The following is a 72,089-nucleotide window of genomic DNA, read 5'->3' on the forward strand; positions in this document are numbered from 1 at the left end:
TAACACATTCAATCACCAAAATTGAATGTGTTTGTACACACTAACCTGCCATGTGAGTAAATATTATTACTTTTATTTTTATTGAAAATGTTATTTTCCAAAAAAAATAATATTTTCTTAATTTTTTTTAAAAAAAGTTTTTAAAAAATGTTCTTATTTTGTTTATCTTGTATTTAAATTAAGTTAATACATTTTTTACCTTGTATAGAAACTTTTTATACCTACATTCACTGTTTTTGCTGTTTTATTTTTTTATTAATTTTTTTTGTCTTTCATTTTGATTTGCATATAGTTAATTTTGAATACATATAAAAATAATCAAAGAAAATCAAATAAAATATAAAAAAAAACAATAAATTAATGGACAATTTCAAACTTTTTTTAAAAAATAATACGCATAACTTTTTAAAAATAATTAAAAGTGAAAAGATAAATTTATTAAAAAAAAGTTTAAAGTGAAAAGAAAGTAAAATAAGTTTAGGTGTGTCTCTCTAAAATTTCGATAATTGTCTAAGAATATTTATGCATTATCCCTACTATTTTTCATAAATATTATCATTTAATATATATATATATATATATATATATATATATATATATATATTTCAAGATTCAGCTCAGATCCAAAGAAATAGAATCCGAACAAAAAAGTGGAATGAAATCCCAGTTATACACTCCATTCGTTCTACGAACCCTTGTTGATTCTGAACTTCGTTCGCGAAGGAACTGAACTTTTGACGGGCCAACCCTTCTTTATGTGTCGCTTTACCTTGAAAGGAAAATGAGCTTTGCTCCTCTGGGCGCTAGGCACTCCCCTGCCTATTTGTTTGGAGGGTGCTTTTCTCTGCTCTGAGTCCTCTCTCATCCAAGCAGCTGGAAAAAAAAGCAAGAGTGAAACTACGAGCTAAAAACAGGCGTGCTCCTATTGAGAATACGAGACCACCTCCCACTTTTTTTTGGCGCACTTGTTTGATGAGCGCTTTTAAGCCTATGAGATCGAATCTCCTGTTGTTCCTCAGTAGCTCAGTGGTAGAGCGGTCAGCTGTTAACCGATTGGTCGTAAGTTCGAATCCTACTTGGGGAGATTTGATTGATACAAGTGTCGTGCTGCTAGGCGAAGCAGCCTGAATGTTGCACCCTAGATGGCGAAAGTCCAGTAGCCGAAAGCATCACAATATATATATATATATATATATATATATATATATGTATACACACACATACATACATACATATATATATACGACTCCAAACTTAATTAAATTGTCACTATTAAACTAAATCTTTCCTACGCGACTCTAAACTTAATTAAATTATCACTATTAAACTAAATCTTCCCTCATTGAAATGGAGGAGTCTTAATTTGTTGACAAAGGAACATATCCTTAACAGAAGAGAAGAAATCTAATCTCTTCAAAGTAAAATAGCGTTATCTTTCTCTAACGATTCACTAGATCATTTTGAGAAATAGGACTATTTTGACTTTTTCGTAAAGTTAAAATGGAAATTTTAAATGTATTCGGTAGCTACCATTATTTTGTTGAGGGATAATTTTAGAGAATCATTTTTAATTAGGGGTTAGTGGGATAATTTAAGAAATTATTTAATTTAAGAAATTATTTATTGAGAGGAGTAATTAATTATTAGATCTATATTATACGATTAACATTGAATCTGAGATAGTTAGAGAGTTTGAGGCTTAACACTAGACTTGATTTTTAGGAAATATAAGAAGTGCCATATTAGTTTGCAATTAAGATCTTGAATTATAACAATTTGATGATTTTTTGGTTTAGGTTAGAAGTTTAGTTAATATGAGTGTCTATGAACTCGCTTACTTACGAATATTGCATAGTTGGTAGATTGAGAACGTTTCGAAGATTTGCGAAAAGGGAAGGAAAAATCTTGGGAATTCATGGTACGAGTTCGACATTCAATGTATGTTAAAACTTTCAGATTTCTTGGAAAAATATTTTCTAATTAAAAGATTAAAAATGAAATAGACCATGGGTAAGGGTGAAATATGGGGGTCTCATAACAATGGTGTGACAGGCATTGGTACAAACACTGATGTTAAAAAAGTAAAAGTTATTACTATAGTAAGCGGATTGTAATCAAAGAATGACAATCATATGGGCATTAGCTGATGTATTATTGAATTGAATTCCTTGTGCTATTGTGTTTCTTATTTAAACCGGTATATTTGAAATAGTTAGATGATTATGTATTATGCTGATATTTGATTGATTGAGATGCTTCATCATCCACTTTATTAAAACAATATTGTACACATGCATTGACATGAAATTGAGTACAAGTTGGGCACGTGGAGATCGTCCGTGCTGGGGATGGTGAGAAGTTAAGATTATAATTTGGGCACGTGGAGACCATCCGTATGGAAATTGCTTGATTTTATGATAGCGCTTGAGATCGTCCGCACAGACACGTGAAGATCATCCATGTTTGTATATGGACCTCGCGATCCCCCCATGGGTCATGAAATCTCGGTGTATTTTCGAGAAGTATCATGTATATACGATTGAGAGAATACTAGGTATTCTAAGGCATATCATTTCTTAGTGTCATATTGAATTGCATCTCACGACATTCTTCATTCTTGATGATTATGTGTTTTTATTGGTGGTTGGAAAGTACTTGATATTTGATTACCTATATTAATGAAACTTGACTGGCAAGTGTAATATAGACTTGTATAGTTAAAAAATTAATATTTTTCTTATATAAACTCCAGTCACTACTTCTTCAATGTCGGTTAACGAGATATACTAGGTATATGTGGTTTCGTACTCATACTATACTTGTTGCAATTTTTGTGGTGCAGATTTGGAATTATGAGTACCGAAGCATTTTGAGTCTGAGCGTGGAGTACCTTGGAGTTGTGGTGAGCTTCTTGGCTATTCCGTGGCCCACACCTTCCTCTATCCCTTGTTTATTTTTTACCTTGCTAGTTAGTTAAATTTGTAAAATATGTTGGGTTGTCTTACCTATTGGTTGAGAACATAGAGACCATCACGACTTGTGAATTTGGGTCGTGACAAATTTGATAACAAAGCAATAGGTTCATCGGTCTCACGAGTAGAAGAGCAATGTCTAGTAGAGTCTTGCAGAACTATATGATGACGTCCATACCTATCTTCGAGAAGATATAGGACATTTAAGAAAAATTATGTTCTTCCATTCATTATTGTGAACACTTGACCTTGTTGAAATTCTAATATTGATATGTAATTCTCCCTCAGATAGGGAGGACTCAAACATCGGCAAGTGGTGATCAAGTGCCTATTCCTGCTGCTACTTCTTACAGCATTACCTGAGTTAGAGACAAGGGACGAGCTCGAGCTCGAGGTCGGGGCAGGGGCTATATTGTAAGCCTAGTATAAGGAGAAGTAGCAATAGCTACCCAGGGTCATGATAGGACAGTACCTCTTAATGCAGATTTTATTTATGGGGATGTACATGATCATAACAAGGGGATAGAGCAGCTCAAGCTTCACCTAGTATTATTGCCACCCTAGTGCTTCAAGATACGTTGTCTGTTATGTTAGAACTTCTAGAGGGGATGGCTCAGGCAGGAACTTTAACAGTAATTTCTGATGCCTCACATACCCGTGTTGGAGGTCAGATTCCATAATTGATAGTTTCTCTAGATTCTCAGACTCCCACGACTCAGCCAGTTGCCGTTGTAGTTTAGATAGTATGGAATTTTCAGGTATTGCATCACACTTGGAAAACAGTCCTTCTGTCACATTTCGAGCATACACCCTAGAAGATTTGGCACTCTCGAAGTGCGACATGGCATACTTGACCTCTCGGAGGTCTTGTACAAGACATTTGACATCATTCATTGCATACATGTATGAAAAGTTGTGCGGAATTAAAACTTTTCACACGAAATATCTTAAAACATCTTTCATATTAAAAACCATAGTAAATACTACGTCTCAACATATGCCAATCTTAGACTCAAGAATACTTGGGACACGGCCCGTACAATACGAATAATAGAAATACTTAGTCTATTACAATGCTTTGAATTAAAGAAGTCTAAAGATAGTTATGTCCTTGAGTCAAGTGGGGACATACTTCAAATTGCTTGAAAGAATCCTAGTTTTCAAGCTTTGCTTCAAGAAGCTTCTCACCTTCCACCTACACCATTAGATATGACAAAATATATGGAATTAGTACAATGCATGTACTAAGTATGACTTAGTGCATAGATAATGAGAAATGGACATTAATGAGAAATAGATCTTTTTGATTAACACATCATATTAAAAATATAAGAATCACATTTAAGTACCAAACATCACATTTAGAACACAATACAATTCATATGCAATTTATATCTAATTATAAAACCTTGCAGTAAGCTTATAGTGAACTTCACTGTAACTTCACTGTAATATCAAATGGAACTCACATATCATAATATAGAATTAATAACACCTATAAAACACATAAACATGGGACTCTCCTACCTAAGGTGATTCTAAGGTTCACTTGCGTGAGTTATTAAGCGACCGCCCATAAAAACCTTCACAGACACTTAAGAGATCCTTTAGAGTATCTAGGATAAGATTACTCTCACTACACACAATAGTATATATATAATATGTCATTCTTTTCCCAAAAGTTATTAAAAGACTTACTTAAGTAATTCAAGATGAAAACGCCCATACCCCCTCTCCAAGATTACTTAAATAATCCTTAAGACTACCTAAGTTCAGATCATGTCTACTTTATCAATTTACTTTCCCTATCTAGAGTCATTCTTAAGAATTCCCTAGGTTAGACATGAAGTTACTATTGAAATGCCCCCTTCATGCCTTAACTAAGAAACCTTTAAACTACTCTAGGTAAGTACTTAGTCATTAAACATACTTTCCAACTTAAGTCATTATCTTCATTAGTTCACTTAAGAGTCATTAAACATATAAGGACATTCAAGTAATGGCCTTGGACAAGACCTAGGGACTCACACACTAACATTTTAAAGGCCTAATCGTAGAATGTCTAGATAGCGTCCCATACCACCACCTAAACTTCATAGAACTTCTCCAACACTAGTAGGCATCCCATATGATGAGAATAGACAATAAACGACATAGACCATACTAGATATGCATGGAATCCAAAGTCATGAACCTACTCTGATGGAGGTTTATTCTACGGGCCAATGGTAGAACTAGGACACATCCCATGTAGGAACATGGTTAAGGAATATGAAGGGTTTCTTTGTATGCTAAACTCATCCATAACTGGAAATACTTCCCAAACCATACTCACTCGGTGCTAGCCTTTGTTCTCATAGAGTATTTCAAAAAAGGAGTGCATGAAGATGTTCCATATCTAGTTCACAACCCATCACATTACGCCTTACCAAAGAGGGTCTACCAAGACTACCTACAATGGCTAAGAGAATAGCTCAATGCCTTCCCTAAGGATGATTTCATGCCTTTCCAGCCAATCAACCCAAAATCCACCATTCACACAAGAAGAATACCATTACGACTTTCAACTGCAAGGATATCATAACCTTCAAACTAGGTTGAAGGTTCCACATAAGGACCTTCTAAACAATGTTCAAGGTCACATGCGAATCACACGTATAAGACTAAGGAGCTTTAGCATACTAAGTCAAGAAGTCATATTCACATTGTACATGTATCAAGTAAGGTACACAAGTCTTCCAAAACGAGACACACTCATACTTCAACATATCACATATAACATATCATTCAAGAAGCACATAGGAGTAACCAGTGTCATCTATAGGTCATCCTACTCAGTACTGTAGTATCATCAATCTAAGTATCACAAGTATCATAAAATCTATCAAGAAACATCATACTTCAACATCAAGTAATCCACATAATGACTACACTATAGTCTACTAGACACACATCATCAACTAGAACAACTCATTCTTTGACTCCATAAGCACATAAGTCATCTTTACATTCATACTATTTAAATAATCAAGTTATAACATGATAAAGCCATACTACATAAAGTAATGCCGATGATACCATATTAGTGACAAGTATCTCACATAAGCAGCGCCACCATAAGTGGACCATACCAAACATCATTACTATCTAAGAACTAGACTACACATTATAGACAAATTTAGGTCAACATACCATGATTCTGACCTCACAACTTCAATCCATAGACAATTCATCTGGCACAATACTCAAAGACCCTTACCAATGGCCATGATCATCAATTCAATCTAATAATTATAATGCATAAGGAATCAAAGATAACACAACATGAATTTATGAATTTAGGGCATCCAAATAAAAATTCTAGCATGATTCATTCATAATTCAGTAGCCCTAATCAAACTACACAATAATTCAATGACATTAAGACATAATCAATTCACCCACAAAGTAGTCAAATCTAGGATTACATGAATTACATGGGTTCATAGTGTTTTTAGGTTAAAATCATCTAATTAATAACAATTCAATCAATATACAATTATTCAAAACATTTTATGTAAGAACCCATGGATAGATTACAAAATTGGAAATTTCATCTTTGAAAGACTTTAAAAATCACTTTGAAGATTGGATCCTTGAAGAAAAGATATTCAAGGATGAAGAATAATACCTTAATTGATGATATACTAAGGATTTTATGAACAATTAATGAATAATCACCAAGAAATCTTCAAGCCAAGCTCTATCTTGAGTTTTGGTTCCATTGGAGTTCTAGAGAATTTATTGGAGAATTTGGGTTTTCATTTGGAATAATGAATTCATCTAGGTGTTTTAGGCTTATAAAATTATTTATAATACCCAAAATAACCCTCAGGAAACCAAACTTTTAATTATTTGGACGTGGAGTGAATTTACCAATTCACCCTTATACTTAACAGTGAGCCTGCGCAGGTTGCAGACCCAAACGACGCCTGCTCACCTACGCCCCGTCACCCACCCAACGAACCACTCTGCTGGTCCGTGGTTTGGGTCAGAGGTTGTAATTTGGAAGCTCAGGCTCCCATGCCTAAGTCCTTACCAACACCTTCCACCTATGGAGCGTCGATTGCCATCAGTAGGTGGGACTGCTTTTGGCAGTTTTGGCAACCAAGATTGGTCCTTCCTCAAGGACCCTTGGTTTGTCCTTGGGGGATTTTTCTAGAAAGTTTCCAACCCAAATATGTTTGTGTAAAAGTTTAGGAACTCTCACATCAATTTCATCCAAAATGAACTCGTAAGAGTCGGCGAAACATGCTAAGGCACACAAGGTCATTTCAAGGCAAACCTTTTGAACGTCATGGACTTTCTTGGATGTTTGACCTCCAAACTTCACGAAACTTTATACATTGCCTCTTATCATCATTTTAAATCATTTTAGTACATTCAAAACATTAATACACAAGCGTTAGTCTCTAGTTACCCTTAAGTAATTTTAGAGGTATTACACCTTCCATGACCATTGATGAACAAAAGATGTTGGGGAGGTTCAGACTAATAGTTCCTCCAACTTATACTGGTGAGTTAACTGAGGATGCATATGAATTTATAGTTAGCTTTCATGAGAGGTTGTATAATCTTGGATTTGTGGAGTCTCATGGAGTTGATTACACAATGTTTTCGAGATGAATGGCTCTGCCAAGCAATGGTGGAGGGATTATATTAGTGGTAGGCCAGCTGGATCCCCTCTACTATCCTGGACTCAGTTTACTCAGGTATTTCTAGCCAAGTTTGTTCCACACAGTGAGAGGGCGCGCAAGAGGGTCGAGTTTGTAAGTGTGCAGCAAGATGGTATGTCAATCATAAAGTATGAAGGTAAATTTCATGCCTTGGATAGGCATGCTTCAATGATACTTCCCAGATAGAGTGAGAAGGTTTGTTAACGGGATGATTATTCTGATCCGTATGAGAGTTTCTTAAGTTGCTACTTCTGGTGTCTCATTCCAGAAGGTGGTATATGCTGCAAGGAGATGGAAATGATTCGATGTGAGGGATATGAGCAGCGTGAGGGCAGGTGGACCTGTCACTTAGGTGATTATAGTGGTTCTCCTCCTAGGAGTCGAGGTTACGTAAGGAGAGGTTATCACTCTCTGTCTAGTAGACCCTTTTATGATGATATACCAACTTATGAGGTTGGTAACGCCGGGCATAGTTCTTCGAGCTTAGTGTATACTTCACAAGGTTCATATTCTAGAATTTTAGGTTGTGGAGGACATTCTGGTCATTCATGTTCTTGTCATCAGCCTACGTCTCGTACGAGTTATTTTGAGTGTAGTGATATTGAACACTTTGTGAGAGATTGTCCTAGTACTAGACGTGGTGGCTTACATCAGGGATCTCAAGTTTCAACTTTTAGGGCTGCACAACCTCCGGCTAGGGGAGGTGTAAAGAGTATCAAAGGTGGTTCTCATTCAGGTAGAGGTGGTTCTCATTCTCGTCGAGGTGATGGTCGTGGAGGTTCACAATCTGAAGTTGGTTATTTTTACTATTATGCTTTTCCGGGAAGGCCAGAGGTTGAGGCTTTAGATGATGTTATCATAGGTATTACTTTGATTTGTCATCAAACAACTACTATATTATTTGATCCAGACTCTACTTATTCTTATGTTTCCACAAATTTTGCTTTTAGTCTAGATATATTATGCCAGTCTCTTGATTTGCTGGTACATGGTTCTACTCCTATCAGGGATTGTGTAGTGGTAGACAGGGTGTTTCGATTATGTATAGTTACTTTGATAGTATATGACTCTCATGCAAATTTAAAGTCTAAGATATGGTAGATTTCGATGTGATTTTGGGTACGAATTAGTTATCTCTTCATCACACAATTTTAATTTCTCATGCCAAGATGATTACATTAGTTATTCCTGGAATTCCTATAGTAGAATGGAACGGTTCTCTTCGTTACCCTTCTAAAGGGGTGATATCATTTCTTAAGGCTCGTAATTTGGTGGAGAGAGGATGTTTGGCTTACTTTGAGCATATTCGAGATACTAATGTTGAGACTCCTGTGCTTAAGTCTATTCCAGTGGTGAGTGAATTTTTGAAGGTAGTCCCAACAGATTTACTGTAACATATCGTAACTCAAAATAGCTAAGAAACTATAAATAATCACTTTTGGAATGAAAGGGAAAATCTGGAAAATTTCCTACGTAAGAAAGTAAGTTTTGGTCATTTTTAAATGGCCATACCTCCTAGCTTATGATGAGTTAGAGGTAGTTCTTGATATGGTTGGGAAACCCTTGGAGGATCTTTCCAACGCCACCTACTGTGCGCATTTTCGATATCGTATGAGAAAGATATGCATATCGAAAGTTGCGCTGTTGGATTGAGGAAGGTCCCAATTCGGATTTAAAGAAGGGCAAACTAGTCTTATCACCAATTAATTTTCTATTTCGTTTTAAGGATTTATTTAGGGTAAAAACCAGTTTTAGTCAGATTAAAGAATTTAACTTTACGCTTAGTGCTTGGAGAAGAGAGAAGAGAAGAAGGATAGAGAGAAAGATCAAGGGTCCGCCAAGAACGCTGAGGAGTTGCGAGTAGAATTCATTGGGGTGATTCTTATCAAGCTATATGAGATATTATGTGTTGGGTTAATACATCGACACACCAAACTTATTTTAATTCTGTGATTTTAAAATTGTTTACATGATTAGAAGTGTGTTCTTAATGAATCTTGTCGAATCCCTATTTGGTTGAGTTGTTTGAATGCCAATTGATGTTGATTCGTAATTTTTGAGTTGTTTTTTTGAGTTAGATCTATTGGGTATTGGAGACATTTGTGATCCTAAGGGTGTGGGAAAAGAACTATGGAGGTTTAGAGGATTTAAGATCATAAAAGGAAGAGAGAAGTTCGTCAGCACACCTGGGCATCACAAGGCGTGGCGCACCCCACTGCGCCAGGGGCCTGGGGAAGCACAAGGATGAGGCCTCAGACGAACTGGTCTGGCGCAACGTGCCCCAAACGTGCCCAAATTGGCATTTTTCGCCCAATTTTGTAGTTTAGCCCAGTTAAGTCTTTCTAAAATATATAAACACTCTCCAATGATTCTAATTACTCTAAATGATATCTAAACACCTAGAAGTCATCAAAGAACACAAATCATAACCTTCAATCTATAATCCAATTTAAGAAAAGTTAAGATCAAAGTCGAAGAAGTTAAGATTCAAGTCTAAAGTTAAGAAGTATGTCAAAGCAAAATTCTCAAAGGTTTTCAAGAGTCTTTATTAAATGTTTTAAATTCGTCTTTAGTCCCAAATTTCAAGTTAAAGTAAACAATAAAAAGGTTGAATTCTTTTCCTTCAAGAAATATAAGGGAACTAAGTATTCCCTAAGAGTTGATTTAAAACTCAAGTTTCAAGTAAAGCAAAGAGTAAAGAGTAAAGAGTTGAGTTCATTTCTCAAAATTTATAAGGGAACTAAGTATTCCCAAAAAGTTTATAAATGTTTTCACATTTAAGTTAAGAGGAAACTAGGATTTCTTAAAAGAGTTTTGAACAAGAAAAGGAAACATTGACTCCACAAGAGCTTTTTAAAACTAAGTGTTGAACAATTATCTCAACACGAAGAAGGAAATTGATTTAAAAAATGAGATAAAGTATATTTTGGGACTAGTATTGAGCACCTATGTGGGATGGGAGTCCATATTAACTCAAGTCTCCATGTAAATCATGTAGCCATCTTGGTTATTAATGGGTCATACGTTTCAGATGATCATGTAAGTTAAGCTATTGGATCCACTAAGTTGAGGAGTTTTATGTGATAAGAAATTATAGGACAATTCTGACAGCGTGGCAAGACATCGTATCACCACTTAGGCTGATAGTGGTGGTTGTTTGGTTATAAAATCTTCATATATATATATATATATATATATATATATATATATTTGACATGATATGATGATATGATTGGCAAAAGCTCTTCAAATTATCAGAATACGATGTATAAAAATATGCTGACAATTTCATCCCATATTAATGACTCATATTTAGTGACTTGGATTACTAGTATTTAAATTAAAAAATTATCAATATACACCGTCTTCTTTTTCTTTCTAATTTCAATATTCCCTCCCATTTCTAAAAACTTATAAAATTCCCTATTTTACTCCTAAATATACATTGCTGAATACATAAATCTCAGCTCCAAAAATCAAAGTTCATCACTTATCGATTTAACTCAGTTTTCTGTCAATTCTCTTGACAATTAAATACTCATCGTATTTATTATTACGAAGATATTGATCGGGTTGAAAACAAATAAAAAAACTCATGATCCATAACAATTGCAAAAACAAAAGTTGAGAAGTTTAAAACAGATGTTCCTTCATATTAAAAATGCAGGTTCATAAAAGCCCCCCAAAAAGGGGTCAAAAGTTTGCTCTTGCAATTTCTCGACCTTTATTACCTATGTATTAGGTTTTCGATCTTCTTCTATTAGTTATTAAAAGTTTTTTTTGGTTAATCAATTGATGATACGTAAATGACTAAATCCATGTTTCGTAATTTAATGTATCAATATTTATCTTTAATCAATTGGTACACTAACCCTAATTATTTTAAGTTATAATATATTTTATATCAAATATTATAATATTATTAGTTGTGTACTATTAGTTAGATCTCATGTCATTTGGGATAAAATAATATTTAATAATGTATCATTCAAGATTTATTTATCTGTGTGTATCTGAACATTAGTTTCATATTAGTGTTGTACCAACTAATTTCTATTACTCAGTATGTATCAGATATATAATTAATGGTTTAGTAAGTACATGATTCAAAATTTTACTAAAATGTATCATGTTTTTACATAAGACACATTATAATTTACTAATTATCTGTATGTCATTGTTTGTATTAGTATTAAATATTGGTCAGTTTTTGGTATCATGTATAAGTGTTGGACAATGTCATATCAAATTAAACTGTTGGCAACTAGTGTATCATTTATAAATGTTGATAATTAATGTATTATGTATAGATGATGGCAATCAGTGTATCATGTTTAATAGTTTTTTATTTTTGTATTAGTAGTAGGATGTAGTTATTTTAGGATAATATTAAGTGTTTGTTTTTTTTGTCCATTATAGTCTTTGAAGTATGTGATCAAATAAATTTCAACTTACTCTTTGAAGTTTGGCCTAACATACAATATCGATTTTATAAAAGATTTGAATTAGTACATGGGTGTGGACGGTATCAAGTTATTTGAAAATTCTATTTTTGGGCCATACCTCGACAATAATACCTGCAGTTATCAAAGGTCAAATATCAAAATGCTTGTTGATTCTTGAGCTTGAGTAAAGATAATATTAAATTTGGATATTCGGCATGCAAATGACAACATATTACGTTTCACTATAAAAAAACTTGCAATAATAACCAGATTGAAATGCATAAGCAATTTCAATGAGTTTAAATATCGAATCCTACTTGGAGGAGGCTTGTTCAAAGATATTTCCCTAATTTAGTAAACTATAATAGTGTGAGAAAGGGATAATTTGTTCAAATTTTTCTTCAAGGTGGTTGGGATAACAACCAGGATGCTTTCCAAATGAGAATTATTTACTTCATCCATACATTTGTTTTGTCACAACTACCAAATGCATCTATCCATGTTAATGACTTTCTTATGGTCTAAAGTTGTATATATCAACATTTTCCTTGGGAATATCATGCATTTATCAGGTTAATGATATCATAGACGCAAGAGAGAACCAAAGTAAAACAAATATATTGTTTCAGTGGCATGTCCTATGCTCTAATCTTCTTGTTATGCTGACTATAAGAATTTTATTTAGAATGCATGTACCAATATACAACCGAGTCTTGAGGAATCGGTTGTACTTGATTTGGTTGAAAATATGGATGTTTCTTATTCTAAACATTCTAGGCCTACTGATAAACCTACACAAGATATATCAGAAGACAATCCTTGGGTTTTAGGATTTTTCTTCAAAACCACCTAATCAGATTTAAAGGAGAATTAGACTTGTATCTAGTACCTCTTCTACACTACCCCCTAAGATAAAAATGAAAGAGCTGATTCATCCAAATCAAAAAGTAGTGCAATGGAACAATCAGAATAGTCTCCAATGATACAAAAAGAGTCATTCTCTATTCCAAATTCTGCTGGTAATGTTCCTATTCTTCATGGTCCTTCATCTGATTCTAAAGAAAAGAAAGATATTTGAGAAATATAAAAAGTTAAGCAATATCTGAAGTACTATGTAAGTGATTCTCATAACTATTAATGAATTATTATTTATTCTATGGTGAATCAATATTAACTTATTTAAGTCTATTTGAAGGTTGAAAAAAGTTTGATGATGTGGAATCTTAATAAAAACTAATCACGCAGATCTGACGAAAGCAGTCCAGAAATTAAAACAGAAGTTACATGTTATTACCAAATATTTACTATTTGTGAAAATACTTTTTCATTATGTGGTACTTTTTTTTGTCATGAAGAAAATTTATACAGACCGATTCAAATCACGGAGGAAGAGTTAATCAAAGAAGTCAATGTTAATCAACCCCAAACTACAAATCAATTTGTTGAACAACCAAGGTCTCCAATTGATATGGAGTTTTCCAACAACGACCTCGTCGATAACGCTGATGTAGAGGTTGAAGAAAAAACACAAGCACATGATGATTTCGATGCACTCATTTAGGTTTTTGTTTATATAAATTTAGTTTCCTCAAATGCTTAATTTGTACCATAATGTGATGAAAAAATCCTTGATTTTCAGGTAAATGAATTGAGGAATAAAGCAAGGACACTAACATGCAAAAAGGAAAAAAACAAACGGAAAGAAGGAAGAAGGAAAGCTTGGTGATCGCCAAAGTCACTTTGAGAATCACTGAGTGTCTATCTGACCGTCTAAATTTCTAGTGTGCCAATCCCCGAAGGAAAGAACCAAGTTGGTGACGAAAAGGAGTAGTAGGTGAATCACCGAGTGATTCCGGAAAATCAAGATAGATATCCCAAAGTTACAGACCTGGAGGATGTTGAAAAAGTTACAGACTTGGAGGATGTTGAATTCCAAGGTGAAAGGACGATGAAAGAAACAAAAGGGAGGTGAGCTCGACTTACTTCGCTGAATGGGCTTTACTAGCACATTTTGGGCGACTATAAATAAGATTTTGAACATTTAGTTAGTATCAAGCAATCTTTTAAATTTTTAGACATGTGAGACAATTTTATCTATTGTTTTCTTTAGCTTTGAAAGTGGGTCTGTGAGATTTATCATTAAAGACGTAATTACTCTTACCAGATAGATAATCAATTCGGTAAATGTCTTACCTTTTTATAATGTCTAGCTAATTCGCTAAATTATTGGGGCGTAATCATGTGATTATGAATTGATTTAACTTATGGAAATTTTTAGGTTAAATACTATTTAAAAGTGAGTTTAATCATTGATTGTGGTTTAATTTATAAACTGTAGTTGCAAATGCAGTACTATGTTTGTGTTCTTGGCTTGCTCGAGAGAGGTTTTAGAACTAAGGTTTTTGATTGATGGTTTGTGGCTATTGGATTGATTTGGGTTTATTTCGAAAGAGTAAATCCTAAAACCAATCTCATAAATTTAGCTCGGAAGAGTCAATGGGTTGAGGTGAGGGCTGCTCTTAATTTGCATGCTTGTTGATGTTCGAGAGAAATCAATTGATTAAAAGTAATCGTTCGAGAAAAAATTACCTCTCTTACAGTCTAAATTATTCACAAATATCTAGCTATTTACTAATAGTTGCAATTACCCATATCTCTGTATTAGCCTATAGTCGATCACATCCCAAAATGAGATTCGTTATTGTTATGTTTTATTAATGAGACTGTTGTAGTTGATAACTAAAACCCAAACGCCTTATCTAACATTCGTGACACCCCTTTTACTTGATTATGTTTTTAATCGATATTTTCTATTCCTATGGCTGATTAGAAAACACTCAGAATTCCTAATTGAATTTGAAACATGTACCGCTTCATGTGGGATTTGACCCTAAATCAATTAGTTTGATTTTATACTGATTTGCGATTGTTGAACACCTAGAATTGGATGAGGTGTGCTTGAAAAGTAAAATAAAAATGTTGTTGTTGTCGGAGAGCAGTGTTATTTGAAATTCTTTGGGTGAAGTTGAATTTTTTTCTTGTTAGTCATAGTTCAATCTACTTATTTTTAAATTTGGTTTTGTGTTGTTTGTGTTAAACAAGAGGAAGTGAGCGTCAAATAGAGTAATGGTGACCAAGTGTGCCACCCTCCTTCAATGATAATGATCCGTAAGGATAACATCTTAGATTTCAAATGCTTGCAGGGTGATCCAATCCATAAGACGAGGTTTAATAAGCTATTGTTGTAGTGCCCAACTCATGAAATCCCAAATAAGATGTTGAATGTTTCTATAGGGGTCTTTGATAATATGAACAGAGGATTGGCTGATCAATTTTCTCCCGGTGGTATAGTGTGGTCGCATGAATAAGATCAACAAGGATCCAGATGGGGACCAGAACTTGGCCAAAATAAAGTCCCACCTAGATATATCAAGGAATTTGATATCCTGCACAAAAATGAAATAAACTTTTAGCAGCTCAAAGATGAAGTCAATGTGCAAAATCACTCAAAGCCAGGTGGTAACCATAGATGGAATAAAAGGGGGAAAGAGGATAGGCACGTCCCCCCATGAGGCTAAAAGCCTAAGTATAACGAGGGTGATCAAATAGGAGATAAACTCTTACATATTCAGAGCAAAGTCAAAGGATATGACATAGTGTTAAAAGAGATAAAAGACAATGTCTCGACCCTTAATCGAATGGTGACCTCTCATTCATCTCGAATACGCAATTGGAGACCCAAATGAATTAGATTTCATAGCATCTCAACCCAAGACACAAAGAGAGGTGGCCTTGTAATACTCGGGCAAACCCCAAGAATGAAGCTTGAATGGGTACTTAGTGTCGTGCCACGACGTTAAATAAGGCACTTCTTGGGAGGAAACCCAAGTTCTTTATGATTTGTGTTTTTATTTTGAAAAACGAGTTTTGATTGTGCAGGTATGTAAGATATAGCAACTAGAAATTACTAGAAAAGAGGTTAAAATCTAGGAATATTTATTTTTGGAAAGAATTAGAAAAATCAGGAAAAATGGACTAAGTTGAAAAAGTGAGTTTTGGCCATTTTCATACGGTCATAACCTCTAGTTCAGGATCAGCAGTTCTTGTTATGGTTTGAAATTCTTTGAAAAGATCTTTCTAACGGTGCCGATTTGAGCAATTTCGATATCGTATGAGTGAGTTATGCCTTTTGGAAGTTGGATTAAGGATTATCCAAATCTGATTTGGGAAGGGAAAAGTAGTCTTTTCCTTACTCAATTATTTTATTTCATTTTTGGGTAATAAAGTGGGGTCTAAACTGATCTCCTTCAATGCACGTTTTTAGAAAAAAAGTTAAGGTTTTGAGAAAAGAGAAAAGAAGAGGAGAAAAGAGGATAAAGGAGAAGAAAAAGCAAGAATGTTCAAGATCATTGAAGTTCAACTTGTGAAATTCGTCGGGGGTGATCCCTACAAAAGTAATCGAGATCTTTTCGTGTTGGGTTAGTTCACCTACACACCAAATTGTTTAAATTCAGTGTTTTTGAGTAGATTGGATGATGAAAAGTGAATTTCTTGAAGAATATTGTTGAGTTCTTGTTGGTTAAATTGTTGCATGCATAGAGTTGATTTGATTTGCGTTTCCGAGTTTTTTTCCGAGCCGGTTCTATTGGGTATTGAGGGTATTAGCGATTCTAAGTGTTTGGGGAAAGAACCATGGAGGCTTAGAGATGAAAAATTGAGAAGAAAATTTGAAACGCTTGTCCGTAGGGCCCTAGGGTGCCGCGCCTCCCATAGCCTCACAGGACAATCTCTGTTCGTAGGGACTTGGGGCGGCACCCTAGCCTGCTCTTTGTCTGATGAGGGCTGGCGCCCCGCGCCTCTTAGAGCTCAAGGGACGCTAGTTTCCCCATTCTTCTCCCATCTTTTTGTACTAGTTCCTAAGTAATGTACCTACATTTCCTAGTTAATTTCAACACTCTGAGTACATCTAAACATAATGAAATCATTCATAAACATGAGATCATGAACCTTGAATCCATAATAAAATTCAAGGAAAGTTATGATTAAAGTCAAAGAAGTTAAGAGTTAAGTGTAGAAGTTTAAGAAGTAAGTCAAAGCAAAGTTTCTTATAGTTTAAAGAGTCTTTAATAAACGTTTTAACTTTGTTTTAAGACTTAAGTTTCAAGTTAAGTAAAGAGAAAGAGTTGAAGTTCTTTCTTCAAAGAAATATAAGCGAACTAAGTATTCCCTAAGAGTTGTTTTATGATTCAAGTTTCAAGTTGAGTAAAGAGTAAAGATAAGAAGAAGAAGTTCAGTTCGAGTTTCATAAGTATTTTACAAACATTTTAAATTTATTTCGAAGACATAAGTTGGAGTTCAGTTCAGAATAAAGTTAAGTCTTTTCTTGAAAAGAATATATGGGAACTAAGTATTCCCAAGAATTTAAAATGTTCTTACACTTAAGATGAAAGGAAATTGAGATTTCCAAAAGAGCTTTGAACAGTGTGATTTCAATCTCTTTTAAGAAAAAAAGATGAGTTTTGAGAAAAAGTATATAAAACATGATTACTATGACATTCGAGTATGTCATCAATGTTTAAGAAGCATGGTATCTAGATATACCATCAATGTATATGCAATATGACTTCCCAAGTCATCAATGATCACATTAAAATATGATTTTGATATGTTTTGAGAAAGAGTTCAAAGTTACCTTTTTAAAGAGGGTAGTTTGAGTAATCATCTCAAACCCAAGAAAGAATTTTGTTTTTTACAAACTTATGAGCTATGTTTTTGAGCACTAATCTCAAATCACAGAAGAAATGTGTTTTTAAAACATAAGAACTAAGTATATCATGGGTAAAAAACCGTCATACTTTTTAGATGAATCATTTTTACAGTAGACTAGTGGATCCACTTAGTAGTTCAGGTTCTATACTAATATCAAGGTATAGGACGGTCCTCTTGTAGTGTGAGGTAAAATGTTGTATCATCACTATAGCTATTAAGTGATGGTTGTCGGTTAGAGAAACTTCCACAAATATAGTTGTATGATTGCTCAAGAGGTTCTGCTTCGTATGAATAGGGGCATGGGACTTCATTCAAGCACTGAACGAGTATACATTGAGAGGAAGCATGATGTTTTTTATTAAGATTATGAGTTTAGATATTTTTATTTTTACATACATCTCAGAGTTAATTGTATCTTTGCATACACATAGTTGAAAACCATGGTTTCAACAACTATTCTTTATATTGCACATGTCTTTAAACTACTATTTAATGAAATGAGTTAGTTATATTGAGTGATGTTATTCATGAGTTGAGCAGAGCCAAGGTAAGTGTTCCTTCTTACTCTTTTTCAAGATTAAGTTGTTGTTTAATATTCCAACTCGTATACTCAGACATGCAATGTACTGATACCAGTTGGCCTGCATCGTATCATGATGCAGATGCAGGTAACTAGGATCGACATTCCAGAGCACTGTTAATCCAGTGAGCAGTTCAAAGTTAGTTGGTAATCCTCCTTGCTTTACCGAGGATCCATTTTCATTGCTTTCTAATTTAGTTCATTAAGATATTGTGGAGGTCTATCCCAACATCAATCTCACTTAGTAGAGGCTTCATAGATAGTCAGTCAGATTATAGTTCTTTCATTATAATTTTTGTTATTAACTTAGTTTCAGATTTAAGTTGCCATTTTGGCTAAGGTAAATATTTATTTTTAAAACAAATTTTGATTTCAATTCGAGACAGTAGAGAATATTAATTACTGTATTAATTCTTTAAGTCTTCCATTGAGTAAGTAAGCCAGGCCAAGGGTTCGCTTGGGGCAAACAATGGTCTCTGAGTGCCGGCACGTTAGGGAGTAGACTTGGGGCATGACAAACTTGTTATCAAATCTCAAAGTTCAAGAGTCCTAGGGAGTCTTAGAAGCCGTGTCTGTAGTGTTCTAGTTATCGGTGTGAAGTGTGCCACATATATAATTAGGAGGCCGCAACATTTAGGAAATTCCTCACTTCTTTCATACCTATTTCATGGGTTAGAGTTTATCTCTAAAAAGTTTCTTTCTAATTCGTGCCTATGCATGTTTTCTGAGAATCATGCCACCATGAAGAAAAGTCAGAGGTCGTCCAGCTAGGAGGACGGTTGAGGAACAAGAATTACTGAATGCACCTGAAGTGCAACCTCAAGAAGAATACCCCTGCTGAATTCCGTGAGACTATCAGGATGTTATATCAAGTTGCGACTCATCAAGTTGTACAAAGAGGTAATCGACATGAAGTGGCTGATACCTCAAGGATTCGTGAGTTTTTAGGGATTAATCCACCCAGCTTCACAGGTTCATGTGTCACAGAGGATCCAGAGAACTTTGTAGAAGTACTTTAGAAATTTTTTGTCATATTACATGTTGTTGGTGCGGAGAGGGTGAGACTAGCTACAGAGGATTATATTTAGTGGATAAAGAAAGGTCTTAGTTTCATCAAATTTTTTTTCAAATAAAAGCAAAGTTCAAGGGGTGTTCAAGAGAGGTTCACACACTCATAGGGTAGGCCATAAAAGAGTTATATGTCAAACTGACTCACACTCTCTAAAGTTACCTAAGATAATCTCAAGAGCAAACCTTACTTACTCAATCAAACTAACAGGGAAAATTCTAGGTTTATTCATGTAATCTTCAAAGTAAGCTCATCATACAAGCCACAGACACTAAAGTCAAACAAGACTATACACTTTTTCTAGTGTGCAACGGTGATCACAAGAGAATTAATTTGATACATGGCTAATCACAACGAGATGCAAAGATTTCACATATTCTCTATGCAACTTCATTTGGTCTCGTCGTAGCCGCACAATCATGTTTGTTCGATTGAGAGAACTATTCAAGTCATCGTTATTGATCGAGACCGAGATTCGAACTTGCAAGAGAACAACCACTTTCAACACAAAACATGAAAAATATTTTCAAAAAGAGAATTTTTTTTCAAAAGGGTCAAAAATCGCTTTCCAATTAAACCAAGCTATTATCTCAAGCAATCGTCTAAGCAGTTTGAAAACATAAATATAAACACAGATAATCCAAATCTAAAATTAAAACATTTGTTAAAACGACACGTAAAGGTGGGATTTACCCCCACCACAAATAGAAAACATTCGCTCCATCTGTCGGGCCATTCTTGCCTGATGCAACAGCCTAAGGTTTGACAATAGTCCTGGGATTATTAGTAAAACTCGAATTATTTATTTTATACAAATGTTTTAACTTTTAAGTGATTTTTAATTATATAAAATATATTTTATAGTATTTGAATTGAATAATATTTCTTTAGATTCCTCAGAATCATTTTAATTGTGGCCTATTTTATTCTAATTCATTCCAATTCTAACCATCTCAAAGTTCCAATTTTATTATATTATAGCGACTTTCCATTTCAATTCTAGCCAATTTTTACGCTCATTTCAATTCAACTCTCAAGACCCTTTCTTTTAATATCATCCTTCCATCCTTAAAATAACTTCTACATTGAATCCTAACCCTTTCTCTCGTTAAATCAACAGACCAGATCAATTCTATAAATCTTCCCTATTTTAGCTCTAAGAGATAAAACCCTAAAACTCTATCCTCTCTTCCTCTCCCTCTCCAGTGCAGCCTCCCTCTCTCCTTCTTCTAGGAGGCAGCAGCGCCGCTACTCTTTCTCCTCCACGACGAGCTCCGGCGAAATGTGTCCGACGCCGTCCTCTTTCTCCTCTCTCGCCTGACCCTTTCCCTTTACCCTCGCTCTTCCACCTTCTCCTCTCTCCTCTCTTCTCCAGGCCAGGTGAGGAGAATAACAGAATCTCCAACGACAGTAAGCAACAGTAATTGGAGAGAACTAGCGAGGCAGTGCAGCCAGCAGCTCCGGCGATGCAGTGAAACCAGGCTAGACTCACCGGCGTAAGTGTTAAGCTGGTCTCCCTATCTCATCTCTTTCCTCTCCTTTTCTAGTGAAATAAGCAGAACTCCGGTCAGCAAATTCTCATTTTCGTTTGAGTTTGGTGTGATTTTTTTATTTAATTTTTTTTGGGCATGTTATAGTCTATAGAAAATTATGTGATATACTAATCGTTGCATTTATATTTTTATATATTTTACTCTTACTTTTATCATCGAAATTGAAGTTTGTTCATTACATGTATGGTGATTCTTCTGATTTCCCTAAACCTGCGTAATTATTATTGTTAATTTTTCAATCTGTGAATCTTTGCAATATCCATGCTCATACAGATAGTCTGCTGTGATTTGAGTTTCCTTTTTGTTAGTCATGACCTTGATTCAATTTCGTAGGAGCTAAAGATGATGTATGATTCTGTGTAATTGTTTTTCCTAAATTGGAAGTCCTCTATTATTGAAATGCCTTCCCTCATCAATTAAAATCAATTTAGTCTTATGCTGCTAAATTTGCCTATATTTACTACAATCATAGTGTATTTGATTTCTCAAGGTGATCGAATAGTGGTTATTCATTTGATTTGCCATTGGAGCCTATCAATTCTTATCTTAATAAGGTAGCAAGTACCAGAAACCAGTGGTCAAAGTTACGTTTTGATTCTTGACTTATATGTTAGATATTTCTTTCGTTTAATATTTTATTTGTTCTTTTTTAGTGTGATTGGACATATTATGGCATTAATAATATCTTTTTACCTTAATTAAGTGGAATGTTCTTATTAATATTATATTTGGTTAGTGTTGACAATTTTTGCATTTAGTGTGTGTGCCCTATTTAAATGATTGCAACTTTATATATATATGTATCAATATATACGTGAACGATATCTGATTATGTATGTTCGCTTTTTTATGTATTCGGTTGTATTGTCTCTTAGCAGGATCTTGATTTTAGAGTTCAAGGTTTTAAAGAATCCTTTTTTTAGAGGCGAAATCAGAATTTTCAAGAAGAGGGTTCAAACTCGATAAAGGGGGTTTAACATCTACTATATATACATAAAAAATTATTTTAACCATGTATAAGTAATATAATTTTTCGCCGAAGGGGATTCGAATGAACCCTCTTGGTTCAAGGTGGCTCCTCCCCTGGTCGCTTTGGAGAAGATGTCGATGGATTTTAGTTTCTTTGTGTATCTCTTTCGGTTTTATTTTGGTTTTGCAATAATTTGTATAAAACTGTAACTCTAGTATATATGTGCAAATAAATTTGAGGGATCATCTAAGGAAGGAGAAATTACGTACTAATTGTTATTTTATTTGCAAACTTATTTGTTCTTAGAAAGCATGCCTATAAGACTGTTGATGAATCATTCCTATTTTAATAATTTCACTCAAGATTGGTCTAAAATAAAATAAGTTACTTTTCACCAATTTTCTTTTAGTGTAAAATCAACATGTAATTAAGTACTTTAGCTAAAAGTTATGCTTTGATCTAATTTATTTATATGATCTCTTCTTCGTCATTAATAATAAAATTAAAATAATACTCCCTCTGTCCTTATTTACTTCTCAATATTTTCTTTTATATCGGTCTCTATTTATTTGTTCATTTTAACAAATCAAGAAAGGACAATAAATTTTTTTTCTAATATGCCCTTATTTAATTTTAGAAAATTTCTAGTACTACTAAGTTGTAATGCATGTTTTTTGAAATCAGAAAGACATTTATTATATTTGGGGAGTTTCATAATCTTTTAAGTTAAGGGTAAAATTATAACTACCCTATGACAATAATTAGTGTCTTAATATGTGTGTCACTTCTAAACTGGACAACTAAATAGGTACAGAGTGAGTATATGACTGCTCCTTGCTTCACCTATTTAAATCAGACTTCTTTTATAATAAATGAATAGAACTTTTGATTATTGTCTTAATTTATTTTGTATTGAAATAATTTTGTTAACTTAGATACCATTCCTATAAAATTTTACCTTTTGTGTTGGATTTCATAATTAGATACTATGCTTATAGGATTTATATAATTTCTAATATATTTATGCATTAAGATAAGAAGTTAATTTTGGCTTGTTCATTTAGAAACCATATCTACAGCATTTAACTAATAAGATTAAATGCTAATCAGATCTAATTGGCTTGTTAAAATCATTTCTCTAATAATTTTCACAGCATGTATAAATACGGAAATAAAATCTGCTCTCGACCAATCTGCATGAACAAATAATTTGCTGCATTGATCATTGAGTGTCGCTGCTTCATGACTTCTTAGTTAGAAATAAAAACTGAAAATGAACTACTTAATAATTTTCTGCAAGGTTACTAAAATTCTACTACATTAAATATTTGCTTGTAACGACCTGTTAGTCGTTTGAAGCAGCAGCGTTAATTTCTGAAAATCACTGTTTGGGTCGACGAATCCCACGACGGACCGTCATGGGCACGACGGACTGTCGAGGGTGTGTCGTTCCAAAACACTTAGAATTCTGAAAAATTGGGTACTGAGAACAACTCTCTGAACTTCGCAATGACGTGGCAGGACGGAACGTCGTGGGCACGACGGACCGTTACAGGCCCTTCAGTAAATTTCAGTCTCTGAACTCTGTGACGACTCAGCAGGACGGACCGTCGCAGGCACGACGGGCCGTCACAGGCTGCGTGACCCTGACTGGGTCGGAATTCTGTTGAATATTTTAAGGGGCATTTTGGACTATTCCTGCTTATAATTATAAAGTTAGTGGTTTAATGTTAATAATTTAATTACTTGGGGGTTAAAAGAGAGAACCTTAAAACAAGTAGTGGGGTATTTTACCATCTTTTATACTTAATTATATGGTAATTAGGGTAAAAGATAGAGAGTTTGAATAAAAAAATAGAAAGAACAGAGAGAGGGAGAAACGATAGATCAAGAGGAGAGAACGAAGAAGAAAGCAAAGCTTTGGGAAAGTAGACTGCTTGGTCGCAATTCTTCGGTGGAGGTAGGTTATGGTTTATGCTATTCGTAGTAAACTCTTAATAGCGAATGATATGTATTGGGTAGTGTTGTAAACCCTTCTATATGCTTAATTGTATGCTTGCATGAATGTGATTATATAATTGTGATAAAATAAGCATGATGAATCTATTGAATCCTAAATCTTGAAAAACCCTAATCTACTTTGTTAATGATGATGCCTTGGTATAAAAGAAGGCTTGATGAACGAAAGTAGTGAGATTAGGGGATCGGGTGCAACGTTTCGGTACCAGGATAGTATATGAGGATCGGAGTGTCACGTTCCGACACCAGGATAGTATATGGATTGGGTGCCACGTTCCGGTACCAGGATAGAATATGGATCGGGTGCCACGTTCCGGTACCAGGATAGTATATGAGGATCGGAGTGTCACGTTCCGACACCAGGATAGTATATGGATCGGGTGCCACATTCCGGTACCAGGATAGTATATGAGGATCGGAGTGTCACGTTCCGACACCAGGATAGTATATGGATCGGGTTCCACGTTCCGGTACCAGGATAGTATATCAGGATCGTAGTGTCACGTTCCGACACCAGGATAGAATATGGATCGGCTGTCACGTTCCGACACCAGATAGTATATGAGGATCGGAGTGTCACGTTCCGGCACCAGGATTAGTAAAGAGAATGAATCTTGAAATATGTTAATATACTCAATTTAATGAACCTAATTCCCAAATGAGTATGATGGGGAGACGTGAGTCCTCATTGATGTGCTTGGTGTTGTGACCAAGGGTTATGGTAATTGTAAATGCCGCATGTTGAGTATTGTAATTAATTTTATGATATTATCTGATATATACTGTTTTCTATTTTGAGTTGGCCGATGATATCTACTCAGTACTTGTGTTTGTACTGACCCCTACTTGTATGTTTCTTCCTTTGTTATTTGTGGAGTACAGCAAACGTACCGTTGTCTTCAACTCAATCGCAACTCTAGCCAGTCTTCATTTCACCGGATTTCAGGGTGAGCTAACGCTTCTAGCTTGGACTAGATCTTCTTTTTCATGTCTTGATGCCTTGAAGTTCCGGCATGGAGTTGGTGCTTATTATTTTAGCTTCCTAGATATTCTTAGATTTAGTATCTTGAGGATAGATGTTCTTGTGGTGATCACTTTCAGATTTTGGGGATAATGATAAGTTTTGAGTTTTAGAAGTTATTATTGAGTTTTAAGTCTTCCGCATTTTTTTATGTTTACTATGTTTGAAAATGTTAGGGTTTAGATTGGTTGGTTCGCTCATATAGTAGGATAAGTGTGGGTGCCACTCGTGACCCATTTTGGGTCGTGACAAAATTGGTATCAGAGCATTAAGTTCGTTGGTCTCATCACACAAGAACGAGTCTAGTAGAGTCTTGAGGAATGGTAGGGGGACGCCTTTACTTTTCTTTGAGAGGCTATAAGACTTTAGGAAAGTTCTATTCTTTCCTTCTTTCGTGCTATTACTTGGATCCAATTGGTATCTAGGTTATACAAATTGGTATCTGACCATCTCCACTCTATTTCGCAGATGGTTAGAACTAGAGCAACAACTACGCCAACACCAGCACCGGTCGGACAGGGTGCGTCTAAGCCAGCCACTGGGGCTGTAGCTCGAAGAGGAGCAGTGACAAGGGTCGTGGTAGAGGTCGTGGGAGGACGTCCTCTAGAGGAAGAGGACAAACACCTGTCCCATCTAGTACTAGGGCGGTGACTCCTCCACCGACTGAGGAAGTAGTAAGAGAGGGTGAGGAAGGGGAAAGTGAGCAAGTGCAAAATGAAGAATTACCACCCCAACCTACCCCAGAGATGATTAATCAGGTTCTTGCTTATCTTAGCGGGTTAACTGATCAAGGCCAGACACCTCCAGTGTTTTCTGCACCAGCACCTCAGGTTCCGGAAGTACGACAGGCCGCTGCTGAGGCTCCCCGCATGGATGCCTCATTGGAAATAGGCACGTTTCCTCGTTTGACTACAGAGCCTATAATGACAAGCGATAAGCATGAACTTTTCAGTAAGTTCTTGAAATTGAAACTTCCAGTCTTCAAGGGTGCTGAATCCGAGGATGCCTACGATTTTCTGGTTGATTGCCATGAGTTACTACATAAAATGGGCATAGTGGAACAATTTGGCGTTGAGTTTCTAACCTATTAGTTTCAGGGAAATGCCAAAATGTGGTGGTGGTCACATGTTGAGTTTCAACCCGCACAGGCACCACCTATGACTTGGGCGTCGTTCTCTAGCTTATTTATGGAGAAGTATATCCCCCGGACCTTGAGGGATAGGAGGAGAGATGAGTTTTTGAGCCTAGAGCAAGGCAAGATGTCGGTGACTGCGTATGAGGCTAAGTTCCGTGCATTATCCAGGTATGCCACCCAGCTTTCCTTCAGTCCAAAAGAGCGGATTCGCCGTTTTGTGAAGGGGTTGTGGTCAGATTTGCGGATTTCAGCCTTACAGGTAGCGGCAACGAAATCCTTTCAGGAAGTGGTAGAATTCGTGATAGAGGTGGAGGGAGTGAAGCCAGATGACTTCACCATGGCATCGACATCTAAGAGGTTTCGTAAGGGAGGTGAGTTTAATGGTTCTTAGTACAGAGGGCAGGGTTCAGGAGGTTATCCAGCCCGACCTATTCAGTCTTCACTGCAGACTGTAGTTGGGGGTCCACCGCAGACTGGTGAACACTTCTCTGAGTTTGGAGGTTATCCCCAGACTTCGTCATTCTCACAGAGACCTATGCTTGAATCCAGAGAGTGTTATGGATGTGGGGAGACTGGACACATTAAGAGGTATTGTCCAAAACAGAGTTACAGACCTCAAATAGTCAGAGGTAGAGGTGGTCATGGAAGAGGCCGTCATTCTGGAGGGCTTGGTGGCCGAGGTAATGGTAGTCACCAAAACGGCCGGGGTGACGGACAAATGGGAACTACTGCAGCGCAACCTGGTAGAGGCAACGGACAGACGGTGATAGGGCCCATTGTTACGCTTTCCCTGGGCGGTCGGAAGCGGAGACATCAGATGTTGTCATCACAGGTAATCTTTTTGTTTGTGATTGCATGGCTTTTGTATTATTTGATCCTGGATCCACATTTTCATATGTATCTTCCTCATTTGCTACTGGTCTTAATTTACACTGTGAATTGCTTGACATGTCTATTCGTGTTTCTACTCCGGTGGGTGAGTCTGTGATAGTTGAAAAGGTGTATAGGTCTTTTCCTGTGACTTTTATGGAGAGAAATACTCATGTAGACTTGGTTATCTTAGAAATGGTTGATTTCGATGTAATTCTGGGTATGACTTGGCTTTCTCCAAACTTTGCAATCTTAGATTGTAATGCCAAAACTGTGACATTGGCCAAGCCTGGGACAGATCCGTTAGTATGGGAGGGTGACTACACTTCCACTCTAGTTCGTATCATTTCCTTCTTTCGTGCTAAGAGAATGGTTAGAAAGGGTTGTTTAGCTTTCTTGGCACACCTCAGGGATGATACTACCCAAGTACCTTCGATTGAGTCGGTTTCAATAGTCCGTAAGTTTCTGGATGTGTTTCCTGCAGACCTTCCTGGTATGCCACCGGATAGGGATATCGACTTTTGCATTGATCTGGAGCCAGGTACTCGTCCCATTTCTACCCCCCCTTATAGGATGGCTCCCGCGGAGTTAAGAGAGTTAAAGGCCCAACTTCAAGAGTTGTTAAGCAAGGACTTTATTAGACCAAGTGCATCCCCTTGGGGTGCTCCGGTGTTATTTGAGAAGAAGAAGGATGGGAGTTTTCAGATGTGCATAGACTACCGGCAGTTGAACAAGGTAACTATTAAGAACAAGTATCCCAATCCTCGCATTGATGACTTGTTCGATCAGTTACAAGGTGCTTGTGTCTTCTCTAAGATTGACTTGAGATCCGATTATCATCAATTGAAAATACGGGAACCGGATGTGCCAAAGACTGCTTTTCGAACCAGGTATGAGCATTACGAATTTGTAGTAATGTCTTTTGGTCTTACGAATGCCCCTACTGCTTTCATGAGCTTGATAAACGGGATTTTTAAGCCATATCTGAACCTTTTTGTGATCGTATTTATTAATGATATACTGATATACTCCAAAAGCAAGAAAGAACATGAGGAGCACTTGAGAATGGTATTGGAAATGTTGAGGGAGAAAAAGCTTTATGCCAAATTCTCTAAGTGTGAGTTTTGGCTAGATTCAGTGTCCTTCTTGGGGCACGTAGTTTCTAAGGATGGAGTGATTGTGGATCCTTCTAAGATCGAAACAGTGACAAACTGGGTAAGACCTAGTAATGTTTCAGAAATAAGGAGCTTTGTTTGTTTATCCAGCTACTACCATCGATTTGTCAAGGGATTCTATTCTATTGCTTTCCAATTGACGAACTTGACTAAGCAGAATGTTCCATTTGTATGGTTGGATGAATGTGAAGAAATCTTTCAGAAACTCAAGACCTTGCTGACTACTGCACCTATCCTTACCTTGCCAGTAGAGGGTAAAAACTTCATTGTTTATTGTGATGCATCCTATTCTGGTTTGGGTGCAGTGCTAATGCAAGAGAAGAATGTAATTGCTTATGCTTCGAGGCAATTAAAGGTGCATGAACGTAACTATCCGACCCACGATTTGGAATTGGCTGCAGTTGTGTTTGCATTAAAGCAATGGAGATATTATCTATATGGGGTCAAGTGTGAAGTCTATACGGATCATCGTAGCTTACAGTACATCTTTACTCAGAGGGATTTGAATTTGAGACAGAGGAGGTGGATGGAACTACTGAAGGATTATGATGTTACCATCTTGTATCACCTAGGAAAGGCTAATGTTGTGGCAGACGCCTTAAGTAGAAAAGCAGGGAGCATGGGTAGTTTAGCCCACTTACAAGTTTCTAGGAGCCCATTGGCTAGAGAGGTTCAGACTCTGGCAAACGACTTTATGAGGTTAGAGGTAAATGAGAAGGGAGGATTTTTGGCCAGTGTGGAGGCGAGATCTTCTTTTCTTGACAAGATCAAGGGAAAACAGTTTGATGATGAGAAACTAAGCCGAATTCAGGATATTGTGTTGCAAGGAGAGGCTAAAGAAGCAATAATGGATGAGGAAGGTGTTTTGAGAATTAAGGGAAGGGTATGTGTGCCCCGTGTTGATGATTTGATCCACACTATTCTTACAGAGGCTCATAGCTCCGGATATTCTATACATCCTGGTGCAACCAAGATGTACCGTGACCTAAAGCAACACTTTTGGTGGAGTAGAATGAAGCGCGACATTGTTGATTTTGTTGCCAAATGTCCAAATTGTCAGCAAGTAAAGTATGAACACCAGAGGCCCGGAGGAACACTTTAGAGAATGCCCATTCTTTAATGGAAGTGGGAGAGAATTGCAATGGACTTCGTGGATGGTCTTCCAAAGACATTGGGGAAATTTGACTCTATTTGGGTAATTGTGGACAGATTAACTAAGTCTGCTCACTTCATCCCGGTCAAGGTGACCTACAATGCAGAGAAGTTAGCCAGACTCTACATCTCAGAAATTGTTCGATTGCATGGAGTTCCACTTTCCATCATATCAGATAGAGGTACGCAGTTTAATTCTATGTTTTGGAGAACATTACATGCTGAATTAGGTACTTGGTTTGACCTTAGTACTGCATTTCACCCTCAGACCGATGGTCAGTCTGAGCGAACAATTCAGGTGTTGGAAGATATGCTTCGTGCATGTGTAATAGAATTTGGGGGTCATTGGGATAACTTCTTACCCTTAGCGGAGTTTTCATACAATAATAGCTATCACTCAAGTATTGATATGGCTCCTTTCGAAGCATTGTATGGGAGGAGATGTAGGTCTCCCTTTAGGTGGTTTGATGCATTTGAGGTTAGACCTTGGGGTATAGATCTTCTGAGGGAATTGTTAGATAAAGTGAAATGCATTCAAGAAAAGCTTTTAGTGGCTCAAAGTAAGCAGAAGGAATATGCAGATCGAAAGGTTAGAGACATGGAGTTTATGGAGGGCGAGCAAGTTTTGCTGAAGGTTTCACCCATGAAAGGGGTGATGCGGTTTGGTAAGCGAGATAAGCTAAGCCCAAGGTATATTGGACCATTTGAAGTACTTAAGCGAGTAGGGGAGGTGGCTTATGAATTAGCCTTGCCCCCAGGACTGTCAGGAGTGCATCCAGTATTTCATGTGTCTATGTTGAAAAGATACCATGGGGATGGAAACTACATCATTCGTTGGGATTCAGTCCTTCTTGATGAGAATTTGTCTTATGAGGAGGAGCCTGTTGCCATTTTGGATAGAGAAGTCCGCAAGTTGAGATCAAGGGAGATTGCATCCATCAAGGTTCAATGGAAGAATCGACCAATTGAAGAGTCCACTTGGGAGAAGGAGGCGGATATGCAAGAAAGTTACCCACACCTGTTTACAGATTCAGGTACTCCTTTTCGCCCTTGTTTTTCTTCTTGTGATCGTTCGAGGACGAACGATGGGGAAATTGGTATCTATTGTAACGACCTGTTAGTCGTTTAAAGCAGCAGAGTTAATTTCTGAAAATCACTGTCTCGGTCGACGGATCCCACGACGGACCGTCATGGGCACGACGGACCGTCGAGGGTGTGTCGTTCCAAAACACTTAGAATTCTTAAAAAATTGGGTACTGAGAACAACTCTCTGAACTTCGCAACGACGTGGCAGGACGGACCGTCGTGGGCACGACAGACCGTCACAGTCCCTTCAGTAAATTTCAGTCTCTGAACTCTGTGACGACTCAGCAGGACGGACCGTCGCAGGCACGACGGGCGTCATAGGCTGCGTGACCCTGACTGGGTCGGAATTCTGTTGAATATTTTAAGGGGCGTTTTGGACTATTCCTGCTTATAATTATAAAGGTAGTGGTTTAATGTTAATAGTTTATTTACTTGGGGGTTAAAAGAGAGAACCTTAAAACAAGTAGTGGGGTATTTTACCATCTTTTATACTTAATTATATGGTAATTAGGGTAAAAGAAAGAGAGTTTGAATAAAAAAATAGAAAGAACAGAGAGAGGGAGAAACGATCGATCAAGAGGAGAGAACGAAGAAGAAAGCAAAGCTTTGGGAAAGTAGATTGCTTGGTCGCAATTCTTCGGTGGAGGTAGGTTATGGTTTATGCTATTCGTAGTAAACTCTTAATAGCGAATGATATGTATTGGGTAGTGTTGTAAACCCTTCTATATGCTTAATTGTATGCTTGCATGAATGTGATTATATAACTGTGATAAAATAAGCATGATGAAGCTATTGAATCCTAAATCTTGAAAAACCCTAATCTACTTTGTTGATGATGATGCCTTGGTATAAAAGAAGGCTTGATGAACGAAAGTAGTGAGATTAGAGGATCGGTTGCCACGTTCCTGTACCAGGATAGTATATGAGGATCGGAGTGTCACGTTCTGACACCAAGATAGTATATGGATCGGGTGCCACGTTCCGGTACCAGGATAGAATATGGATCGGGTGCCACGTTCCGATACCAGGATAGTATATGAGGATCGGAGTGTCACGTTCCGACACCAGGATAGTATATGGATCGGGTGCCACGTTTCGGTACCAGGATAGTATATGAGGATCGGAGTGTCACGTTCCGACACCAGGATAGTATATGGATCGGGTGCCACGTTCCAGTACCAGGATAGTATATAAGGATCGGAGTGTCACGTTCCGACACCAGGATAGAATATGGATGGGTGTCACGTTCCGACATCAGGATAGTATATGAGGATTGGAGTGTCACGTTCCGGCACCAGGATTAGTAAAGAGAATGAATCTTGAAATATGTTAATATACTCAATTTAATGAACCTAATTCCCAAATGAGTATGATGGGGAGGCGTGAGTCCTCATTGATGTGCTTGGTGTTGTGACCAAGGGTTATGGTAATTGTAAATACCGCATGTTGAGTATTGTAGTTGATTTTATGATATTATCTGATACATACTGTTTTCTATTTTGAGTTGGCCGATGATATCTACTTAGTACTTGTGTTTGTACTGACCCCTACTTGTATGTTTCTTCCTTTGTTATTTGTGGAGTACAGCAAACGTACCGTCGTCTTCAACTCAATCGCAACTCTAGACAGTCTTCATTACACCGGATTTCAGGGTGAGCCAACGCTTCTAGCTTGGAATGGATCTTCTTCTTCATTTCTTGATGCCTTGAAGTTCCGGCATGGACTTGCTGCTTATTATTTTAGCTTCGTAGATATTCTTAGATTTAGTATCTTGAGGATAGATGTTCTTGTGGTGATAACTTTCAGATTTTGGGGATAATGATAAGTTGTGAGTTTTAGAAGTTATTATTGAGTTTTAAGTCTTCCGCATTTTATTCTGTTTACTATGTTTGAAAATGTTGGGATTTAGATTGGTTGGTTCGCTCACATAGTAGGATAAGTGTGGGTGCCACTCGCGACCCGTTTTGGGTCGTGACATTGCTGCCCCTATTAAATTTGTTCCAAAATAATTATTTTTCTACATCATAATTAATTGTTCTGTCAATTAATTTAACTACTGAATTATTGCATCTAATGAACCGGCTACCTCTTAAACAAAATTCTGCATTAATAATTAAATTTGTTTTTGTTTTAAAATATATGTACATGTGTGATCACTTTTGTGTTATATGTCAAAATCAAATAAATATGTTATGTCATTAATTTATGCCCTCTTTAAATTTTGTTAAACACTAAAATATGCATTTTTGTAATAATTTACTGCTACCCTTTTTTAAAAATAGTCTAATAAACTTACTGTAATTATTTCATTATTTTTGCCTTTTTTAATTGAATATTAGTTGTTATGCTTGTAATCACACAGACTAGCATGAGACCCTTTCACATTTACTAGTTTTTCTCAATATGTGTAATTAACATTTAGAGGCCAATATGAGATTTATGTGCTAAATGAATGTTCAATATGTTTGATTTGGTGTCTAGAAGGCTCTCCTACTAGTAGTCCAATGCCTATTGGACCTAAAAGCAGGAGACTGGACACTTTTAGGACGCAATGCATATTTGGGGTTGCTTAAATAAAATATAAAGTGGTTTGCTTATTTAATTGAGTAATTTTTGTGTCCATGCTTATATTTTTATTTAATTGATCAAAATTTGTTATATTTATTATTTTTATCACCTAGTCTTGCATGACTAATCAATTAATTAAAATAATTGTTTCATATTATTATCACCTAGTCTCGCATGCTTAAATAATTAACTAATATAATAATGTGAGCAGTTGCTTAGTATTGGTTTAAAATTATAATCCCTTGCCTTGCATGCCTAATAAATTAATTAAAATAATAAAATAGTGATTATTACTTAATATTTTGTTACCACTTAGTAAGCATGATTAATTAATTAACTAAATAATGAACTGATCTTATTTGCTACTTGTTACTCCCACATAAATTGCATGAGATACGATCGCCATCCACATTTATGGACCTTGATGGATGCCTAACGCCTTCCCCTCGAGATAATTTGAACTCTTACCCTGATCTCTGATTTGTCGACCTTAGTTAGATTTAATTAGGTTTCCTAATGCGCCTTAAATCATTAGATGACGACTCTTCAAATTTCAAAAATCTAAAAGAGTTAGGTTGTGCATCCAAATTCATTTTTGCAAAAAAATGGGACACGACAATCAACCCAAGAATGGGGGATTTTTAGCCACACCTCAAGAAATAGAAATCATACCTTCAATGATGTTGAAATCAAATAGGTATGAAGATTTAAGTCTTGATTTGCGCAAAGAAAGAAGAATCAAGGAGACCCACTTTCAAATTGCAAGAGATGAAATCCTATCCTTCCTCAAGTGTTCAAAAGCCCTTAAAACTTAGAGTAAAAATATGAAAAACTAATATTCAAGAGTTAAAATTATGATAATGTACGACTATTTTTTAAAATTGATAGTAAAACTAGTATTTATTTTTTTCAGATTTAAAGTTGCAGCGGATCATTCGGCGAATTTAGTAGGAAACGCTGATCCACTCAGTGATTTGCCCTTTGGCTGGTTCATCGTCTTCCATTCTTGCCTACAACATTTTCGTGTCGTGGATCGTTGGGCAGTATAGTAGTACTTTGCAGAACTATTCAGCGACGCACCGACTGCTTCTTTTCACCGTTGATTTGATCCTCTTCTTTCAGAGCTTAGCGCACTAGAACAAAAGGTGGTATCTATGCCTATCGGTGACTCTCCAAGTGAACTCGGAGATTCTTAGGAGTCTTTTTGTCCCTTTTTGCGATATAGTGTCCATGCTTTCCTTCAAAATTCAAATGCCTGAAACTTGATAGGTTTCATAAGATATTTATATAAAATAAGCATTTGAGGACACTAATTCTATTAAAATATGTCCCTAAATGAGTCCAATTTGTAGCCTCATCAGCTAGTGATTCATAATTGTAAGGAAGAATTTGAGTTTGAAATAATTGAATTCTTAGAGAAAAACATACCTTGAAGAATTAGTTAAATATTATAAGTTTGCTATAAAAATTTAGATTTCACTATGACATTTATTTTCGTCTCTAATAATATAAATAGGTTGTGACAAATATTTTATTGTCTCTAATCAATCTGGGATTTAGTGACAACAAAAAAATTCTCACAAAATATGTGAGGTGCCAAATAGCGACGACTTAAATTTTATAGTGAATATTTCAACTATTTGTTAGAAAAAATTCATAGCTAAATACAATTTTTTGCTACAATTGTTGATAATTACAAGTGACAACTTACAAAAAGAAATAATACAAGTGCTTCATAAGAAATAGACAGAGTCCATTCGTTAATTGTCAAGAGAAAATATTAAAATCGATGAATTTGGACGATTTTATAAGAATGAAAAAAATTTAAAATATCAATTTTCTTAAATTACACAATTATAAAATGTATCATTTGAAAAATATAATCCAGGTTATAAGTACCGTGAGTGGGGTACGACTCTACCACTAGAGCACTAATATTTGTTGGTTTTGCACTTTTATTTTTTATTTGGTACACTTTCATAGATAAAGACAATTAAAAAACTAATTTCTCAAGTCTTTATGCTATATTTTGTGTGTGTCTATTGATTTGTCATTGATAAATGACATAGACTAATTTATTCTATTTGTTTTTGTCTATAAATATGTACATATATAATATAAATTCTACATATGTATTGACTTGCAAACTTAGACTTCTCAAAGTTGCAAAATATTTCATTAACTTCTACTAACTTTTTTCATCAATGTGAAAATTAAAGTAAAAAATAAAAGAAATGAACCAACTATGATTTCAAATATATTATGATGAAGTTTTATAGTTATGGGTATCGGTATTTTTTTTCAAACAATTGATTTACTTATCAAATTGAACCGATTATTCAATATTTTTAATAAAATCAAAATTTTAATTTTAGATAAATTTATAATTGTACTTAATATTTCGTAAATTATAAAAATGAATAAATAAAATTATCGAATCGTATTGCATATATTTAAAGATATTTTTAAAAAAATACAGTTTAATTAAAATATAATCTACATTTAAATGAATTGTGGATAGTAAATTTCATGCATTTTTTTATGAGTACAAATAATCATGTAATATATTATTTTTATAAAATTTTAATTCAAAAGAAGTGAAAGAAGTAAAAAATAAAATAGAAATGAAAGATAAGAGAGAGCTGGTGAGATGGTAAGCACTCTTCAATTCAAACATCAAGGTTATGAGTTTGATTTCCCAAGAAAGCATAATGCGCGAGCTCCTTGCCAGGGGTTAAAAAAATAGAGATGCAAAATAGATACATGTATATCATAGGAAAATTAACCATTTTTTTATAATGATAAATTTATCCCTAGTTAAGAACAAAATATTTTGTCGTATATAAAATATATTTATTAGTGATGAAATTAGATTTTATTCAAGTATGAAACATATATATTTAGAGACAATTGATTTCGTCACTGATTGAAGTAACCTAATTAGCGACGACATGATTTTGTAGGTTGTAATAACATTTTAGCGACAAAGCATACTATTAACTACCAAAAAATATTTTTTATGACAAATAAATTTGTTATAAATGTTTAAGCATTTAGGAAAGATTTTTCTTTTTGTAGTTAAAATAATACTTTTAGCAACAAAATACTAAATCGTCTTTGAATACTTTTAGCAACACACATTTAGTGACGACTGAGTAGCGAATTAATTTTCGTCTCACAAGATTTTTAGTGACAAAAAGCTATTTGTAAATGACAAAATAATTTGTCCATGATAATCAAATTTTTTTATAGTGATTTGTTTTCATGGAAAAACTTCTACTTTGGGAAAATACGATGTAGAATATTGATATCATGAGTATATTTATAGTGATTAATGGTCATATTTATTGTTAAGAAATTAAATCATGTACAAGAAGTAATTTCATAAACGGTAGTAGAATATTTTGGATCCCTTCTATTTTATTCAAAAAATCAGACTGGTTGTAAGAGTCGTCACTTAATTTTTGAAGTAAGGTTAAGAAAATTATTTTTTTCAAAAGATTAAAGCGGAAATCTAATGAAAATATTAAAAAAGGGGTTCAAGGTTCATATTAGCATTTCGGAAAGAGATTGAAGACACCGAAATGCCCGCTAACATGCGGTCATCCAATAATTAACTATTTGGCTAATTGATTTTTAAATAAAAGAATACTTAATAAATAGAGTAAACAACTTCTGAATTCATTCTTTTTCTTAGGGAAAGGGAAATAAGGATGTTGTTTAAGTAGAAAATACTAGACCTTTTAAAGTTAAACAAAATATACTTATTTTATTTTTTAACACTTATGGTTAAATCGTCTTTTGTGGAATTAAATTGAGGAAAGAAACCTTAAAATTAATTAGCAAATAAACAATTAAACAAATACGAAAAATGGATAAAATAAAGAGAGCGGGGGTGTTGGGCCTAAGTCTGATTTTTATATTGGCTTGGACCAACACTCGGGCCTATTTTTGTTTTGGGCCTTTGGCCCATTTATACCTGAGCTAAAACTAACTGAAATGAAAAAAACAAAAAAAGATGAGCTTTGGCCCATTTATCTCAAAATATTTCTGTATCACTATGTATTTTTTCGCTCCAAAGATTTGTATTATTCTGTTTTCCAGACCTGTGTTTCCATATCCAATTCTGGACTTGACAATGAAAAGAGTGAAGCGAAAAAGGCATTGGGCCTGAATGGACGAATCAATAATGCAAGACGGGTTCAGATCCAAGTAAAATCTTCAATAGTAATCACATGTAACAAATGAAAAAGAAAAAGATGCACGAGTAATCATTCATTAATCATCTTAAAGAGAACCCTAGACCCGCCTATGTGGTGCCACTGAAAACTAGAATTTCCTTTTAAATTTATTTATTTCAAAAAATAGTCTTCCTCTTTCATGAAAAGTTTATGAAGAGTTTCGACTTTTATGAAAAATTACCTAAAAATAGTCATCCACTTTCATAAAAAGATATGATTTTTATGAAAAGTTGTGACTTTTATGAAGAGTTATGATTTTTATGACGAGTTACGACTTTTATGAAAGTTTCTGACCTTTTCAAAGAGTTGTAACTTTTCAAAGAGTTGTGACATTTTTTCGATAAAGCACAATAAATGTTCATTTACACTATTCTTTTTTGTCTATAAATATAGGAATTTCCTCTCATTTTTTTTAAAAAAACAAGAATTATGAACTTATTCTTCTACACAATTAAATATTCAAGTACTTTACTCCTATTGAAGGACTCACTGACACCATTATTTTTGTAGCAATATATTTGTGAATAAAATCGTTCCATCATGAGAGGATATATTCCATTAAATCTCGGATACTAGAGGGAATAATTTTTTTTACGGGGACACTGTGCATTCAATGAACTCAATTTTTTTCCCTTTCTGTTTCATTCTATTGTTATAGATCACGGTGTATATTTCTTACGGTCATTAATTTATGTTAATGATATTAGTTGTTGTTTTTTAGTAAATGTTTTAAACTTTGTTGTTTATGTTTCTGCAAAGTTGTTCTTGTAAGTATTTGGTAGTACATAAATATTATTTATTTATTAGAAAATCTATATCTCATTTTGATGTTCATCTAATTTCTCAAAAATATCAAATAGTAATACTTCAAGGAGGAAAAAAGATAAATTATAAAATCAAATTCAAGATGATTGATTAAATGATAAATGATAAGATGTTTTAATTATATTTTCCTTTATATTATCAATGTTCGTTACTATGTAATATTGTCTGTAAATAATATAGTGTTTTAGTTTTAATGATGGATAGATTCTAAGTATTTTTTTTGTTAATTATTTGATATTAAATTTCCATGCAAAGTGAGGATAATTTTCCTAGTTCTTAATAAAACGAAATCTCATGCAAAGAACTGAACCAATACACTACTATTCTTACTTTTAAACACTATAAAAGGAAGATGCAAATTAGGTGATTTAGTTGCTTGTAAAGAATAAACTAGGGATCATAAGTGGAACCTGCAGGAAGAAAGAGGATTTTGGAGCAGATCTAGGTCATCAATGGGATCGATGTATAGTCGAGCAAATCTAGGTCATCAATGGGGTCGATGTAATACTATTGTACACGGATGAATCATGAGCTCGGTAACACCAGAATTACACACAGGAATCGTGTATGCTACTTGTGCAAAGGCAATTTGGGATGATCTTCGTGATCATTTTGACAAGGTGAATACTTCGCAAATCTATCAATTACATAAATACATAACTGGTTTAGTGCAAGAAAGCGATAGTATTCCTGTTTACTTCTCAAAATTACGTAAGCTTGGGGATGAATTTAATAGTATTGTTCCTCCACCATGTGATTGCCATAAATCTAAGGATTTTTGTGCTCATATGCTCCAAAAAAATTTGATACAGTTTTTGATGGGGTTGAATGAGACGTATCATCAGTGGAGAAGTCAGATTTTGATGATTCAACCAACTCCAGGTTGAACAAAGCATATGCAATGCTTGTCGAACGAGAAAGTCAGCGAAGTGTAGGTAGTTTTTCAAGCAGTTCTGTTAATGGAGAGGGAATTGATTTAGCAACACTTATGATGAGAGTAAGTGATAATTCTTAGCATCCTAGGGGAGTAGGTCAACAATTTTCAAGTGAAGAGTACCTGAAAGGGAAGAAGAATTGGGATCTACAATGCGATTATTGTAATAATAAGGGACATGTGAGAAGGAATTGTTTCAAGCTAATCAGATATCCAACTGACTGGAAATTTATGAAGAAGAATAACTTGAATACCACTATACTGTTCAAGCTGAGAATGCACATCATAATGTCATCTGGGATCATAAACAAAGGAGAAATACTTGACAAAGTGACAACAAGAGAACTTCTAAGTGCTCCGCATCTGAAAGATGCACATAATGAAAACACTCTGAGTATGATCAACAATGAGTGTAATGGCTAATATGACAGGTATGGCAGGTCATACACACACTCTTATAACTGACATATGAGATTTTAAGTGGATAGTTGATAGTGGAGCAACTACTCACATGTCTTCTAGCTTGACTAATTTAAATAATGTGAAATTATTTAAAACAGACTATAATAGAAAAGTTCATTTGCCAAATGGAGGTGTTACATTAGTTACTCATACATGATGTAGTAGAATTAGTGATACATGAGAATTGAAAAATACCTCGTTTGTCCCTGATATCCATTATAATTTATTATCAGTATCACAGTTAACTAGAGAACTTCATTGTTTTGTGTCCTTCTATCCTGGATTTTGCTTATGCTAGGACCTTTCGACTGGGAAACTGAAGAAGATTGGTAAGGAACATGATAGTCTTTACTGGACGGTGCTACAAAATCAACACAATAAGGCTCAAATGTATATCCAAAAGGCTTCACAGTTTGTGATGATACAAGGGATAACTCATGCTTCAATAAAGTCAGTAAAGGATGTTTATGGTCATACAATAGATGCTTGCAAGATTGTTATAGATAAATGTGAAATATGTCCATTGGGAAAACATACTAGGCTTCCTTTTGCCAATAATGATACTAGATCAGATAGAGCTTTTGCTTCATTGAATTTTGCTGTATATGGTCCCTATAATACTCAAAATTTTGACGGAAATAAGTCTTTTCTTACTGTTGTTGATGACTTCTCAAGAATTACTTGAATTTTTCTGGTAAAGTTCAAGACTGATGTACTGGTAGTTCTCTAACAATTTTTTCAGTTGGTACTTACTCAGTGCAATGCCCCAGTTTAGGGAATTAGAATAGATAATGGTGGAGAATTTTGTAATGATCAATTACAAGCTCTACTTAAAGATCTTGGAATTGTGCATTATGGAACTTGTGCCTACACACCTTAGCAGAATGGTGTAGCTGAGAGGAAGCACATGCATTTACTAGAGGTTGCAAGGGCACTTAGATTTCAGAGTGGTGTTCCCTCAAATTATGGGGTCATTGCATTCTTACTGCAATATATATCATCAATAGACTTCCATCTAAGCTACTTGCAGATAAGTCACCTTTTGAAGTTTGCTTTCACAAAAAGCCTTATTTTAAACATTTGAGGACCTTTGGTTGTTTATGTTATGGTAGCATTCTGCCTAAAGTAGATAAATTTGCTTCTAGGGTAGTCAAAGCAGTTTTCATGGGATATTCCAGTGTGACTAAGGGTTACATATTGTGAAACAACCCAAAAAAATGAATAGGATAAATACTTAAGGTGATTTATTTATTATTTAAAATATAAAATTTTAAGGGCAAATGGTCCTTTCACTAAGCTAATTAAATCAGGATTTTATCTAATTTAATAAGGAGTCCAAGTTTGACTAATTCCCAAACTAAAACTCCTATTATTTCACTACTATCTCTCTCACGATCTCTCTCTCATACATCATTCTCTCCCTCAGGTTGGTTCTGCCAAAAACAACAAACAACAGCAGTAATATCAAGAGTTTTTCACACTTGAAGAACTCACATGAAATTTTAAGAAGAACAAAGCAACCAAAAACGTCAAGGCAAAGAGAAGTTGTTCGTTGAGTGGTGTGGACGTTGAGGTAACTTGGACTGATTTTGGCGAGAGTTTTCGGCAGCAAATTCATCGTTTGAACATTAATAAAGGTATGAGTTTCTTTCCTCTTGGTTCCTTTACCAAGAGACCCTTTAGATTAAAGATATTCACTCCGAAAATAGGATTGTTCCCCTCTTGCATGTCCCTGTCACTAGCTCCCATTGAACTTAAGGTTAGGTATGTTTGCTGGTACAAATTAGGGATGAAATGTGTTTTCATGATGTGTATGTTTACGTATGCATGTTCAAAAATTTGTGAATAAAGATTATGTTGTTCGAAATCATGTGAAAAAGTGATGTGTATGTGTATGTGCGGCAATGAAGTTGGTCATTGCTTGGAGGTGTGCAAAGGCATGTCAAATTTTGTATTTTATGTGATAAAATTGTGCACAATTTGATGTTCATATGGTGTGTTAAGTTATAAATTTTGAGTGAAAACGCTTGACTAATATAACCCCTAAACTACACCTAACTACACACTAAATACTAGGTGAAATGCACTGAGAAACTAAAATAAAATGGTTGATGAATGGAAGCGAAAAATTTTGAATAAGTTTCCAGCTTAGTGTACTATAAATTTCGTTCAAAAAGGGGGTTGAAATCAGGAAATTTAATACATTTAAAAGAGGTGAGGCCACCAGGATTCGAACCTGTGACCTCATCCTTTAACTTCTGGTTTTCGCGAGAAAGGAAAAGAAAATGGGGCTGGGGGAATCAAACCTGGCTACTAGTTTTCGCAAGAAAGGAAAAGAAAATGAGGCTGGGGGAATCGAACCTGGCTACTGGTTGAGAAAGGAGAGGAATGATTTAATTAAATGGGAGGCGTGGGAATCAAACCAACTACCTCTAGGTAGCGAGTGAAAGAAGAGAATTAAGAAAAAGAAAGTGTGAGGCGTGGGAATTGAACTCACGACCTCACTGATAGTAAGGAGAGGAGAAAAATTAATTATGAAAAAAAATGAGGTGAGGCTGTGGGGGCTCGATCCCACAACCTCACTACCATAAATGCTTAGCTTAGCGAAATTTAAATTAAAAAAATAGGAGGTTGTGGGGGTACCCACCACCTCACAAGCCTAGTTAATTTAAATTAAAATAAGGAGGCTGTGGGGGTATGAACCCACAACCTCCCTATTCCAGCGAAACAAATAACAAAAATAAAAGAGGTTGTGGGGGTTTGATCCCACAACCTTTTGGTTTGGGAGAAAATGAAGAATGAATTGGAGCCACATAACTGTTTAGTAGTAACTTTGAATTTTCCAACCTAGTCCAGATTTGGACAAAATCAGAGTCATTCAGGTATAGGAAAATGTAGTACTGAATGAGAGACCTTATTATTATTTTGATACCTGATTTGATAGCTAAGACGATAAGGAATCCGTACTACTTTAGGCAATCGAATTTGGATGAGTACATCTTTGGGAATTGATATTAGCGTGAAAGGTATTTTTTGAGCCTCGTTCGTTAGAAGTACATTGAGAAAGCATATATCGGTATTCCTTCAAGGGACTCACTTGTCTTGTTTGTGCCTCTCTAGCAGGAATATTACCGTTGGGGTGGTGCCTCTATTGTTGGATGGGGACATCTGTATGATCTTGATGATGTACTTGTGTTTGTGATTGTGGTGTGTGAATGGGATTGGATTTCCATGTTACAGCATACTAACTTGGATCGGATTGCCATGTCCGTACATAAATATTGGATATGATTGGCACATTATGACATAAATATGGGTTCGATTGTCATGTTTCGACATAAATATGGTATCGAATTGCCACATTCTGGCAAACTAACAATTTAAGATTGGGTTCCATGAGAGGACCATTGAATTGGTTTCGTGAGAGCACCATTATATAGTGTTGTATATCTACTTGTGATGATTAAATTCATGCCTAATGAGGATTGATATTAAAAGACTATTTGTTTCTCTAAAATGATTTAATCATATATTGTTGAGAATTGTGAAACTATAAATTGATGTGAATGATTATTATCTTGTATATGTTTGGTATATACCTATTTTATAATGTTATCGTTACTTACATGTGTTTCAGTGATTAGGATATCTGCATCATCCTACTAGTACATTGTGGTTGTGTACTGATACGCTAGTAGCTCCTATTTTTGTTGAGTACAGAACATCTTCTGGCAGCTATTGACAGACCTTTTTTAGAAGATCAATGACCGTTTTAGATTCAAGGATGAGCTAGTTTATCCGGGCTGCCTTGGGTTCTCCTTTGTCTAATTCCACTTTTTTTAGACCCAGACTATTTGTTAAGGTGTTGTTTAGTTATGGGTGTACCCCTCATTCTTAGATTTTTCATTCTTAGAGTTCTGGTACAATGACTTTCAGGTTCTAGGGGTTATATTTCCGTATTTGTGTTACTTCATTTGTTTAGGTCCTTAGTAAATAATTTAGTTATTGAAAAATGCTTTTGGTATCTTTTAATGCCTAATGCCTAGTTTTTCGTTAAGTTGCTTGGTTCTGTGTAGTAGTGGTTCTCCCATAAGAGGATTAATATGTGTGCGAATCACGACGGTTTGGGTTGTGACAAGTTTGTATCAAAATCATAGGTTTGTTGATCTTTTTTCAGCAAAATGAGTCTATTGGAGTCTTACGAAATGGTACAATGATGTTCATACTTTTCCTTGAGAGGATATAGGACTTCAGGAAAAAATCATTTCTGTCTACTCCTTCGTGCAATGACTTGAATCTAACTGGTATATGGGTGATACAACTTGGTATCTATCCTCCTTCACTCTATGATTTGAACTAGAGCAACAACATTGGTAACATCATTACTAGAAAGAGAGGATGCATATAGACTACCGACAGTTGAATAGGGTCGCCATTCTTAACAAGCAACAGTTGCCTCGGATAGATAAACTTTTTGACCAATTACAAGGTGCATCGGTTTTCTATAAGATTAACTTATTGTCTAGTTAACATCAGTTAAAGATTGAAGCGGTAAGAATTGGGTTCGACCAAGTTCTATGATTGGGATTAACAGTTTTGTGGGGAATGTCTAGTTACTATTGTCGTTTGTGGTATGAGTTGAGTCCACTTGGTATATCCAAATTCCAATTGGTATCTCAACGAAGTGAACTAGATATCGTGGTTAAAATCGAGGGCCCCAAACAAAGCAAATTTGAAAATGAGAATGTTTCAATTGGTATATGACCCTAGGGGTTGTGTGAATGCATGGATGATCAGGAATACTCATCCATGGTGCAAAATAATTTATAAGAAATTTAGACTTATTTGTTAATTGTATCTTGGAAACTTTAAGTATGTGCTTCTGGTTGTCTGAATTAACTGCGAATGAGAAGTTGTAATTTCTTGAATGTGATAGGGTGATTTTGTGCCCAATATATGTGTGTCTTAACATATATATGTACGATATGTTGTCCTAGTCTTATTCAAGTTGTAAACACTTGAGTATCATGAAACTCTTTGTGAAAGGAAGACATTAACTAAGGATCGTGTGAGTGTGTAGGTGTATTCTCGGGATGTGTGGGTTGTGATGATGAATTGACAAGAATGAATTGGTTAGACAATTATTATCCTAGTTATGAGGATTATTCAAAAATTACTAAGTTGGGAACCTTATGGGGGATAGGGAAAAAAATGAATCCCAGAAAAATTATTGGCAGGGGTTCTATTTCTATTTTTGCCGCTGGCGTGGGACATTTACTGCCAAATCGAGGCTACCAATACAGGATTCCTATCACAAAAGCGGGATAGGGCGAGATAGAATCTCAGCATGATCTCCCTTATTTTTCTAGTCATAATTATGGACCCCGAATCCCACCCAAACTAACCCCCGCGATCTGATTCGGTGGTTGGTAGTAAAATATAAGTTATTAAGTGTGTTAAAATTGTGGAGAACCTGGGCATATGAGGGTCGTATTTAGTGACCAAAAGTACTATAAGTGTTGCAACTAAAAATCTATTATCTTATTAGATTCGGGTTCTACTTATTCGTATGCATCATTTTAATTTCCTTGGGATATGATGTGGATTTTGATATACTTTATGCCCCCATGCATGTTTCTATCCTAGTTGAGGAGTCACTTATTGTCAGCCATGTATATCGTGTTGTCCTGTTCTGTTTTGGATTTTTAGGTTTAAGTTGATTTGGCTATGCTGAATATGAATGACTTGATATAATCTTAGGCATGAATTAGTTGTCCCCTCTTATACCGGGCTTAATTGTAATGCAAAGATGATAACTTTAGAGATCCCTGGTTGGTAAAACTTAGAGTAAAAAAGGGGTACAAGCCTAAGCCAACTAAGGACATATCTTTTGTGCAGGGTTGGAAACTAGTGGGGCAAGATGTTAGGCGTATTTGGCTTATATTTGTATGTTGAGAGAGAATACCCCCTCTATTGAGGCTAATCTTGTTGTTTAAGAATTGAGATATCTTAAAGCTCAATTCCAAGGGCTTCTTGATAAAGGTTTCATCCGTCGTAGTGCCTAGGGGTGCTCCTGTCTTGTAGGTTAAGAAGGAGGGTATTAGGATGACATGTGATTTTATCTTAAGACATAAGGGAGTATATTAATACAGAAATGACAAGCTTATGGATAAAGAAAGTCTTATTGAGTATACTTGGGTGAAGGCAATGAAAGATTTTAAATACTGCATACAATAGTTATGTTAGCCATTTGAATTTCATGAGTATACATGAGTTAAGGTCTTATTTTGATTAAAATGTTGATTTATATTTATAGTGAAGGCTGACTAAGCATAATGCTAAGCAACTACTCGTGGTAGATTGTGATGGGATGCAACTATATTATAAGATTGCGTCTAAGAAAATTTGGTGTCGTAATAATGACTTGCGAGTATTTGGTTTTGGTTCTCTAATATTTTGTGAGTAACGTGGTTGTACGGAAAGTTATAAGAGATGGTGGGATACCATTCAAATAGAAACTAAAGATCTAGATTCGTAATAAAGAAAAATAATGGGATGAAGTGCAACCATTAGAGAGATTCGAGAGCAAGAATATTTTATTTGATTGTAAGGACTAAAGAGGTATCTTTAGAGGGGTAAATAATTAGGTCCATAGACGTATGATTTCATTCTTTTTGTTGCGGCTATGGTAATAATGTCACACAAGTCCATCATATTTGTTATAAACTATTTAAAAATACTTGAGAAATGAGTGTACAGACACTAACTTGAAAGCAATGATAATTGTTTTTTTGGTTTTAGTTTTGAAATGAGTACAATTTATATTTTAGCAAAAATATATTGTAAGATCGATGGGGATGCGTTCAACGGTAATAGAAAATTCAGGAGTTTCATATAAATCTTCAAATTATAAACTAATGTTGATAGATAAGGGTATTGTGTCATACAGTTGAATTTACAATTCTAATTTTAATTGAAATTCTATATTTGTGGTGATATATTTTGCCAAGGTATGAATTTTTAAGGTAATGAATGATTAACTGTATGAGGTATTAAGTATTTGAAAGAAGTACACCAGGATGAGTCATAAAACATATTATTAATTGATTGTTAAGTACCTAAGAAAGGTTTCATTTATAAAAAATGTTGGGCTATAATAAGGTAAATGGTCGGAGTGTTATGATGGTTGTTATTATTGTCAGTATGATTCACTAGCTATGTTCATGACGCTTTTCATTTTTGGGGATGGATCCATAGTGGTGGATCAGTTGTATTGATCCTGCGATGTTCTCTTGGTTGAGTGGGATGATTTGGGCAGACATGGTTAATTTAGATGACTTATGTGATATGGTTTTTACTTGTAGGACCTTATTTAGGAGACTTTATAGAAGGGCTACCTTTATCCAACAATCTTTTTTTATCTTGTCGTCAAGGTCACGTATCGATTATGTGTGGTTGAATGTGGGGATCATTGAATCCAATTCTATAGTCCTTATGATGTAATCTACGATTACTAAATGTGGCACTTCAATAGTTTATTGGATGGTTTGTTGGTTTCTATGTTTGGACATATCTTTTAAGGAGTATCTGATGTATAAAGATTGAAACTTTTCTAACATAAGCTTATGGAAATTTATGTTGGGAAATGGAGATGTTGATAAGAACGATGATTGTTTGGATATTATGAGTGGAGTTGGTTGGTTTAGGTTCACCTTTAATTGTGGAAATTTTGATTTTTGTATTTATCATGGTTATATAAGAAAGGATTATTCTTTATAACTGTGTTAAGATCCTTGATAACATGTGGAAGACGTGTGTAGGATAAACTTTGATGGTTGTTGGGATTCATTTTGTTGATTAGTTATGTTTACATACAACAATATTTATCACTCTAATGTTGAGATGACTTGATTAAGGCATTGTAAGGGAAGATGCATATGTATTCAATTGGTTGGTTTGAGGTAGGAGTTTTGAAATCCTTAGGGGTAATAAGTTTTGGGAAGAAGGGCATGCTAGACAAGTATCCCTAGCAATTCGATGATTCAGACTTTAGATAGTCTTCTCCTAGTTCATCACTTGGAGACGAGTGAATGGTAAATTTGTATTTATTGTAACGGCCTGATTCCTTCGTTAAGGAAAAGCCAATGATGAATGAATTGGGGACACAAAACCTTTTCGTATTTACTTGAAATTTCCTAATAGTATAGATTTGAACGAAATTGAGTCACTAATATTTAGGAAATCTAGTAATGAATGAAAGATCTAATTGTGAATTTTATTACATAAGGGGATAGCTAAGACGATAAGGAATTCGTATGAATTTACGAAATCAAATTTGGATGAGTAGATCTTCGAGAAGTGATATTACCATGAATGATATTTTCTAAGCGTCGTTGGTTAGAGACCCATTGTGAAAGGAGATTTTTGAATTCATTCAAGGGACTGACTGGTCTCGTTTGTGCTGCTCTAGCAAGAATGTTGCCACAGTGGTTGGGCCGTTGTAGTGTAATAAGGACTGCTGTGGCAGACGAGATGTGACTAAAAGTCGTAGATCCAAAATGAGCGCTCACAGTTTCAAAAATGCTGTTTTGGCGGCATTCAGGGAATCTTGGCTTTGCCGCTACAGCGGGATGATAGTTGCTATATGGGGACGGGCATGACTTATAATAAATACTTTAAGAAACTTATTTAACACTTTTTTCGAGCTAAGTAACAACGGTCATACTATTTTTACTTGTTTTTCACCATTCATGAGGCTAAAGGTAAGTTTTTAACTTCCCAAATCCATTTTTCGATCAGTAGAACATAAGAAAATGGGTCAATATTGATATGTGAGGGTTTTGATCAAGAATTTATGGTGGAAAAAGCCTAAATTGGGTATTAGGATCTTGAGTTTTATCCAGGGTTTTTGAATTTGTTATAATAAGGATAATTAGACCTTTGATTTTTTATCCTTGCATATAAATTGTTGTTTGTAGATCTAGAACAAGAAGAAAGAATACAAAAAGGGAAGATTCAAATACCTTATGGGATTCAAGCTTTGATTTGACGTAGGTGATGGTTGTGATTTCATGTTTGTGTGATATATGTTATGAATAGCTTTGTTATAATGCATGCATCTATCTAAATGTTGGATTATTGGTCACCCTAATTGTAAATGAGGATAATTAAATAATTGTGTGCCATGAATCACCTCATGTTGTATGATCTTGATGATGTACTTGTATTTGTGATTGTTATGTGTGAATGAGATTAGATTGCTACGTTATGACATACTAACTTGGATCGGATTGCCACGTTCCGACATAATGGGATTGCCATGTTTCGACATTAATATGGTATCAGCTGCCATGTTCTATCATAAATATTGGATCAGATTTCCATGGTCCGGCAAGCAAACAATTACGGTTTGGGTTCCATGAGAGACCATTGAATTGTGTTTTGTTAGAGGACCATTAAATTGTGTTATGTATCTACTTGTGATTATTACATTCATATCTAATGATGATTGATATAGAAAGACTATTTGTCTCTCTAAAATGATTTAATTGTATATTGTTGAGAATTGTGAAATTGTTCTTTGATATAAATGATGATGATATTGTTTATGTTTGGTATATGCCTCTTTGATAATGTTGTGCTTACTTACATGTTTTTTACTTATTGAGATAGCCGCGTGATCATACCAATACACTGTGGTTGTGTACTGATACGACCCTTGCTCTTATTTTTGTTGAGTACAGAGCATTTTTCAGCGGCAATCAACAGGCCTTATTTGGAAGAGCAATGACTGTTTCGAATTCAAGGGTGAGCTAGTTCCTGTCGTTAGTAGAGTTTTGGTATAATGACTTAGAGGTTCTAGGGGTTCTCTTTCCACATTCGTGTTAGTTCATTTGTTTAGTTCCTTAATAAATAATTTAGTTATTTAAAATTACTTTTGTATCTTTATATGCCTAGTTTTTCGTTAAATTTCCGTAGTTGGGTTGTAGTAATGATTCTCTCACGGAGGGTTAGTATTGGTGCCAATCACGATGATTTGAATCATGACAGGGAGCGACTTCCTTCACCTTTAAACCACAATTTTATATGAAGGTCATGTGCTCAACCATAACTGGTTTGCATAATTTTCCTGGTCTATGATTTCTTACATCAAACATATCTAATGAAAGAGACATGTTGACATTGGCCTAACATTTTCAAAATTAAAACTTATAAGTTTTATTCATTAAAAAGTTAAAAATACATTTTTGCATATAATTATAAATAAATTTATTGATACTTATCCTTATTTCACAAAATTTTAGGTTTTTTATCAATTAATTTTGATTGTATTTTTTGTCATTATTGGTTGAATATTCTCATAAATTGTTCAGTTTGATGAAATCACTATTGTTTTTGTTAAATTACATTTCTTACTTGTAATTCATTTCATTCATCACACTAGTTAATATTCATTTTATTTGTTACTTTTATTACTATTTATTTTTGTGTTTTTAGCACAATCTAGAAATACTTTAAAATAAGGATACTAATTATATACACAAATATTTTATTAAATCAACAATTTTGAGTTACAGTCTCGAGCCCACAATTTGAGCCTATTGTAAAACTATTCCCTATTTAAGTTTCTAGTAGGCCAAAAACTAAAGTGGGTGGTGGAACAATTTTAAGAAGAAAAAAACCCTAAAATATTATTCTATACTATTAGAAAGAATAGCCGCCACCAAAAGCCCCTATTATTTTTCCGGAGACACACAGAAAAAACCACTATCAACAACCCCCAAACTAGGTCATTCCCACCATTGAAACAACTAACGAAAAACAAATAGGCAATCTTCTAAACAATCACCGCTCAACCCACTTCTCCACAAATCAACAACCTAAACAATCCCGAACTTGCTTAGATTTTCATTCACCAAACAAACCCCCCTCTTCATTTTTCTCTTTTTTCTTGTGAACCAGTGAGACATTAACTCTAGCAAGCAGTGAGCTTCGAGTTTGCATTATAAAACCATTAGAGAACACAACTCCGACTACTGAAGAACTCCGCAATAGACAAAAGATTAAACTACCAACTCCAAAAAGACTTTAACATTTATAACTACTCGAAAAAGCAACACTTCGGTAACCCTTTTAATTTTGTATATTTACATCTAAGTCGGTTTATTTTTCAGCTTTTTTATTAATTTTAATTCTACCTAAATGTATTTACGCTTATTACTATTTTTGGGTTTGCATTGATTTCATTGATTTTGATTTATTTTTAGTTATTAAGTTATTGTTGCTGCTAATTAACAAAATTATTGGAAAATTATTCCTCTATTTATTTGTTTAAATTACTTTTGTCATTGGTTTATTCATTTCACATTTGATTAAATTTATTTTGATTTCTATTTCAATTCAAAATATCATTGTTGATATATTATCAAATTGCTTTAATTTTATTTGATATTTAAAATATAAATTATCATTTTGTCTTTTACATATAGTTTTTTTATCGATTTTCAAGTCCTTCCATGTCAATAAGACGAGTTTTATATTTAAATTATTATTACATTCATATATTATCTCCTCCTCAATTAGAAAAAAAAAGGAATTCAGCTGAGAGTCAAGTTTTGGGTTTCGAAGGATGCCTAACACCTTCACTTCAAAAATAATTCAACCCTTACCTAGTATCTATTGGTTTTGAAAATATTTTCTTTTGTAATTAATTAATTGTTTCCTAGTTAATTACTACAATAAGATGATGACTCTATTTAAACAATTTTTTCTCAAATTTGTTTTAAAATTTAATCTAATTAAATGAATTGTATTATTTTTTTTGAGTTACCATGGTGTTTCACCCTATTTGAATAAAGCAGCGATGCAGCAACTACTACTCATCGGGTTAAATACATAAGAAAACATCACTAAAACTAATTTTCAAAATCAACTCTCTTTGATATACTCGTGAAATCAAATCAAATAAATTCCAATTTTACTCTATTACTCATCAAATTAAATACTCCAAAACTATCACAATAAGTGAAATTCGAAATTTATCCTTCACACAGTTAGTCATCAAATTGAATCAATTAAAGTTTAAAATTTATCCTTATGACTCCTACTCATCAAATTAAATCAAATAGAATATTAGAAGAATTGAATGAAACAACTAATCCTTGTGAGTCCTACTCATAAAGACATTGAGGGAAACTACTAAAAATAGTGTAGTAGACAACGTTCAATTATCTAAGTGATGAAGAAGAACACACACACACACACACACACACACATATATATATACATACATACATACATACATACATACATACATACATACATACAAACATACATACATACATACATACATACATACATATATATATATATATATATATATATATATATATAAAAAGAGATTTATGGATTATACATATCCCTCTCCTACTAAAGAGTCATAGGTGCAACATTTATCCTCAAAAGAGAGCTTACAGAACATAGAGCATGAAGCTGAGACTGCAAAAGGAAGTGTTGATCTTCCTTCAGATGCAGAACCTTCTGCTATAGCTGACTAATACACATTTGAATATGAAAATCAAGATTTTAGAGATTTTGAAAAGGAAAAGGATGAGCACTACTTTAAGGTTGGGGAAGTATTGGTTGCCTATGATAACCTGGATGCCACTCCTAGATTCTATGCAATCATTCTGAAGATTTTGTCTCTTGCATTTAAATTGCACATAACATGGTTAGTGCTAGGGTCGCTAAATTAAGATGAAACCAAATGACTATCTAAGGGCTTTCTAGCTTCTTGTGCTAGGTGTAGACTAGGGAACTTAGAAGATACCGAACATCATTGTATGCTATCACATTTGGTATGTGCAATGACCGTAAACAACTACGATGTAATAAAGTTATTTACATTGGAAGGAGAAACTTGGGCCCTCTTTACAAATTTGAATATGAACTAGTGTCCTAATCTTAGGATTGATAAAAAGTTAATCTATGAGTTTGTTGAGGTCTTGTAAGACCATGATCATGCAATTTGCGATTATGTTACATACTTGGACAAAGCAAAAGTCTTTACTCGTCTTGTCCATCGAGCAGGAGATCCATTGCTAGCTCCTGCAAAGGATACGTTTTGATGTTAAAATTTATAAATCAGAAAAGAGAAATGAGGCAGGTTCTACTATAAAGGATCCTTCAGGAAAATAATTCCTCTACATTCCTGTCATCTTCATAGAAAGAATTCCAGGAGAGAATCTAAGCATATCCTTTGACGGAACTAAAAATGGATCACCTACTTGATGCAAAAGACAAGTAAATACTTTTTCTTTATCCAAGTATGCAACATGCACATCAATAGCAACAACATAGTATGAAAAGGTCTTAACAAACTTGTAGTTGAAATTTTTATTGCTTCTAAGATGAGGACACAAATTCATATCCCAATCTTTAAAAAGGTCCCAAGTTTTTCCTTCCGTCGAAAATATCTTTATTTAATCATAGATTTTTCCATTTATTTCAAATACCATATGCTAGAACATAGGATGATCTTCAATGTCTTCAGAGTTTCCTTGTTTGAACATAGCACAAGAAACTTGAAATCCTTAAGATATCCAATTAGTTTAATATTTATTCAGCGGCAATGGCTTAAACCATGTTATGAGCAATTTAAATACAGGAGACAAAATCTTCCCTATGACTGCATAGAATTAAGGCATGGCATCCAGGATGTCATAGTCAACCAATATTTGCTGAACCTTAAAGTAGTACTTGTCTTTATCTTGTCAAAATTTCTAAAATATGGATATGCATATTTAATTGTTTTCGACCTGGTAATAATAGAAACCCCTAAATACTAAAGAAGGTCAACACTTCCTTTTTCCTCTCATCTTCATCATATGTTTTTTGCAAGCTCTTTTCGGAAGATTAATGTTGCATTTTAGACTCTTTAGTTGCAGAGGGATATCAAACCCCCTTAATCTCTTTAGAAGTATCTTATTCTTCATCACTTAGATATGTGACACGTGATCGACACCACATAAATCTAGTATGGTGATCCTCATTGAGACACTGGAAATTTGTCCTAGATAAGCACCAACTTCACAATTTCCATTAGATTCTATTGATGTCTTCCCAACTGTCACAACCCGAGCCTACACCTTAGATGTGGCCAGTACTAAAGAAGCATTGTTGTTCCCCAATCGAACCCTCATTATAGATGACTACTAGAGGAAGACTAACTTGAGGATACATAAGTATCAAACTGAAGAAACGTTAAAAACAACTTACCAAATCTCAAAACTTTGCCGAATATTTTGAGTATCAAAAAACTGTCTATCTATGAAGCCTGTACTATACATAAATCAGTGTCTGCACAAGACCCATGACTCCTCAAAAGAATTAATACTAACAACTCATAAAATGAGAGTACTCTAAAAGCAAGGATGTCTTACTCAAAAGCTAGTAACAGATGAAGTGATCTCAACAAACTCTAAGAACCTGTATCTACATCATTAAAGTATGCAAGTTGAATGACATGAATACATTGAATGTATGTGTATGTAATATAGAAGAATAAAAAATAACTATATGAAGGATTGGAATACATAACAATGTACTCAAGCTGAATGTAAAGAATAAAATAGTCAAATCATTTCAAGCTTTACAAAATACTTTTTCATCCCTGAACTCATTATAATAAGTGATAATATTAAATTACACGTTAAATCTTTGGGAGATTTTTTAAGCAACAACCATCAGTCAACTTGAATAAAAATATTTGCTTTAAAATATTCTCAAAATTTATAACTCAAAAAAGGGTTCATGCTGAAATATAAACATGAAAAACTTAACTAAAGGACCTCAATAATAATATAGAAAACTCAAATACTTAGAACACAAGAACATAGAACTGAATGATACTATTCATCTCAATAATATTTAATTCATAGGGTCCATGCTGAAATATAGACATTAATGGATCAGCTAAAGAATCTCAATGCATAACATATAGAAATTCAAAGATTAGGAATAGAATTTTTTTAAAAAAATTCTGGAACTCAATAGCACAAAATTAACTCATCTCATGAATATTGATATCTAGGAATCAAATCCTAGAGTATTCTTTTACTGATTTGAAAGTATATGCAGGGCGTGAGTTAGAACTAGTCAGAACTATTATAGCCATACATACCTACAATAAGAGGGTTTTTGAAGAATGTTTAAGAAATTTGAAGAAGAACTTGATTAATAGTCTTTCGATTTCTTGATGTAGCTTCTTGAAACTCTATGTCCAAAATTATGATTTTCATTATTGATTCTAATTGTATGGAGGAATTTGAGATGGATGGTATTAATGGAGGAATTTTCATTGTATATCCTTTGTAGAAGTGATATGACTTTTATATTTGAACCAACATGTTTTTGTCAAACTTCTTGATTCATAATAAAAAATTAATCTATAAGAGTCAAAAATATTTTTTAAATAATTTTGACTTTATGTTGCGACATGGCATATTCTATTTTAGCTCCTAAAATATCAACAAGTTGTTATTTTAATTCATATAATATTTTATTAAGCACCTTTAGTTATTAAATAAATGAAATACTCATTTGTGATTTTTTGCATATGAAGATTTCACAAATTTTAAAGACTATTAATTATTAAAACATTTGATTTTTTAGTTACTATATTGGATCTTTTTTTATTGATAATCTATATTTAAGAATAATGTAATGTTTTAAAATAGTCGAGATGTAACATACTTACAATATAAAATGATTAAGAAAATATCACAATTTTTAATATTTTAAGTTTACCTCGTTCCTACTCATCAGATTAAATTAAATTAAATTTAAAATTCACATTTGTGGCTCCTAGTCATCAAATTAAATTATATAAAATTCTAAAATTACCCTCTTAAATCCTACTTATCAAATTAAATGTTTAAGATAATATCACAAGAACTATAATTCAAAATTTACTCTCTTAAGTCTTTACTCCTACTCATCAAATTGAATAACTGAGAAAGTATCACAAAAGCTAAAATTTAGAATCTACCCTCTTGATTCCTACTTGCTAAATTAAATTAAATTAAATTACAAATTTACTCCCGTAGCTCATTAAATTAAATGCTTGAAAAATATAACAAGAACTTAAATTCAAAATTTATCCTTCTCATTCCTACACATAAAATTAAATCAAATAAAGCTTAAAATTTATCCTCATGAATCCTACTAATCATATTACGTAAAATAGAATGTTGTAAAGAATGACATAAGCTATTAATGCTCCCTAGATCCTACTGATAAACTCTCAATTACACCTCATCCAATTCTAGGTGTACATGATTGTAATCTATTATAAAATCCAACAGAAATGGCATCAAACCGACATGGAGCGATACAAGTTTGAATTCAATTATGAAGTTAGCAGTATGATCTAGTCATTTAAAAGAATATGATCGAATTAAATTAAATAAGTTAATGGGGTGACAATAAATGTAAATAGGGGCATTTGTTTGTCAATTTAAAGTCAAAACAAATAGAAAAACAAGGGAAATCAACGAGGTAAAGATGGAATCCCGGGATGTGATTGGTTAAAGACTAAATTCTCTATATGTATAATTGAAATTTACTAACCATTACTAAATATCAATAGGTAGGCTAGACTATATATGCAATAGCTTTCTCTCGAACAACTATTACGATTCAAGCAAGTTCCCTTAAACCTCAACAATCTTAACAATATAAAAAGTCCAAAACCTTAATTTATCTACTCTCTCGAGCTAAATAGGTAGAATTGAGTTTAGGATTAAATCTTTCTCTCTGAACACACATAAATCCATGAACTACAATCATTAATCTAAACTTTGGTTCTAAAACCTTTTTCTCAAATAAGCATAGAATTCTAAGTTAGAATTGTATTTGAAACTGCAATTCATAGATTAACACAACTATGGATTAATCCCACTTCAATTAAGCATTTAAATCAGTAAACAACACTACTCATAATCTAATTAAGCCAATAATTGCATGATCACATCCCAATAATAGGGGTTTTAGCTACACATCATAAAAAAGAGAGAAACAATTACAAACTATATAATCCATGAGCTAGGTAATCTCTTTTGAGTCTCTACGATGCTTCAAAAACAATTTAATAAGAAACACACTTTTAAATCCTCAACCACATCCCAAAAGCTTTAAATTTAACAAAGGAAACTCAAAAACTCAGAGAAAATTAAAATCCTACGAACTTTTGGAATTCGAACTCTTCTTCTTTGAAAAAATTCATTATAGAGTGCTCCAATTTTTGGGCTTCAGAGCTGTTAGGCGAAGTAAGTTAGGCTCACCAACAATGTTGGCGATCTTGTCCATCGCCAGTTTGCCGTTCCTCTCATTCCTCAGAGGTTCTTTTATTTTAAGCTGTCAAGTTTGATGTTGCTGAGTAGGTCCACGATCCGCCAACTGCCTATTTATGTCACCACGTAGGTTGGCGAGATAAACAGTGACCTGACGGTTTGCCGAGTAGTATTGTCAATACCTAGGATTTCCTTCCTTGAACCTTTTCACCTTATTTTTTTCTTTTTGCCCGATAATGTCCTTGCCGTTCTCATTAGCCTTCATTGATTCATATTAATACTTTAACATCAGTTTATGTCACGACCCAGCATACCCCCTGATGTAGCACCGCGTACTCAACCCCAGAAGGTCTCATACAAACCCATAGCATAATCATAAACATAAGTAATAGAAATGATGTGGAATTAAAAGTTTATTACAATCAAAGCCTTTTCACTAATATCAGAAGTTGGAGTCTAGACATTATCTCAATGAACCATCTACTACAATAGAATGGCAATAAGGGTTACAACCCTTTACAATAGTCTTTAAAATAAATGTATGATAGAAACTAAGCACGAATAATTCTTGTCCTCGAACCATAAGGACTCATCGAGTGTGAAGAATACTCCAACCAAGCTTTAATCGAAAGTAAAAGTATACCTCAGCGAGTGGAAACTACACATGTAGAAAAGATAGAAAATAAGGGTTATCACAAATATTGTATTAAAGTATAGAACCATGCATAAAAATCCTTAAACATGCTCAAACAAGACATTTACTTGAAATCACGGACTTAACAATTTTAAAGTCCATCGTTCATGTTCATGAAGAAACATAAATCAAACCATATAATAAGAAACCCCAAAGCTATACTAATGCAATGAAAATGCAAGATCCCATAACCCTACCAAATGCTAAGTACCACTTTTAGGTCACAAAAATCATGCATATCTTACTTTGAACTCATCATTAGACAATATTCGTTGACAAGGTAACATTTATATTCATAAATTATAATGAATGTAGTCACTGTTAGCACCAATTCCTATCATACATGCATATTTCACATATCTTAATACCATAAGGAAACCATCCTATCACCCCTTTCCAAAGCGTACTTGTGCAATGCATAAGTGAAGTCCCACAAACCTACTCAAACTAAGAAGACTTATTAAGAAGTCATAGGCATAGTTCATATTCTTGTCATATAGGGAAATGTAGCCTTAACCAACATAGACCACGTGAGGTACATGAAATTTGGTGGCTTATCCCAACACTGAAGAGAGGTTTCCTACTTGCCTAAGGTAGAACTCATGAATAAGATTTTAGATGGATCCACTAGAGAAAGATCTATATGGGAACGTAGTTATGGGATAAGGAGATTTCTACTAGAAATCCGTAGTTTCTAACAGAAAAGGTTTCCATTTGATGAGAAAACTTTGTGGGGAAGCCGGACTAATTAACATAAAAGCTTCCATTTTATATTCATATCCACTCAGTACTAAGATTTATTCCCTTTAAAATTCATGTTAACTTTTTAGTTATGTTCATAATCATGAAAGAATGTACTAGGCACTCCATGAACATGGTGTCATAATGGCTCACAGAATCATTAGGTGAGAATGTCCTTTCGACATTCAAAATTGTCAATATGTCAGTAAACCTTTCACATCATATTCATAGTGTATTCATGATAATATCGTGTCATTAAATGCAACAATACTATCATGGTCGGATATTTCATACATAATCATGTGTAAGGGTACCGGGAAAATGGTCTTACAAAATTACCACAATTATAAAATAAACATAGGATTTTCACATTCTATGTGAATCATAAGCTCATACTAATTTATCATCAACATGTCCAGTCCTTCATAATTTTCCCTTCAAGGGTATAAAACAAAGTCAGCCTAAACATATAGAATTACTATATTAGATAGGGGAATAGACTGATTCAATAACTCAATTAATATAAACACAATTAATTGACATATTTCTATAATCCTTAACCCACATCATGAATTCATAAATTAGATATATGGGGGATTCATGGGTTCTTGAAGGATTTGATCATAAATCAATAATTAATCACCAATTCAATCATAATCTAAAATAATCAACCATAAAATAATAATTGAAAACATTTTGAAAGAGAACCCATGACCTAGATTGAAACTCTAGGTTTTAGGGAAATTGAAAGCTTGAAATCAAGTTTGAAGGAATTTAATAGGTGACGGATACCCATAGATGAAAAGTCATCATACCTTGATTAAGAATCTAAAATAAAATTGAGGATGAACCCTTGAGTTCTCCAAATCCTAGCTCTAATTCTACCTTTCTTCTTCTTTGATTTTTAGAGAGAAAAATATTAAGAAGAAGAGAAATTTTTGTTTGATTTGGGTATTTGAATATAATGACTTGTTTTTAGTTCATTTGGACTTATAACATTTTACATAGTACCCTTAAGAATACCCAAAACAACCTCACTTTATTGGAATTAAAAAAAGAAATGAATTAACTACCCTTCATTAATTTACCACACCCAGGTGTTGGGAGTCACCTTCATGAGTCGTGGCAAGGAACATGATTCATGGTTCCCCTTGTGAAGGTGGGCAGTGGTAAGGAAATTGGATTATGAAATTCACTAGCCCAAGCCAATCCTACAAGGGGCTCCACGCGTTGTGGTCCTTGAGGCAGGTGCTAGGCTAATTTGTGCCATGAGCTACCTTGCCCAAGTCATCTTCACGAAGGGCTCCACGAGCTGTGCTCAAGACAACGAGCATTAATAAAGACCACGAGTCATGGTCCCTCTCGTGAAGTTGAGGTAGTGTCTAGGACTCTTGGTAGCTTTCTCCTTTTCGCTCAATTTTTCTTCACAAGCCTTCCCATGAGCCGTAGTCTTGACCATGAGCCGTGATGTCTCTCATGAATAAGATCCTCTTTTTGGAAAATTTTAGGGAGCATACTCCCTGTGGGTTGTCGTGGTCACTAGGCATTGTCTAGGGGAGAGTGGACTGTTTTTTTCCTCCTCCTTGGTCCTTTCCCTTATCTCATGACATTAACCCTCACGTTAAGGCTCTGGTTTCATCTACTATTTTCTGGATTGTTACAATTTAGAGCACAAATTAGGCATTTGAGGACACATGAACTATGAAAACAAAGAACTAAATGAGTTGAAATCTCGAACTCATAACCTACTCATCATGACATATTCTATTGCCACAATCTTGAGAAATTTTCTATATATACAAATTTGTTCACTGTACCTTTGCATCCAATCCTCTTTCAATTGCATTGCAAAAAACAAGATATAAGTTGGTTATTTTTAGATTTTCATGAGTTTGCTGGCGGAGAAAGGGAAAATGTGAGACTTTTTTTGTGTGATTGTGGAGAGTTTCCATTAGCTAATAAGATTTAAATTGATGGATTTGTGATCATCGAAAATTGCAACGACGGTCATGATACATTAACTTTTATATACATTCCAAATATATATAGGTAAAAGATCATATCTACTAAAATAAATTTGTTTAAGAATCTTAGAAATTTTATTGAAACCATCCTTAAGGCCTAAGAAATATTTTTTATGACTTATCCCTAAATTTATGAATTTGTAATTTTATACTTATTTTACTTGTGTAATACTATTCATAAAGTTACAATCAAAGTCATTTCAATTGTATTGAGCCCTTTCGAAAATATTTATTTTGTATGTACCAAACAAGTTTCTTGAAAGCGTGTCGTAAATGTGGCAATATTATTCCTGTTCAAGAAGTGTATAATATCAATGTTTCCTAAAGGAAGAAATAAATTTGATGCTAAAATGAATTGAGAAAAAAACTTTTGATCGAATTGAATCATTTAGAAATTGTAGCTTTATATTTCAAACAAAAAATATTATTCATGTGAATAATACAATTACTGTCTACAATTTTTAGGATAAAAAGAAAGTTTGTTGTCTGAAATTTACAACACATATTAAATTAATTAACAATACTTTCTCCTATCTCAATATTTTTATATATGAGCATAAGAGTTATTAGCAGGTTTAGTCATACTCTAACAACCCAAATCGTCACTACTTAAAAAGGAAAAAGATTGGGAGAACTAAACTCATCATCTCTCCACAGCGAAGATGATGCTGCTAGGGCGGCGACGCTCCAGAGGAACAAGGAATGCAGAGCTAGATGGCCGGGGTAGAACTTAAATGACACAAAGTCTTATTTTCTCCTTTTCTCCAAATACCAAAACCAGGCAAGAATCATGCTAGAAACCCTAAAAAGGATACTCTATGCTCGAGAAGGAAAGATGAATATATTTATAGGTCAAGGTTGTCGATAGTTTGTGGATTCCCGGACAAATCCACTGTCTCATTATCTGGAAGATAAAATTGGAACTATAATCCCTCTGCAGCTGTGTGGCACCCAGGTAGGGTATTTTCTAAGTAGTCGTAAATTCATTCTAATTGCATAGTATATTATTTATTAATGGTAGAATTTATGCTTAGTCCATTGTGCACCAAAAAATACACAATTGTACATATAAACCTTGTTTATTAAATAAGATAGGTACCATAGAAGGAAGACTCATCTTAAGAATTAAGGGTAGGTAATGGTTCGATTTATTGTTTATATGTTATATACCAGTTAAGTGCCTCATCGTATGCATGTTACATTCCGATACATACATTTGATCGAATGTCACATTTTGAAACATATATTGGATCTTGTGTCACGTTCGAAACATACATATTAGATCACGTATCACGTTCCAACACACTAAAAGTTTTGGTATAGGTTCCATGAGAGAACCGTTGGTGACTTCTATGTTCAGATATACCTTTGATGGATGTTGGGAATTAGTATGGTGCTCCTGAATGATAATTGAATTATGCATTGTCTATATGTGTGAATAATATGACTTATTTACTTATTATATATATCATTACTTAATGTAATGTAAATGGTCCAGGTGTACTATGTGGGAACCAAGGGTCCAGGTGTACTATGTGTTACTTTAGAGAGGTTGTCTGTGTTCTTAAACATTGAGGAGTGGGGTGATGGTTATCTCATAATTGTTAGGTAGCTAGGTCCTACCTTAAAAATGGGGATTCATATTGAAACAGTTAGCGAGCCTTGATAGAATATAGTATGTGTTCTAGGGCTGCGTTCTTATTAAGAAGAAGCAAGTTTATGTCGCGAGTGGTTAGTAGGAATTGTTGTGGTTATACCCGAGGAATCTTATATGAAATAGAGATAATGAGAAATGACCGTGAAAAAAGAGAGTTAGGGGTTAGGGTTAAGTGTACTAGTATATTTCAAAGTATAAGGGAATGGTTAAGGGAAGATGATAAAGGTGGACTAGTGAACAATCTTATTGCATGTTTCCTGCTAGTGGATTTTGATTATATTATGCGGTGGGTACCGAGTTGACCAACGATGCCAATCATTATGTATTGTTATACTGATACTACTTTTGCTAAGCCTTTTTGAAATAGTCTGGTTGAAGGGTAAGTGATGCTTCACAGGTGAAGACGAAGATAATAATAATACAAAAACTCCTATTTTCTTTCCATGTGGTGGGAGATGCATAATTGTTATTATGTTTATACCTTGTAATCTTAATTATTCTTGTACTTGTTTAGACTAGATACTTTGGGGAGTTAATTACTCTACGAGTTAACTCGAATAATTTAATACTCTTTACTTTATATAAGTTCCATGAATTTTCTTTTATCTGCAGTTTTCTTAATTTTCTGCATGTTTAAACGTTTGGCAATTAAAAGTTCTTCTACTTAGGTGTTAGAGAAGGTTCCCGAACATCCTGGTGGGTTAGGTCATGAAAACTTGGTAACAAAGTTCCGGTTACGGTCTCCTTATAGAAGAGAAATATGAAATAGATTCATGTGGTGGTGTGTAAACGTCCACATCTAATATTCAGGAAGCTATAAAGCATTCTAGGAAGTTGTTCCATTTAGTCTCTTTTTCCTTGAGATTTGTCGCTTGTGGTATGAGTTGAGTCGAATTGGTATCTTCTATTTCAATTCATATCTCAATAAAGTGAACTGGACACTGTAGTCACAGTTGAAGGGACACAAGCAAGGTAAATTGGAATCGAGAAGTTTCCAAATGGTATATGTCCTTTGAGGTAATATAAATGCATGGATGATCAGCTAATGGTCATCCATGAAGCAAAATAATTCATAATTTTACCTTTTTTGTGTGATGTAGCTTAAAACTATTAATGCTTGCGTATTGTTGTCTCAATAATTGTTTATGTGTAAGGTGAATTTACTTTGATGCTATGACGTGATTATGTTCATAGTGTTGCCTTTCTGGAGTTTGATGTATGTTGTGCACTTGCCTAAATGTTCAAAATTATGCGAGTTATGATTGCTTGAGTTTTTTAAACTTGTCGTCCCAAAGAGAGTCATCACTGGGTTAAGTGCAAAGGTCGAGAGGTATATTGCAATGTTATTTGTAAATGAATTCTTGAAGTGTGTTGCAATCAATTATAAACCATATGGGTGATAATAACATTCATCAAATGTTCATGTTTGTTGTGTTGTATCAGTTTGAATAGATTCTAAAGTGTGTACTGTTGGGTTTATTCGGGGTGATCATGACTATCCTAAATAAGAGGATATTCTAAAGTCTTAGTCATGGACCTGGGAGTCAATTAAAAACTCTTAAAATTGAGAGAACCCCAGAAAATTTTAGTCCTCTAAACTAGTTCCCTTGAAGCCACTGGGGAGAGATCATTTTCTTCACGACAAGATTGCCAGAGCAGGACATAACGAGATAGAATAACAGCCCTATCTTCTTTGTTTTTTCCCTTGTTTCTTCGCTAAACTTTGAATTGTGCATAGTCTAATCCATGTAATTCAATCAACATTCTGCAATAAAATAGTAATGTATTACGACCTAGCATTTAAATAGTAGTTGTGAAAACAGCAAAAACAAGCATTTGTGCGTTTACAAAAGCGTAAGGAAAAATAACATATTGTTTATTCATGTCAAAGAGGTCAAACCCAAATTAGGTCACAGGGAACAAGAAGAGTCACAGTCCGAGTATAGCTACTATGGTCTTTCTCACCTGACCATTCGTCGCTCAACCAGGAGAACTTCCGAAAGTCTCCTGGCTGGAGTCAGGGAAGCTCCCTGTAGGAGAAAAGCAAGAAAAAATAACCTTCAAGTTTATCCACATCTGGCCCAGTCGATGGTAACTCTCTAGACCCTTATTCCTCTCATGTCGCAATTAGCGGTGGAGCATCTCAATCTTGAATAAAGCGGATGGTGGAACTAGAGTCGATGCATTAGAATATGAGCGTCCCAATCTCCTCCAAATGACCTCCATATCCTCATCCACACAAGAACGTGATAGTGGGGGTTGGGACTTTGTAGGAAGAGTGTCGTCAATATCTTCATTTTAGCCTCCTTATCATCCACCTCAACAACTAGTTGACTGCTACTGACCCCGTTATTATTCCTTTATCTTACTTTCGGAAAGGGAATGAAAGAGGGGATCCATAAAATGTATTTCATAGGTGTCAAAGAGAGGAACCTCCGCCTCTTGCACATCATTGTCACCAGCCCGAAGAATGTCTTCTTGTTGCCCCGGTCAAACATATTCGAGTTATAAATGAAATGTCATCACCAATGCCCGAGGAAAGTTCACGTCGGTATGGTTGACTGATGGGCTGACCCTCCTAGAAGCTAAGTGCACCCACCTCTGGACATCTGATAACCTGTGCGTTCTGTTGATGCCCTAAGTAGTAGCCCAGTAAACCCAATCTTTCCGCATTAACCTCAAGCAGTGTATCCTTAGGACAACCCAAATCCATGTCCCACAACTTGGCCTCTTACTCTACATTAGGGACCTTTAGCACATCGAGTTCCCTGTTTATGAATTGAGTACTCAAGAGGATGTCCAATCCTTAGATGTAGATTGTAGAGTGAGGATCATCCCAACAAATAGTAGCAAGAATGTCATAAAACTCTCTCACTCATCCAAAGTAGGTGGTAGGGGGAGCCTCTGTCAGTGGACCCAAACTAAACTCCATCAGCCTGACATGATAGGTGGGTGCTCTCTTCGCTAGGACCACTAAGTGGAAACCCCTCTCATAGAAGAACATGGTGTTCAAGTAATCATGGTGTCTCTCCTGACTTGCACCATTAGGAATACTGGATTAAATATATATTTTCCTCGTTAATTCCATCCATAGTAGAAAAGCCTGCAAAATTTATGAAATGTACATGCTAGTACACTGTTGGATTACTCAATCCTTTTTAAGGAAAAAGAAAAAAAATGTGTGGAGTGTTAAGGGGATCACTGTCCCACAAATCCTACCACAGCGGCCTAAAACCCGCCACAATGGCCTAAATTTTGCCATAGTGGGATGAAGGAGGCTGCCATTGAGGTATGAAGGAAGCTAGAGTGACCATAATCAGGGATGAACTTCAGGCGCAATCATGGCTCCCATTCACCCTAAAACCTTGTTTAAATAGATTTTCGTCATTTATGATTATCTAAAGTCCTTCGTACCTAAATAAGTAATTATTCTAGCAATACAGCCCTTATATAGTGCCAAAATTCAAGTTTTACACCAAGAAACTATTCAACTTTTCCCACCCATTTTGTACCATTTTGACAATATTTCCATGAAATTCGTACACTTAAAACATATTGGAGACGTTGTGAACATAAGGGATGTGCCCATACGACGTATTCTAGCAAATCAAGCAACCTATTTTCATATTTTTGTAAACTACCACAAGGACTTTCTAGCCACTGCTTAATCTCATGCAAACATTTTTAAGTAAGTATTAAAGTAAATAGAGTAAGGATCAAGAGAATTACATTAATATTGATTTTTGGAGAGAATCAATTGAGAGAGTTTCGAGAGTTTTTAGAGAGAAAATAAGGAAACGGGGACACCATTTCCTTTTCATCCTTTTTACTTATTTCAAACCCTTGTTACAACGGGGTGTCCTTGCTACAGCGGTCCCACCTCACAGGAACACTGCCACTATGGCAGAGCCACACTATATAGTTCGACACCTTTTTCTTTGTGTGTTGACTCATTTCCCTAGACGATTCCATGGGTAAAGATTAGAAACAAATATCCTTGCTGGTTCTGTAGTGGGCCGATTTATTAGTTTAGGAGTAGTCCTAAAGGGATCGTGCTTATCTTTTCGCTAGTTGTTCAAGTAAGATTGAAGGGTAAATTGTTATCTATTGTAATGACCCGAACAATCATAATTAAGGAAAGGCAAATTATTGAGAGTATTAGGTCAATCATGCCTAGTGCGAGGACGATGCTTCTAGGGAGGCGAGCTCCAGCAGGAAAGGGAGCGCTATAGAAGGATTTTCTAAGCAGAAATTAAATAACGTGAAGTCTCTTATTCTCTCCCTTTTTTCAAAATAACCAAAAAAAGGCGAGGATAACCCTAGAATCCCTCAAAAGGGTAATCTAGGCTTGGGAATGAAACAGGAAAATATTTATAATCAAGGTTGTCGATAGTTTGCATATTCTTAGCCAAATCCACCGTCTCATCGTTTAGAAGCAAGGATTGGTGCTACAATCCGTCTTCAACTGTGTAACGCTCAATTAGGCTAGGTTAATATAATGAGTAGTAGTAAATTCATGCTTATTAAGTAGTATATTGTTAATTATTTGTATAATTCATTCTTGGGACATTGAGAACCAAAAAGGGAAAAGTGTACATATACTCCTAGTTTGTTAAATGAGATGGGTACCGTAGAAGGAAGCTTTGTTCTATGAATTAGCGGTAGGTAATGGTTCGATTTCCTATTTATGTGCTATATGTCGATTAAGTGCTCCAGTGTATGTATGTGTGTCTATGAATGAAGGATTATGACTATGTGAATCTTCATTATGGATATGATCATGACTTTGGTTATGCTGAATGGGCCGAGTTTAAAGTTTATACACATACATTGGATCATCTCTTACATTCCAACATATACATTTAATCATGTGTCACGTTCAGACACTTACATTGGACTGAGTGTAATGTTTGACAAATGCATATTGGTTATCTGTCACGTTCCGATTATATGTCACATTCTGCCACACTAATAGTTAGGGTGTGGGTCCTATGAGAGGACTATTGCTGACTACTATGTTCAAATCTATGTGTGATGGATATTGTAAATGAGTATGATGCTCATGAATGCTAATTGAATTATAAATTCTACATATGTGTCATTATTTTGTAGTGTTTAATTTTTATATATCTTGTTACTAAATGAAATTTGAATAGACAGGTCCAATAGGGATGTGGTATGTGGGTATCAAGGGTCATGTATAGTCTATGTTACTTTTTGTAGGTTTTACGTGTTCTTAAAAGTTGAGGAGTGAGGTGTTGTTTATGTTATAATTAATAAGTAGCTTGGTTCGACCTTGAAAAGGGGATTCATACTGAAATTATTAGCGATCCTTGATAGAATATACTTTGTGGAATAGGGCTGAGTTGTGATGAAGAAGAAGAAAGTCTATGACGTGAATATTTAGTCGTAATCTTAGTGGTTATATTTGGTGATTCTTCTATGAGATAGAAGGGATGAGCTATGATCGAGAATAGAGCGAGTAAGGGGTAAAGTCAAGTGTAATAGTATATTTTAAAGTATTCGGGAATGGTAAATGAAGGAGGATAAAGGAGGCGGGGTGAACGGTCATATTGCACGTTTCCTTCTAGTCTATCCCTATATATTATATGGTGGGTAATTAGTTGATCGATGATGCTTACCGGTAGATGTGGTTTGTACTGATACTACTCTTGCTATTCCTTTTTGGCATAGTCTGGTTGCATGGTCGGTGATGTTTCATAGGTGAAGATGAAGACAATCTCTAACAACTCTTATATTTCCTTCCATGTGGTGGGAGTTGTGTCATTTGTCATTATGTTTATACTTTTTAATATTAGACACTCTTGAACATGCTTATACTAGAGCCTTGGGGGAGTTAATTATTCTACAATTTAACTCAAAACGTTTTAAAAAAGAATTCTTTTATAAAAAAATCCATGAATATCCTTTTATCTTAGTTTTTCTTAAATTTTTTCATGTTAAACATTTTAAAATTGAGGGTTATCATGTTAAGGTGTTACAGTAGGTGTCTGCACGGCTCGATGGATTAAGTTGTGACACATATTATGGAAGTCTACTTGATTCCCGTTGCTTTGCTAAACTTTCCTCAAATTTCTCCTTGTTTGATTAAAATTTCTTTGTTTCATTGATGATTTATATATCTTTGATAAATTTGAAAGATTAGTAGGTGATATAACATGTCACCTAATCATTCAAACATCATAAATTTTAATTTTTTGATAGGTGATATGAGGGGCTATATTATGATATAAAAATTTTGTTGACAAACTTATGCTATTACAAGTACTTCTAATTTTTTACAAGTGAATCATGTTAAATATGATCAAATCAAGCACTTCTTATGGTAATAATAAATCCACAATCACCATGTCTTTTGTAGAATGGGCCTATGGTATGGTATTCTGCTCAATTATCATAATATAACTTCACAATTCTACTATATAATCATTATGGGTTAAAAGATCTACTAAATATTTGATATACAAATGATTAAGGTGTAATATATAAATATGTCCTTTAACTTTGACTCAACTCACAATTGTTTTCTTCAATTTTGGGTGTGGGCAAGTAGACACTTGAACTTGTATAAAGTTGAACAAATAGATACATGCATCATATGTGGAATGAAAATATGTGTCCTACGTGGTACTCTACTTGTATTATGTCATGTATGAATGATGTGTATCAACTTGTTCAACTTTATACAAGTTTGATGGTGTACTTGTGCACACCCAAAGTTCGAGGGCATAAATATGAGTTGATCAGACAAATTTAAAAGACGTATTGGTGTATTATGTCATTGATTAATCAGCTCAAAAGAAGATTAGAATGTTGAGTTATGATTCACAAGCACATAAATTATGAATTGTTAATGTATAAGTATAATTGTGCATTGTAAGTAGTTAATTGAAGCCCTCTTCTTATTGATGTTGTTATATAGCATTTTATTCTCTAGAGATTGCGAGATTACATTTTAGTTGAGCAATGTCACTAAGAAGTATTAAGATATTAATAATTTAAATTGAAAGTGGGGGTTAGAAATAACAATGTACTAACATGAAATAATTGAATAGATTAATTGGTTAGATAGGGTTATTGGACAGAAAAACATTTAAGGATTACCACACTTGATCGAGTGATAGTAGTTGCTTTAAAATATTTATGATGAATGAAGATTAGTTCGGAAAAACTATAGTGAATCTGATGAAAAGGAACTTAACAATTGAAAAAAATCATATCTCTCGCCCTTCTTAATCTTGTTAAAAACTTCATCCAATTTTTATTAATAACTTTATTGCTTTAGAATTTTATAAATAAGTATCTTTAAATAAAAATCATAATATTAATAATTCTAATTTTTTTCTTACTTCTTTTCCTAAAATTTATATTCGAAAACTCCAAATGTAAGTTTCAATAACTATTCCAGAAAAAATTAAAATATTTTTAATTACATCAAATGAAATTTCAATACTATTTTTGTTTTTATCTTTTGAAATATCAATAAATAGTTATAATAATCCATATAATATTCTATTACGCTCCTTCAATTTTTAATTAATTGAAATATCCATTTCCGTTTATCTTTTGCATGTAAAAAATTCACAAAATTTAAATTTATCGAATATTAAATTATTTAAATATTCATGAATTATATTGAATATATATTGCTAATTCATATTACTCTTATTTCTAAAACAATATATAGGTAATATACTTTAAATATTAAATGATTGAGAAAATATCATAAAATTAAAATTTGAAAATTACTTGATTTATACTCATCAAATAAAATAAAATAAAATATAAAATTCACTTTTATGGTTTCTACTCATCAAATTAAATTCAAAATTTTATCTTCTTTACTCGTATATATAGAATTCAAAATCTATCCTCTGCTCAGTTAAAGTAGAAAATCACAAAAAAGATGACAAAATTGTTTAAGACATGATGAGTAAAAAGATGTACTTAATAATATCTAGTTAAAATTTTGAAGCAGGTGCTTATCAGCTTGGGTAGAATATTCAGTGTCTCAATCAGGAAAACCGGCGGTTTAGACAATGATTGAATTATCTAAGTGAAGAAGACGACGATTTTTTTCTAAGAAATTTGAGGGGTTTGAATATCCATCTTCTATTAAGGATTCTAAGGTGCAAAACTTTTCCTCTAAAGAGAGCATGCAGAATACATTACATGAAGCTGAGACTGCAATTGAAACATGAGGATTGATTCAATAAAATATCTTTTTTTGAAGAAAGATGGACAAATCTTGTTCATAATTAAGTATGTTTGAGGTACCAATTGAAATTTTAGGTAATACATTGAATTCAATATCAGTCAGAAAAAGAGAAAAAAAGGAGAGAGATTTGCATGCAATCCTAACACGTGATACCAATTGTATTCAAGACTTGACTATCTTTTCATATTCTTTATTCTTCCAAAAAAAAGGTCAGCAAGTTCAAACCTCTTACCATTATTTTCAAAGAATTTTTACATTTTTTCTTTTAAAAATAATAATTTGTGTTTCCTTTTTTAGGCTGTCCATTGTTAAATGTGACATTAACCTAATGTCGTCAGTGTGAGACACTTATTTTACTTTATTGGTTGTTCCTCTATAAAAATGTGAAATACTTTTTAAAGTCTTTGAATATCACAAGAAGTATTATTTTTCTATTGCATCATGTTAATATTATACATTTTACTGACGAATTTATATAATTTTTTTGTAGTATTAATCAAAGGACTGAACCTACATTTGGCTTGAATCCTGGATCAACAAAATATGTAGGTGCCATGACATATTGATCATGTACCTAGTGTAATTTTCATTTATACACTTGATAAAAATTTCGATTGAGATATATAATTGGAGATCAATTCGAGATTTGTCAAGAGATCTTACAAGGACAAAAATTTTGAGGAAGACCTAAAAAATTCCAACAAGTACCATAAAAAGTTTGATATAAACTTCAGATGATTGCTAGAATCATTTGAAGTTCAAAGTCATCTTCAAAATCTCCAGCATTGCACAATAGAGCAAAAATATTTTCAACATATGAGCCCCCAAACCCTCGTACAAATTTCCCCACAAGATATGTGGTCCAACAATCACAAAGTATTCAAGGGAAAAACGATGATTGCTCACATCTGTCAAAATGATAAGGAACTCTATGCACATTTTTCATTGATCTTTTTTTACAGTTTCTTGATCAATTTTGTAGCTAAAGGGATGTTGTGTCTATTAATGATTACTTTATGAGTACTTCAAAAATAAATAAAATCATTGAAAAATGATTCTTTGAATATATCAAGTCATACATATTGTTATAGTTGGACATTCCTCAAGCCATCTACCATTTAAAAGTTAACAATCATCGAGTCATCCATATCGTTACAATGGACATCTTTTTTGCTTGCAAAAAGGGTCATAGAATTTTTAGTTCTCTAAGAGGGACATTAGATGATTAGTCAGAGGAGGCTACCATTGAAGAATATTCTTAAGTCATATATATTCGAAGGTGAGAATGTGCATCTTATTCGTTCCACTTTAATGTTAGAAGAGGCTGACGATGAAAGATATTCTTAAGTCACATCAATTTGGAGGTGAAGTATGTGAAGCCTATATATTCAACATTGAATTATTATGAGGCCTATATTGTAAGGTATTTTCAAGTCTCATTTATTTGGAGGTGAAGGATATGCATCCTTTCTACTCCACATTGAAATCGGAGGAGATTGACATTGAAGTTTTTTTAAATCACATCTATTGAGAGGTGAAAGATGCACGCTCTATCAATTATACAGAGGATTCGGAGGAGGCTGACATTGAAAGATATATTTTTATTTGCGTCTATACGGAGGTGAATGATCTGCACGCTATCTATTCCACGTTGAAGTCGGTGGAAGCTGACATTGAAAGGAATTTTTAAGTGCATCTATACAGAGGTGAAGGATGTGCACCTATCTATTAATTGTTAAATTATGTGAAGGATGAAGTTTAATAAGTTTTTCACTCGCATCTATTCAAAGGTAAAAGATGTGCCCCCTATCTATTACATGTT

General features: G+C 34.3%; 3 long non-coding RNA genes and 1 other non-coding gene across 5 annotated transcripts; 3 read left to right on the forward strand and 1 right to left on the reverse strand.

Moving 5' to 3' along the window:
• The first annotated feature begins 1,012 nt into the window (after positions 1–1,012).
• Positions 1,013–1,084, forward strand: TRNAN-GUU (transfer RNA asparagine (anticodon GUU)). The gene has a single exon. It is a non-coding gene; the product is annotated as a tRNA-Asn (tRNA).
• A 19,418-nt stretch (positions 1,085–20,502) lies between these two features.
• On the forward strand, positions 20,503–22,345 carry LOC101254026 (uncharacterized). 2 transcript variants are annotated; one of them, XR_183098.5, is made up of 2 exons: positions 20,503–21,046; positions 21,982–22,345. It is a non-coding gene; the product is annotated as an uncharacterized lncRNA (long non-coding RNA). The 2 variants fall into 2 exon arrangements; XR_183099.5 differs by having other exon boundaries at positions 20,552–21,046; positions 21,979–22,345.
• A 2,246-nt stretch (positions 22,346–24,591) lies between these two features.
• On the forward strand, positions 24,592–32,559 carry LOC138338113 (uncharacterized). The gene is made up of 3 exons (XR_011211447.1): positions 24,592–25,039; positions 25,582–27,080; positions 32,119–32,559. It is a non-coding gene; the product is annotated as an uncharacterized lncRNA (long non-coding RNA).
• Positions 32,560–57,307: 24,748 nt separating this feature from the next.
• On the reverse strand, positions 57,308–59,308 carry LOC109121117 (uncharacterized). The gene is made up of 2 exons (XR_002028503.2): positions 59,163–59,308; positions 57,308–57,570 (listed from the first exon to the last, which is right to left on the reverse strand). It is a non-coding gene; the product is annotated as an uncharacterized lncRNA (long non-coding RNA).
• Positions 59,309–72,089: the final 12,781 nt, after the last annotated feature.

Source organism: Solanum lycopersicum, chromosome 9 (assembly GCF_036512215.1).
Source record: "Solanum lycopersicum chromosome 9, SLM_r2.1".
NCBI lineage: Eukaryota > Viridiplantae > Streptophyta > Magnoliopsida > Solanales > Solanaceae > Solanum > Solanum lycopersicum.